The sequence below is a fragment of the Cupressus sempervirens genome, chromosome 3 (genome assembly GCF_028749045.1).
Source record: "Cupressus sempervirens isolate cs-2001-9-10 chromosome 3, ASM2874904v1, whole genome shotgun sequence".
NCBI lineage: Eukaryota > Viridiplantae > Streptophyta > Pinopsida > Cupressales > Cupressaceae > Cupressus > Cupressus sempervirens.
This window is the reverse complement of record NC_143120.1, coordinates 734,565,469-734,625,969: the sequence shown is the minus strand read 5'-3', so window position 1 is coordinate 734,625,969 and position 60,501 is coordinate 734,565,469. Positions and strand designations below refer to the sequence as shown.

The window sequence follows — 60,501 nt, the reverse complement described above, 5'->3', positions numbered from 1 at the left end:
ATGTATTGAATTTTTGTCTACCCTATATTGGCCACATCTGTTTCATCCTTCTATTTACATGCAAGCATACAGAGGCACATGAAGCTCATGCACAATGCCAAATGAAATCTACAAAAAAAGACACAGATCTCTGAAGCCATATTGTTTCTCTAATTTTATCCAGCATAAAACTAAAAGATACCCTAGAAAAAGAATGAGGCAACCTAAATTAAAATATAGTATTGTTGCTTAATGAATCATTTATATTTGACCATCGATTAAATGGGAAATCTTTAAATCAGCATGATTTCATAGAAATTAAATGACGTATTAAATAATATTTTATTGTATGTATAATTCATGATACGTCTGATTTGATTAATTACTATCTACCCCTAGGAAAGGATTCTTCTAACTTTCTAATAGCACTCTATCCAATGTAGTATAATTACTTGTGATATATTTATTGAAATATCAATGGATCACACATTATTTATATTTTGGTGGGAAGTAGCCTAAGCATTATAAATGGATGCACGGGATATTATGCTACATAGCATTTAGAGAATGAAAGGGGGGCCTAAAATTGTTCCTCAAATGAATCTGTCACTTGTCTACCATGTAAAAACCACATAAGCTCCATTGGAAGAATTGACCGTGTTGGTATCAGTGCTTGGCAGATTATTAATTTTAACAATCTAGTAAAATTATTCCTTAAAGCATCTAGTGAAATGGATGTCGCAAGTCCCAGCAGGGTCGAATCTCTTGAAGTAGTACTGGGAGATACATTTGGTGCTCATACAGGAGATGGTGCATCTAACGTAGGAATAACAAAAGCGGTCATATACAAAACTCAGCCTCAAACTTTTTGGAAAATAACAAATATAAGTTGTACTACAATTTTTAGGAAGTTTAATTTGTTTTAAATCCCAAATATTTAACAAGAAGAAGTATTTTAACGCTTGGAAATGTCATTTATTATTTCTTATGTAAAAAAGAACATTCTTGGAATTTTAAGATGCGGCATGGGTTCTGCAACAGAAATGCTTCGAGCCGATGATACAGAATTTCGTTGAATGCAAATAGTTTTAAAAATTTGCGCAAATATTTTGTAATTATTACTCTCTATTCATCTATTATAATACATTTTATGTCCTTTTAATCACATGTTACATAAAATTATCTAAAATATTGAAAACGTTGAAATATTACATAATTATTAATTTATGCAGATATTAGCATGTAATATTTTATAATTATTGTCTTTTGTGAATATGAGTATATAGATTGCCTAACTTCAAATTAGACAATATGATTTGACGATCATTTTTTAAAATATTAGCATACATTTTCCCTTCCTAATGTCAAATCATACAAAATGTTTTAAAATGTGAAAATATTTATAATTATAATTCTATGCAGATTTTGGCATACACTTTCCTTCTTCATGATTATATATTACACTGTACAATCCAAACCATTGAAATATTATATAATTATTATTTTCTATAGACATCATCACACTTTTGCCCTCTTCCTTTAAATTTTTTAAAAAGTATCACATTTTGTAAATATGAATGATTACATCACATTTTATGCTTCTCGTACTACAAGAAAAAAAAATGTTATCAAGGTGAAAATATAATTAAATTAAGTCGAGAATATTAGTAACATTGCCTAACCATCAAATTATATCATAGAAAGCCTGAAGTATTCAACAAACATATAAAACGAGATAAAATAATAATATTTAGCCAAATATCATCCAATACATTATCTCTTTGTCAATTAATCCTAGAAATCAGCCAAATTAACGCACTAGCATATATTTTACTCAACTAATGGAATCTAAATTTCTATCAATTATATTATAATAGTGTTCCTAATGGCATATAGTGAGCAAGAGTACACACGTGAGTATAAATAAAATAGAGAATGTCTTGAATCATCAATTACACAAATAGGCATCAAGAATTCTAACAAAAATCAAGTAATAAAATTGTACTGAATAAAATAGAAGATCAAAGGGCTGCACACACTACCAACTTGTCCATTAAACTAGTTACAACAATAAGAGACTAAGAAATAGAAATAGGACCCTCGTGTGACCTAAATTAGAAAATTAGGCACAACGAGATGATCTCACAACATTTTATCGTTGGTCACCCAATATTGGGCTACATCCACCAACAAAAGAATCCAATATTATTAATCTACTAAATCTAAAAAGTTATAATCAATAATCCATTACAACTCAATACTATTAAAAGATGCTACAAATTTATCATATGAAATTCATAACCCTAATACATTTTAACAAGACTTGTGTCAATTACAAAATTATGGTTAGAAATATGTCAGCCAATAGAAAAACTAACTTTTGATGCCGTTGTAAAATAATTTGAAATTTGGACAAACTTTTGGGGGATGTTGCCCCTTGAACCCGACCTATACTATAAGAGGAAGCAACCCAAGGACACTGTCCGCAGACCCTATTTAAATGATTAAGGGGGGAAATACGCTAATAAAGATGGGGAAATTTTACATTTTCGGTTAGATTAGGCTCCAAATAATAACCTCATTACCATGTACCTACATGCACTTGGCCCTTGTCTATATAATTTTCTATTCTTTTTCACTCATCAACCACGTGAATCCTTTACGATTCTCTCGTGTTTGTCTCTACTTTATTTTTTATTAGTTGTATTAAATGACTTCAAGATGTATAATATTATCAATTTATGTAACAGAGATGTTGTAAAAACTCAAATTTATAGGCTCTACCAAGTCCTTCCCTTGCAAGGACCCTCCTATACCAATTATAACTTTTTAATACTCTTTATGATCTACATGTATCATAGTAAGAAACAATCCTTCTAGGTTCCATCATTTCCCTCTTTGGATCATAATTTCAATGTTCTCATTGAATTGTAGGTTTAACTATTTTATTCAAGTTAAGATATTTCGAGCTACTCTTACCAATTGAGAAATTATAATATGGATAATTTCCTAATATCTCGCCTAGTTTATGTTTCCCTTGCCACTGTCTTCTCAATTTCACCATACATCACTTTATAAGTAGTCCCCTTGAAGTTTACTTACATTTATTTTTTACTATTTCATGTCATAAAATTAAAAAATATTAACTTATACGGATTAGATTTATAATTTTAAAAAAACAATGAATCAAGTACTCCAATTCAACGACACAAATACGGATTAACTATAACTAAAAAATTGAGAGTTTAAGTATATATTGGTCAAAGAATCTATGGTCAACGTGTCAATAGAACTTAGGATCCCCTTTGTCTGTTTTATAGAGAAATTAAAAGTATGTTTTCACATAGATAAGGGACATCAATATATGAAAACGTGATATAATGGACCATTTTAATTTATTTTTAAATTGATTTAATGGGATATCTCATAAAAGTTATGAAATGTCTAAATCCTATTTATCTATAGATCCCTTTGAATGCCTTGCGGTAATTCCGTCATGAGTTTTAGTTATTCTACACTAAATCATTACTAACCAAAAAAAAATTCTTTTATTTATGTGGTTTGGGATTTGGATTTGCATACATCCACTCATGTGCTTTTTGTTTCTCCATTAATTTATAAGTTGAGATTTTCATTATGTATACAATTGTGTATCAAGTGACATAACTAATATAATTAAATCAAAAGTCTATAAAATGAATCTTTATCTAGATCTATATTGAGTGGAAAGCGACATATTATTTCTTGTATCATATAGATGAAGATGTAATCGTAGCATATAAATTAAAATAATTTTATTTAATGCTTTAAATATTAAAGGCATATGTTTGATGGTATAGTATGTGTCATTCGTATAAAATTTATGGTTTAGCAATTAAATCCTGAACCATATCATTTTGGTTCACAAAAAAAATGGTAAGAATGCATCATATATTTATAATAATATTCTTAACAGATACAAAAGAATGCACACAACCCTCCTAGGGCATACTTCCCATATAATTTCACTATTAGTTGGCACCCACGTGGTTGGAATAGGGATGATGTCCTAGACTAAAATGATAACTTCAAACCAATTTACCAACCCATAATAGAGTTTTATCCCATAGTAACAAAGTCATTTCAAGGTATTTGGTTTCATGGATTCACATAAATAATTATTTATTCTTTGCATGACCCAAGTTTGTGAAGGAAGATACCAATAAATAGAGGATTTGCCAAAAGGTAAAGAAACCTTTTTTTTTTAAAGAATATAATAACATAATAATATCAATGTCGACTCTCTACATCTAATGATACCAAGGACTATATTTATTTTAGGTACTAAATAGAAGCATTTACAGTAAGCAATGCATAGAGAGTTCCACATTATACACTCAATCAAAGTAAAACTTAAATTAAATAATGTAAGGAGTATTAGTAAAACTAGCCTAAGAGTCATATTGTATCATAGAAACCTTGAAAATATTCAAAAATGCGTATTCTATAGGATAAAATAATAAGGTTTATCCAAGTATTAACAAACGCATTATCTATTTCTAAATTAATTATTGGGAATTTGTCAAACTAAGACACTAGCATATTTTTTACTCAAACAAATCAATCCAAACTTGTATAATTATTATAAGGGTGCCCCTAAAAAAATAGAATGAGTAAGAGTACACATGTATGTATAAATAAAATAGAAAATACCTTGAATCGTCAATTATAATTCTAGGAATCCAAAATTCCAACAAAGATGAAATAATGAAACGCTGTTGAATAAAATTAAAGATTGAAGGGTCATTCATGCCACCATAATATCTATTAAACTAGTTGAAATAATAAAATTTCAAGAAATTATTTAACCCTCGTCTGACCTCAACTAGAAAATTAAGCCCAACAAGAAGACACAATAATGGATCGTGTTTCATCCAATCTAAGGCTGCCCCCACCAAATAGAGTCCAATATTATTATCTATTGAATGTAACAATTTTTAATCTACAATCCCTTAGAGCTCAATAGTGTTGAAATATTATACAAATTAATCATTTTTAAATCCTAAGTTTAATATTTTTTAAAAAGATTTATGTGGGTTACAAAATTTGTATCATAAATATAACAACCAATAGAGAAAATATAATAATAAAATTCAGATGAAGTTTTAGCGGTGGTGCCCCTAAAAACCCCCCACAAGGTCGTTACCCCTTGACCTCGTTGTATACCTAGAAAAGGGGCATGAGAAGGATTTTTCTCATACACCAGGAAAGGGGCATTTCCCCCAAATGCTAGTAGAATAATTCAAGGGGAAACTATACTAACAAAAGTTGGAAAAAAATTACCCTTTGAGTCTAATTTAGCTCCATATAAAAATACGATTACCGTATACCTACACGCACATACCCTTGTCTATTTAATATTTCATTCTTTTTCACTCATCAACCACGTATATGTTTTATGATTCTTTCTAGTTTGTCTTTATTTTATTTTAAATCAATTATATCAAATGACTTCTAGACTTGGAAAATTATAAGTTTGCGTTACAATGAGGTTGTAGAAACTCATTCATCTGGTGCATGTCAAGCCCTTCCCTTTCTAGAACCCTCTTATACCAATTATAACTTATTGCATAATTTTTTTATGATCTAAATATACCTTGGTAAGAAATAGTCCTTCTATGTTCCATCATTTCCCCCTTCGCATCGTAGCTTCAATATTCTCCTCGATTTGTAAGGTTTATTGTTTCATTCACATTAATATATTTCAAGCTACTTTTACTCATTGAGAAATTGTAATATGGATATTTGCCTCATATATTTCCCAAGTCATGTTCTCCTTGTCACTATTTTATCGTTTTCACAATACTTCATTTTAGAACTAATTGCCTTGGAGATAGTGTACATTTTTGTTTTTACTGTGTCGATATGTAGGAGATCATGGTATGCCAAAAAGTGACGATATGAAATATAAGTCTTCATTGAAAAAAAAAAAAGAAGAAGCTATTTTTTAAAAATAATATCGCATTTTGTAAATATTTATTATTACGTCACATTTTACGCTTCTCCTACTATAACAAAAAAAAAATGTTATCAATTTGATGAATTCAATAATAACTTAAGGTGGTCAAATATGAGATTTAATATTCTACAAAAAAAAAATTAATGGAAAATTTGTAATTATCTAATTTCTTAGAAATAAATTATAAACAAATATGTGCTACATCCTAACATAATTGTATTACTTAGATCTAGAATCTTGTAAAAAAAAAAAATATTATCATTTGACTTTGTTTAAGATGGTTAGCCATTCACCTGTTTCTAATCTTCTTATAAAGAAAAATTGTACTAATGTATTCAAATTTAAAGGTTTCATCATATAGAAATCATTCTTTCAGAAAATGATTTTCATATTACAAACTAGATTTAATTTTGTACAATTTCTTGTTGGAAACTACAATTGAAACAATTGTTTTGTTGTCATTAATGTCAAACCTATTGGTGAGATAGTGTTATCTGATCTAACTGCCATATCTATTTGATTGATTAAGAGGATTTGAGAAGTTGTTCATAACAGAAGCATCTAGAGGATAGGTTGAGTTTTGATGAGGAAACTAAAAATTGACACTTGATTAGTTGGAATTTGACAAGATGTATTGATTGTTCAAATCATGTTACAAGAGGAGAAGCCAGTAACGATCAAGTCTTGAAAGTGTGATAAAAGATAGATCAAATGTATAGGCTTGACAGAGTAACATAGTAGAAGACTAAAGAATTTTGACGTACATGCCAAGTGATGCTAGTGCCAACTGGGCTACAGTAAGTGTCGAGTAAAATCAGTATTGACCGAGCATCAGTGTCGACCGAGTGACAGTGTATATGTCGAGTGAGAAATTTAATAGCAATCGAGTAACCCAATGATGAATGAGTGTCAGAACACAGTGTTCCCCAACGAACAACATCTTAACTGTTTGCGACGAATCATAATTTCTAACCGGCCAAGTTGATTTCTTGGGATATGGAAAGCGTGTTGAGATAAGAATCAATGAGTTTGATCATTTAATTCTAGGAGAGGATTAGGTAAACGGCCTAAGAGATGGATTCCAAGAGAAGTTTCTACAAAAGAAGAGATAAACAAAATGGTGATCATATATAATTTATTTGATGGATTGAATCCTAAATCCTAAGATCTGCAGTGTTGATTAAAAGGAAAAGGATCATGATTTCCTGTTTAAAGAAGTACATGGGTAAAATTTCTATATGAGCAGAGAGACTGTATGCTTGTAAACAAGTTCCATAGATTTGGAGTTATTGTTGACATTATTGACTGGCGAATCTAAGCAGAAGGTTGAATTGAGTTGAGAGGAAGTGAAGGCTGATTGCTTGAATGGTTGCCAAGCAAATCAAAGCTGGGATGACAATGGAGGCCACACAATGAATCGGTACATGAGAACTGAACTGAGATGTGTACATGCAAAGTGAGTTATACTTAAATGATCAAACCGGTTATTACTTTCTAACCATTGTAAACAGTATTTGAAATCCTTTAATCAAGGTTGACCGAACAGTCATAGTGACCTAACAGTCTATGTAATTCCTCTAATAAGTTGTCGTTCTAATGGGATGTTCTGAATTCCTTTAACAAGGCCACTTCTAATAGGGTGACTCAATCCTTCAAATAACAAGGTCACATTTAATAGTTTGTATTGAAAACTTTTACAGGGTTGGCTCCTAACAGGGCCCGCTTAAGAAGAGTGAAACTTAGTGAAACGTTGTTGGTGGTTTTTCCTAAATTGGGCTTGCATGTTCAAACCTAGTGACAAACTTATGTGAATCTTATTGTGGCATTTTATCGACTAATGTTTACATTCTATAAGCCTGCTATTTTAGAACAGTGAACCGCTAGCTAATGTTAATAGAAATTTATAGTGGAGACCGAGCAATAAAATGATAAGATCTGGAGTTGTTTAAGTGTTTGATTTTTCAATTGGTACATCTCGACCTTGGGTAACTAATTCACCCCACACCCTCAGTTATTATAAATATTCTAACACTTTTCATACATATTTTTAGCATAACATGATAACTTATTCCAAAAAAACTTGTCAACTTTCCTGACACTAATTTTCTGAATTTTCATTGCCACTTAAGAACCTAGTTTGACATACCATGATCCTTCAAATACCCATGTTCTTTCGCGTCATTAAATTTCACAATATTCTTTCGTAAAAGTTTAACTTGTAATATTTGATAATGACGAATCGGATAGGCCAATTCAGTGACTTAAGTATGGATTAGTTGCAACTAAAAATCTTAGGATTCAAAGATGTCGTGCTCAAACAATCTATGTTCAGCACGTGAACAGAGCTCAAGCTCATCTTAGTTTATTTCACAGATAAATTACAACTATGTTGTCACATACATAGGGAAGACTAATCTATCTAAATATAATATAGTTATCTTATTTTACTTTATTTTTAAACATATTTTGAGGTCATGTCTCATAAACATTATAAAATTTCTAAACACGTGCACCTATTCTTTCCTTTAAATTCTGTACAATTATTAGTTTTAATGATCCTTGAGAATGTAAAATGAATTATTTTTAATTTCTATCCTTTATGAATTTATTTATCTAATTCCTTTATCACACTACAATGAATGTGTCACTTATATCACTCAAGATAGATTGTGATAAAGATTTGTTTTATGTCATTTGATTTAATTACATGTTGTATATAACTAGATAAACAATTTCGTTCACGAGAAAAATTTTGCCTCTATAAACTAATGGTGAAATAACCTATTGTAGATTGCACCTATAGAGAGATACATATGGTGTCAAGCTATCCTTTTGGAACATGGAAACACTCTCAAGTTTTGGGTGAACCTGTGGTGAGATTGAATCTCTAAATTAAGGGGTGGCTTCCCCTAATGAATCGCCTAAAACTAAATATGGATAGAAAAATCCATAACAAGAAAGAAAATTTCATCATCCCAAACTTAATAAAACAATATTATAGAGCCGGGCCCTTCTGTTGGTTAATATTTCGAAAACTTCGGTGCGCGTGATCGTACGATGTAAAGCGGGCTGAGAAAAATGTGAACAAGGCTGCAGAGTTGGTGGGTTCCTACACAAATAAGGGAAGGGCTGGAACTTTTCTAACACTTAGGGCCCGTTTGGTGAGAGGAATAGGAATACGTATTCCAAAAAATTTGAATTCCTTGTTTGGATGCACCAAAACGGGATTGGAATACGAGGTAAAAATGGAATACGTATTCCATTTTTGGCCCAAAAATGGGATTTTGCAATTCCACCAAAATAGGTGTTATTGGAATACGTATTCCTATTCCATTTTTTTAAATTTTAGAAAACATAAATTTTTGGGTCCGCGAATTCCCATCAAGTATTGGCTGAACCAAACGGAAAACAGGAATACTTTTTATTCCAGAATACAATACGTATTCCTATTCCACTCACCGAACGGGCCCTTACGTACTCACTCGACCAAGTCTAAAGCATTTGAATCTGTTTTGTGGATACGCAGAAAACATTTCCGTGTTGATGAATATACTTTCCTGCACAAAGAGAGAGGAATGGGAAGAACAAATCTACCGAATCAGTTCGAGCAAACGAAAAGACCACCTACTAACCAAATATATTATAACTAACGACTACGTCAAAAATGAATTGGTCCCCTCAATTGTAATGAGCAATTACTCCATCAGCATGAATCAGTCCGTAAATAACAGGTCAACAATTGCATGATATTGGAAGTATATTACAATTAAACAATTACGTGGGAAAGGATTAGTCCTCGCATGTTTCCCCTATATAATAGGCATGTAATGGTCTTGTAATATACACAAATATTCAATCACACATCCATATCCTGAGCTCTTCTGTTGGAGACTCTCCAGCATAAAATGGCGAAGGGAATGATGATTTGCTTGCAATTGTCGTTGGGACTCTTCCTGTTGATGTGTTGTTACAGTGAAGATGTGATGGCGGCGGATGCCGATCCCTTGCAAGATTTCTGCGTCGCAGTCCTGGACAGCGAAGGTGAGTGCAGCAATATTAATCGTTTATGTGATTATTAATGATTGGTGTGATTATAACTACCGCAAACAGTAACAAATTGTATTGATCAGTTAAGGTGAACGGATTCGTTTGCAAAGAGGCCAAGGATGCATCGGCAGAGGACTTCTTCTTCAGGGGGCTGGCGCAGGCGGGGAACACCGACAATGCAGTTAGCTCCAACGTGACCCCTGCCAACGTAATGCAGATACCGGGGCTGAACACGTTGGGAATATCTCTGGTCCGCATCGACTACGCAGTGGGTGGAATTAATCCTCCTCACACCCACCCCAGAGCCACCGAGGTTCTCTTTCTAGCGGAAGGCGAGCTCTTTGTAGGGTTTATCGACACCAACAACACCTTCTTCAGCAAGACGTTGGAAAAGGGAGACGTGTTCGTCTTCCCCAAGGCGCTCGTGCATTTCCAGCAGAATGTGGGGAAGGAGAATGCGGTGGCCATCGCTGCTTTGAGCAGCCAGCTCCCGGGAGTGCAGACAATCGCCAATTCTCTCTTTGGCGCGAACCCCCCTCTCCCCGATTCCGTGCTCAGCAAGGCCTTCCGCATCACCCAACAGCTCGTGGTTTACATTCAGAAGCAATTCGCATAGCATTCCCATGCTCAATGCTCAATGCTCAACTCAATTCGTTGCATCATCCAATCTATTCAATAAATAAAAGAACACTAGAACAAGGCGTGGGGAGACCCTCTTTATTATTCACCCTTTTTCTTTTCCATTCCTTGGAATAAATGTACCAGAGTGTGGCTCTAATCTCCGTGCCGGTGTATTTTCTTTATTAAAAAAAATTGTAGTCAAATAAAAGTACTCAATATCATTATCGCGTTCTCGCACTATTTATGGGACACGTTTCAACAAAGAAAATTGGTTCTAGACTTATTTTGAATAGTTCTAAATAACGAGGTTAGTATATCTATAATACAAATAACTGCCTTCTGTTCGTTATGTTATTAAAATAATAAAACAATGAATAAATATTTACAAATGAATTTTACTCAATTCTGATATAGCTTATAAATTTGACAATTAAATATTTCTTTTATAATATGTTTTATGCATTCACTATATTTCTAGTATAGGGTTCCTTAAAAATTAGAATTAACTATATTGGACTTTACATCTATTGTGTTACTCAATCGAATGCATGCTTAAGCTCTATAATAAAGCTCATGCAAAACTAGATTCTTAGAATGTGTGGAGGCACTATCTAAGGTGTTACTAGAATGTGTAATATCAAATTATCTAAGTACGGAATCCAAGTCATGTATAGGAGATAGTAAGATCTGGCCAATCATATTTGAGAAACCTGAAGGAGACAGAGTCTACTTTGTGAATTTGAAGGCATGTACCCAACAAATCATGCTTCGGCCCATAAGAAGTGCAGTTGGGACGAAGAAAAGCATTATATAGAACACGCGAACCTATACAAAGAGATATCTCATAGAGAGCACAAGCTACATTTCCAAATCGAATGTAATAGATGTACACGTTTATATATCACATGTACATTCATTTGAAAACTTTAACGGTTAGATCAATTCAATATTACTTGGTAGTTATCTCCAAAAGCTTGCAAAGCTTAATGAGCTATAATCAGCTATCCAAAGGTATGAGTGTGAGAATTTCTATGATGGTAAACTAACATCCTCACAAATGAAACATGTCATAATACGAACTTTAATGTTCTACAATTCTAGATCTTGCGGCTCCGTTCCCTTGATTGATACATAATTTGCGTCTTTGTTTCATGAAAAGATGGAGATGAAGATGTATGATTTCGTATTGCTATGGTATAACAAAATGTATAAATCTCTCTGCTAGATACTAGATGCATTAACAAGGAATGGAATAGTATCTCTTACAATAGGGGTCTATATTGTATGCTAATAAGAAGCAATTGTCACGAGTTACCCCATTCGAAACACAACTTAGAATTCAAATGTTTTTTTTTTTTTCAGTTAACTTATTTCTTTCCTTAATACTATTATCTTGGAGCGGGGATGACTGCGAGGCAAGCTGCATTTTCTTACAGTGAGTGGGCCAACGATGGAGGGAGAGAGGGCTCTGATGATGCCACACCAGACGAATGGAGGGTGCTTCTCAAACATGTGTCTCATTGGTTCTTCCATGGTATGGCAGTGGTTTTTGCAGAGTAATGGACCATGCTTCTTTATTTCGGGGGATTTTTTGACCCACGGGATGCTCGCTTCTCAGAGGTGTTTCTCGATGGAGGGAGGATCTCTGGTCTTATTGGTGTCCTGTTGGGTCAGTGGGGAATCTTCCTTGATGATGCCCTCTTTGTTTTTTCATGTGGGAAGTCATATTTTTTTCTTTTTCATGGTTCTACCAGGGGTGCCTTGCTTCTGGGTTTGTCAGATCTGGGACTCTTTGATGGGTTAGCAGTTAGCAGTGATGGATCTATCCATTCCATAGGTTGGTGGGTTTTCCGCATTTGAACCTTTGTTTTTTACAGAGGTGGACTTTAGTTGAGGTTTTTTTTTCTCGTTGTTTGGCACTAGGTTCTTTTATTTCTAACATTTTCTAATGTTTTTTGTTTGTATGATGGGTCAGCGCCCTCTTGCTGCTTTTTATATTCAAAAAATTATTTATTTTCTTGATACAAGATGTCAATTTGTGTAGTGATGAAGAAAGTCCAAAGGTTATTAACTTCTTTAATTTTGTAAAATTCTCTATTATAGGGCAAGAAAATAGAGATACATCTATTACACTGTGATAAAATGCAGGTCTTCATCTTGTATAGTAGTCCAATAAATTTGCAACTTTCAGTTCTAATGGTTGAGAAGTAGCTAATAATGGATTATTACATTTATTACAATAGGGGGAGCTAATGTAGAGTTGAAATAATAATTTAAATGAAAATTCATGGCGGTGATGAAGTTTGTTAAATAATGAAACCTGGTTTTATTTTTATCAATTGCATTGATGGAGTAGAGGGTTTAATAGTTAAAACTTGTGCACTCTTTCTAATCTTTGTAACATTTCTCAAATTTTTGAGAATTCTATTTTCTGGGCAACCCAAAAATGTTCATGAAAAGGGAGGGAAAAGGTAGTAGTAAGGAATATTAATAAGAGCTTACAAACATAAATGATCTTCACACTCCAGTTTTAACTAAATATGTAAAGAAAAATGGTGGAGCCAAGAAGTTGAAGGAACTATTAAGAAAAAAAATAACTATCAGATTTCAACTTCAATTAAATCGCGCGAAGTAAAATGGTGGAATCGAAGGCTTTCAAACTGAAGATTCAATTGATCGTTGTTGTTGTTATACATTGTGAAATAATATAAATATTTTGATAGAGATAATTTCAGGAGCGTGTGTGATAGATTTTATCCTACCATTTTATTGAAATTTACAACTTCATGAGAACTGAAATTTCTAAATCAAAATGACTTCTTAAAATTTTCAATTTGATTGAGCTATTCTGTCATGCCAAAGAATTGGGGCAAAAACACACCAACAAATTTTATTTTATTTTTAGATCAATAACACCACAAAGCTTGAAAAGTTTAGATGCACACGTTAAAGTATAGGTAAAATGAGAAACAGATATGGGATCTCCTAACGATGACCTGTCATTTCCATTCAAGTTTATCATCGATGAGTGTGAAAAGGTCGTTAAATCTAAGCATTCGTTATTAAATTGATTTCATCTTTTTTTTCATTATTGCTTTGATTTTAAGGTAATATATTATAATTAAACACAATTAAACCAAATTATCGTAAACTCGCAATAATAAACAACTATCTAGATATATATTCAACACTTAAAATTTAATCTAATAATCTAACTTAATTTTACAACCTTTACTAATCTAAAACATTTTAAGATACAATAACACTAACCTTTGATTTAAGAACGATATAACCACTTAAAATAATAAATCTAAATATATTTGAAAATGGGTTAAATACAGCAGCTAATTTATCTTAGACAACCTTTTCAAATCAATAATGATACTAAATTTTTAAATATAATCTAACATACGAACATTCTAACTAAAATGTACTAAATAACTAATATTTAAAAACATAATAATTAAAATTACTTCAAAATAATACTAGCAAAAATTTTTTTTAACAAAACTTACTCATCTAACATTAATTTGAAATCTAACACCTTATTACTTTTATTTACATTTAAAATATTATACTAACAACATAAAAGAATACCAGACCCACTAACAAACACAATTTACGACTACCCTTAAAATAGTGTTAATATGTACGTTATAACATTATTTTGAACAAAATATTAACAACAATATAACTCAATAATTCTAATAATAATTTAGACAATTATAACTCTAATTTTTTTTTAAACATAGAAAAGAACGAACTCTCCAATACATCACAGTGATCGTCGAGAGAATGAAAACTGACCAGGAGACAACCAATCATAACATGAAGACCAAATCAGACATTGACTCCCATCCCGAGTTTACACAACAGGTTTGACATTGAACTAGACTAGGGAGAAGGTGGATTTTTTCGACAGGAGACATCAGGCACACCACCAAAATAGGTGCCCTTTCGGGGCTATAACTCAAGAACTTCTGTTCTTCCATTCTTACATTCCAAAACTCATACGTGGTTTGTGTTGACAAGTAGGGGCCCATAACACCCTACCCTCTCTCCCTCTTCTCGTCCTGAGAAGAGACTCTACACTGTCAGAGTCCAACTAAAGACCTTTCCCTGTACATGGCCACTTCTGCCCTATCCGAGGGTGAGTAATGCCAATACACGTATACAATCCCTTTGAAATTCAAAGCAAAAATACAAAGGAAAGACATTTAAGTTACTCTGTTTCAAACCCTCCCAACATACTCAACACACACACGAACATGTGCATAAACAATAAAATTGAAACATGAAGCACAACATGAACAAAATGAGGTGAAGTATTCCTACCTTCAAATTTGGGTTATGGCAATAGAACAAGTTTGAGATGAGCATTCCCTTCCTTCTCCTTCTCCTTCTCCTTCTCCTTCAATCCTGATTTTCACTCTAAAAGTAGAGGTTGGGTGAACACTCCAAACCTCCTCAAAATTGCCTCTAAATAAGATCACAAACTCAACCATCTCTAAAAAGAAATAACTCCCCCACTTGCCTAAAAGTTCTAGAGGCTTCTAACACAACTAGGCCTAAGGCTAACCTCAAGGTGGAGTTCAAGCTATCCAACCCATGATGAAATCAATCGATTTTCGCAATAAAGCAAAAATGGTGTTTTTGAGTGACCATAAAAGTCAACAAAAGGGGCTAAGGGGGTGGAAAATGCCCCCAAGCCATACCCATTCCTCTTGGATACTTAGATTTCATGTTTTTAGGTCTTTAGGATTAATTAGGGACCTATTAAAGGCTAGGAAATTTTAGGACTATCTAACAACCTTCAAAATGTAGATTAAACACTAATCTGGATTAGGGGTAATTAATATCGATTACTAACTTGATTAGCAAAAAGATCACTAAGCTACTCTGACTTAGATCTTTAGGTTACTCGGTTAACCCTAACTATCATGCTGGAATGCATATACAATTCACGAGTGTCAAGGGACACTATAAAAACATTGTTACAAAACATTAACATTTACTGATTACAGAATGATACATTCGTTCAATTCACAATACAAATAAAATACAAACAACAAGGTTTGTATCCTTCATCAAATTTAACCATAGTTTCCACAAACAGTACATAGGGTTCAGTTTTGTTTCTCCGTTAGATTTTCTCAGCTAAAATACCCTACACACTCATTACGCATATCAATAGCTCAAGAAAATTACATACATATATTCAAAATTTATCTGGATAGTTACATGAATCTCTCATATAATTAACTGTTTAATTCATTTCTATTCACATTTAATCATCAAAAATCACATAATCAATAATAACATAACTTATTCATTAATTCAGATTAAGTACTAGTATAATCCTCATTAGGCATGTATATACCTAAACATCATTACGTCACCAATAAAAGAATACTGAACTATCTGAAGCATAAAACTTAATCGTCCAGGTATCAAAATCAACACCCTTATGATTAGGTGAGAAAGCCTTGTATCATCGTTAGTGAAATTTTAATGTTTAAACAGTCGAGATAATGTAGTTTGTTCATGAATCACTGAATATTTAAAACACGAATGTATTAGGATGTCACTTCTTATTAGGACATCTAAACCATTAAACATTATTTCATATCCATTCTAATCTCCTACAACAGTTTTAACAGAGAGATGCATATTTAATAAGTACATGTGAGGAGGGACCTCACATCTTTCCCCATGAAAACAAGTTTTTTACAACAATCAAAAATGAAATCTATTGAAACCCATTGAAAAAATTATATTTTTTAAATGAATACCCAAACATAAAGTAGAATGTCTTGTTTTAATGAATACACAAACAATGAATTCAGCACAAGAAATCTACAAAATTTTCAATTATTGAAATCACAAACTACTATGAAGGCTGTGCAATGTACACAGATCTATACTCAAATGTCTATCACAAGTTATATTTATGTAAACCTAACAAGAAAATCATAGCAGTTTTTTTTTCCAACACAAACTCCGAAATGCCAGCACTAACCGTGCAAAATTACTAAAAAGAGCTTGACATTATTTGTCACCAGATGCTCCTATTTTCCATGGTGTATTCTCCTAGGGCCCATTTGGCAGTAGCAATTAGACTGGAATAGGTATTAGGCATATGTAAATTATGAAAATTTCTAATCCTTCCTTTGGTTGCACCAAATCAAAATTGAGAATAGGTTTATACGTATTCTCATTTTGGCCCAAAATTGAGCATTTGTAATTCCACCTAAATAGGTGGAATTGGAATATGTATTCCTTTCCTAAATTTATCTACTCATATTTCATGAAAATTTAAATTTCATGTCCATGAGGAGATTCACCGAGAGCACCCAAGTCAGAGAAATTGGTTTGCTAAAGAAATTTGTAAAATGACCAATTTTGAACAGAGGTTTCACTCTTGGGAAAACCACTATTGGATTCAAGGCATTGATTTTGAATACTGAGATCATATGCCAAAACATCAAGAATGTTTAGGGACATGAAGCATCTTATTACCTGACCGATGAAGAAAATCACAAGGAACTCGAACATCCTCTTCCTTTTTCCCTTCATAGATACTCTTGGACTCGTACACAATGAAATCGTGAAAAAATCTCACAATGTGATCCTACGACTTCAGAGCTTTATACGGTAACTTCAATTATGCCTCACACTTCTTATGCTCTTCTGGTGTTTCCCCTATTCTTGGCTGCAAATCATACCATGGCATATCATTCTGGGAAGCTAAGTTGTTGATGTCTCTTCTGTTAAGTTTTCCTCCATCTCCAATAGCTAAGTGAGGATGCTCATTGGAACCTAATTTTCAAGAATGACAAGGTCAATCAAGATATCAAATTGGCAAGACTAGACCGTGTTTTTGTTAAAGACAAGATCCAAGTTCCATCCTCAGTCCTCATTGTGATTCATCGCTTAGAAGCCTCAAGGTCTCTAGAATGAAACATCCATCAAGAGTGAAAAGGCACACAAGAATTGGCCTGTTGACTTTCTTTATCTATTATTCAAACTCCAATGTCAATTTCATCTAACCAAATGAAGAATAGGAATACATACTTATTCTCATTTTCTATTCCAGAATAACTAAACCAGAATAATAATTCCTATTCCCATATTTTTATTCCTGTAGCCAAACGTGTCCATATTTTCCATGTATTGAATTTTTTGTCTACCCTATATTGGCCACATCTGTTTCATCCTTCTATTTACATGCAAGCATACAGAGGCACATGAAGCTCATGCACAATGCCAAATGAAATCTACAAAAAAAGACACAGATCTCTGAAGCCATATTGTTTCTCTAATTTTATCCAGCATAAAACTAAAAGATACCCTAGAAAAAGAATGAGGCAACCTAAATTAAAATATAGTATTGTTGCTTAATGAATCATTTATATTTGACCATCGATTAAATGGGAAATCTTTAAATCAGCATGATTTCATAGAAATTAAATGACGTATTAAATAATATTTTATTGTATGTATAATTCATGATACGTCTGATTTGATTAATTACTATCTACCCCTAGGAAAGGATTCTTCTAACTTTCTAATAGCACTCTATCCAATGTAGTATAATTACTTGTGATATATTTATTGAAATATCAATGGATCACACATTATTTATATTTTGGTGGGAAGTAGCCTAAGCATTATAAATGGATGCACGGGATATTATGCTACATAGCATTTAGAGAATGAAAGGGGGGCCTAAAATTGTTCCTCAAATGAATCTGTCACTTGTCTACCATGTAAAAACCACATAAGCTCCATTGGAAGAATTGACCGTGTTGGTATCAGTGCTTGGCAGATTATTAATTTTAACAATCTAGTAAAATTATTCCTTAAAGCATCTAGTGAAATGGATGTCGCAAGTCCCAGCAGGGTCGAATCTCTTGAAGTAGTACTGGGAGATACATTTGGTGCTCATACAGGAGATGGTGCATCTAACGTAGGAATAACAAAAGCGGTCATATACAAAACTCAGCCTCAAACTTTTTGGAAAATAACAAATATAAGTTGTACTACAATTTTTAGGAAGTTTAATTTGTTTTAAATCCCAAATATTTAACAAGAAGAAGTATTTTAACGCTTGGAAATGTCATTTATTATTTCTTATGTAAAAAAGAACATTCTTGGAATTTTAAGATGCGGCATGGGTTCTGCAACAGAAATGCTTCGAGCCGATGATACAGAATTTCGTTGAATGCAAATAGTTTTAAAAATTTGCGCAAATATTTTGTAATTATTACTCTCTATTCATCTATTATAATACATTTTATGTCCTTTTAATCACATGTTACATAAAATTATCTAAAATATTGAAAACGTTGAAATATTACATAATTATTAATTTATGCAGATATTAGCATGTAATATTTTATAATTATTGTCTTTTGTGAATATGAGTATATAGATTGCCTAACTTCAAATTAGACAATATGATTTGACGATCATTTTTTAAAATATTAGCATACATTTTCCCTTCCTAATGTCAAATCATACAAAATGTTTTAAAATGTGAAAATATTTATAATTATAATTCTATGCAGATTTTGGCATACACTTTCCTTCTTCATGATTATATATTACACTGTACAATCCAAACCATTGAAATATTATATAATTATTATTTTCTATAGACATCATCACACTTTTGCCCTCTTCCTTTAAATTTTTTAAAAAGTATCACATTTTGTAAATATGAATGATTACATCACATTTTATGCTTCTCGTACTACAAGAAAAAAAAATGTTATCAAGGTGAAAATATAATTAAATTAAGTCGAGAATATTAGTAACATTGCCTAACCATCAAATTATATCATAGAAAGCCTGAAGTATTCAACAAACATATAAAACGAGATAAAATAATAATATTTAGCCAAATATCATCCAATACATTATCTCTTTGTCAATTAATCCTAGAAATCAGCCAAATTAACGCACTAGCATATATTTTACTCAACTAATGGAATCTAAATTTCTATCAATTATATTATAATAGTGTTCCTAATGGCATATAGTGAGCAAGAGTACACACGTGAGTATAAATAAAATAGAGAATGTCTTGAATCATCAATTACACAAATAGGCATCAAGAATTCTAACAAAAATCAAGTAATAAAATTGTACTGAATAAAATAGAAGATCAAAGGGCTGCACACACTACCAACTTGTCCATTAAACTAGTTACAACAATAAGAGACTAAGAAATAGAAATAGGACCCTCGTGTGACCTAAATTAGAAAATTAGGCACAACGAGATGATCTCACAACATTTTATCGTTGGTCACCCAATATTGGGCTACATCCACCAACAAAAGAATCCAATATTATTAATCTACTAAATCTAAAAAGTTATAATCAATAATCCATTACAACTCAATACTATTAAAAGATGCTACAAATTTATCATATGAAATTCATAACCCTAATACATTTTAACAAGACTTGTGTCAATTACAAAATTATGGTTAGAAATATGTCAGCCAATAGAAAAACTAACTTTTGATGCCGTTGTAAAATAATTTGAAATTTGGACAAACTTTTGGGGGATGTTGCCCCTTGAACCCGACCTATACTATAAGAGGAAGCAACCCAAGGACACTGTCCGCAGACCCTATTTAAATGATTAAGGGGGGAAATACGCTAATAAAGATGGGGAAATTTTACATTTTCGGTTAGATTAGGCTCCAAATAATAACCTCATTACCATGTACCTACATGCACTTGGCCCTTGTCTATATAATTTTCTATTCTTTTTCACTCATCAACCACGTGAATCCTTTACGATTCTCTCGTGTTTGTCTCTACTTTATTTTTTATTAGTTGTATTAAATGACTTCAAGATGTATAATATTATCAATTTATGTAACAGAGATGTTGTAAAAACTCAAATTTATAGGCTCTACCAAGTCCTTCCCTTGCAAGGACCCTCCTATACCAATTATAACTTTTTAATACTCTTTATGATCTACATGTATCATAGTAAGAAACAATCCTTCTAGGTTCCATCATTTCCCTCTTTGGATCATAATTTCAATGTTCTCATTGAATTGTAGGTTTAACTATTTTATTCAAGTTAAGATATTTCGAGCTACTCTTACCAATTGAGAAATTATAATATGGATAATTTCCTAATATCTCGCCTAGTTTATGTTTCCCTTGCCACTGTCTTCTCAATTTCACCATACATCATTTTATAAGTAGTCCCCTTGAAGTTTACTTACATTTATTTTTTACTATTTCATGTCATAAAATTAAAAAATATTAACTTATACGGATTAGATTTATAATTTTAAAAAAACAATGAATCAAGTACTCCAATTCAACGACACAAATACGGATTAACTATAACTAAAAAATTGAGAGTTTAAGTATATATTGGTCAAAGAATCTATGGTCAACGTGTCAATAGAACTTAGGATCCCCTTTGTCTGTTTTATAGAGAAATTAAAAGTATGTTTTCACATAGATAAGGGACATCAATATATGAAAACGTGATATAATGGACCATTTTAATTTATTTTTAAATTGATTTAATGGTATATCTCATAAAAGTTATGAAATGTCTAAATCCTATTTATCTATAGATCCCTTTGAATGCCTTGCGGTAATTCCGTCATGAGTTTTAGTTATTCTACACTAAATCATTACTAACCAAAAAAAATTCTTTTATTTATGTGGTTTGGGATTTGGATTTGCATACATCCACTCATGTGCTTTTTGTTTCTCCATTAATTTATAAGTTGAGATTTTCATTATGTATACAATTGTGTATCAAGTGACATAACTAATATAATTAAATCAAAAGTCTATAAAATGAATCTTTATCTAGATCTATATTGAGTGGAAAGCGACATATTATTTCTTGTATCATATAGATGAAGATGTAATCGTAGCATATAAATTAAAATAATTTTATTTAATGCTTTAAATATTAAAGGCATATGTTTGATGGTATAGTATGTGTCATTCGTATAAAATTTATGGTTTAGCAATTAAATCCTGAACCATATCATTTTGGTTCACAAAAAAAATGGTAAGAATGCATCATATATTTATAATAATATTCTTAACAGATACAAAAGAATGCACACAACCCTCCTAGGGCATACTTCCCATATAATTTCACTATTAGTTGGCACCCACGTGGTTGGAATAGGGATGATGTCCTAGACTAAAATGATAACTTCAAACCAATTTACCAACCCATAATAGAGTTTTATCCCATAGTAACAAAGTCATTTCAAGGTATTTGGTTTCGTGGATTCACATAAATAATTATTTATTCTTTGCATGACCCAAGTTTGTGAAGGAAGATACCAATAAATAGAGGATTTGCCAAAAGGTAAAGAAACCTTTTTTTTTTAAAGAATATAATAACATAATAATATCAATGTCGACTCTCTACATCTAATGATACCAAGGACTATATTTATTTTAGGTACTAAATAGAAGCATTTACAGTAAGCAATGCATAGAGAGTTCCACATTATACACTCAATCAAAGTAAAACTTAAATTAAATAATGTAAGGAGTATTAGTAAAACTAGCCTAAGAGTCATATTGTATCATAGAAACCTTGAAAATATTCAAAAATGCGTATTCTATAGGATAAAATAATAAGGTTTATCCAAGTATTAACAAACGCATTATCTATTTCTAAATTAATTATTGGGAATTTGTCAAACTGAGACACTAGCATATTTTTTACTCAAACAAATCAATCCAAACTTGTATAATTATTATAAGGGTGCCCCTAAAAAAATAGAATGAGTAAGAGTACACATGTATGTATAAATAAAATAGAAAATACCTTGAATCGTCAATTATAATTCTAGGAATCCAAAATTCCAACAAAGATGAAATAATGAAACGCTGTTGAATAAAATTAAAGATTGAAGGGTCATTCATGCCACCATAATATCTATTAAACTAGTTGAAATAATAAAATTTCAAGAAATTATTTAACCCTCGTCTGACCTCAACTAGAAAATTAAGCCCAACAAGAAGACACAATAATGGATCGTGTTTCATCCAATCTAAGGCTGCCCCCACCAAATAGAGTCCAATATTATTATCTATTGAATGTAACAATTTTTAATCTACAATCCCTTAGAGCTCAATAGTGTTGAAATATTATACAAATTAATCATTTTTAAATCCTAAGTTTAATATTTTTTTAAAAGATTTATGTGGGTTACAAAATTTGTATCATAAATATAACAACCAATAGAGAAAATATAATAATAAAATTCAGATGAAGTTTTAGCGGTGGTGCCCCTAAAAACCCCCCACAAGGTCGTTACCCCTTGACCTCGTTGTATACCTAGAAAAGGGGCATGAGAAGGATTTTTCTCATACACCAGGAAAGGGGCATTTCCCCCAAATGCTAGTAGAATAATTCAAGGGGAAACTATACTAACAAAAGTTGGAAAAAAATTACCCTTTGAGTCTAATTTAGCTCCATATAAAAATACGATTACCGTATACCTACACGCACATACCCTTGTCTATTTAATATTTCATTCTTTTTCACTCATCAACCACGTATATGTTTTATGATTCTTTCTAGTTTGTCTTTATTTTATTTTTAATCAATTATATCAAATGACTTCTAGACTTGGAAAATTATAAGTTTGCGTTACAATGAGGTTGTAGAAACTCATTCATCTGTTGCATGTCAAGCCCTTCCCTTTCTAGAACCCTCTTATACCAATTATAACTTATTGCATAATTTTTTTATGATCTAAATATACCTTGGTAAGAAATAGTCCTTCTATGTTCCATCATTTCCCCCTTCGCATCGTAGCTTCAATATTCTCCTCGATTTGTAAGGTTTATTGTTTCATTCACATTAATATATTTCAAGCTACTTTTACTCATTGAGAAATTGTAATATGGATATTTGCCTCATATATTTCCCAAGTCATGTTCTCCTTGTCACTATTTTATCGTTTTCACAATACTTCATTTTAGAACTAATTGCCTTGGAGATAGTGTACATTTTTGTTTTTACTGTGTCGATATGTAGGAGATCATGGTATGCCAAAAAGTGACGATATGAAATATAAGTCTTCATTGAAAAAAAAAAAAGAAGAAGCTATTTTTTAAAAATAATATCGCATTTTGTAAATATTTATTATTACGTCACATTTTACGCTTCTCCTACTATAACAAAAAAAAAATGTTATCAATTTGATGAATTCAATAATAACTTAAGGTGGTCAAATATGAGATTTAATATTCTACAAAAAAAAAATTAATGGAAAATTTGTAATTATCTAATTTCTTAGAAATAAATTATAAACAAATATGTGCTACATCCTAACATAATTGTATTACTTAGATCTAGAATCTTGTAAAAAAAAAAAAATTATCATTTGACTTTGTTTAAGATGGTTAGCCATTCACCTGTTTCTAATCTTCTTATAAAGAAAAATTGTACTAATGTATTCAAATTTAAAGGTTTCATCATATAGAAATCATTCTTTCAGAAAATGATTTTCATATTACAAACTAGATTTAATTTTGTACAATTTCTTGTTGGAAACTACAATTGAAACAATTGTTTTGTTGTCATTAATGTCAAACCTATTGGTGAGATAGTGTTATCTGATCTAACTGCCATATCTATTTGATTGATTAAGAGGATTTGAGAAGTTGTTCATAACAGAAGCATCTAGAGGATAGGTTGAGTTTTGATGAGGAAACTAAAAATTGACACTTGATTAGTTGGAATTTGACAAGATGTATTGATTGTTCAAATCATGTTACAAGAGGAGAAGCCAGTAACGATCAAGTCTTGAAAGTGTGATAAAAGATAGATCAAATGTATAGGCTTGACAGAGTAACATAGTAGAAGACTAAAGAATTTTGACGTACATGCCAAGTGATGCTAGTGCCAACTGGGCTACAGTAAGTGTCGAGTAAAATCAGTATTGACCGAGCATCAGTGTCGACCGAGTGACAGTGTATATGTCGAGTGAGAAATTTAATAGCAATCGAGTAACCCAATGATGACTGAGTGTCAGAACACAGTGTTCCCCAACGAACAACATCTTAACTGTTTGCGACGAATCATAATTTCTAACCGGCCAAGTTGATTTCTTGGGATATGGAAAGCGTGTTGAGATAAGAATCAATGAGTTTGATCATTTAATTCTAGGAGAGGATTAGGTAAACGGCCTAAGAGATGGATTCCAAGAGAAGTTTCTACAAAAGAAGAGATAAACAAAATGGTGATCATATATAATTTATTTGATGGATTGAATCCTAAATCCTAAGATCTGCAGTGTTGATTAAAAGGAAAAGGATCATGATTTCCTGTTTAAAGAAGTACATGGGTAAAATTTCTATATGAGCAGAGAGACTGTATGCTTGTAAACAAGTTCCATAGATTTGGAGTTATTGTTGACATTATTGACTGGCGAATCTAAGCAGAAGGTTGAATTGAGTTGAGAGGAAGTGAAGGCTGATTGCTTGAATGGTTGCCAAGCAAATCAAAGCTGGGATGACAATGGAGGCCACACAATGAATCGGTACATGAGAACTGAACTGAGATGTGTACATGCAAAGTGAGTTATACTTAAATGATCAAACCGGTTATTACTTTCTAACCATTGTAAACAGTATTTGAAATCCTTTAATCAAGGTTGACCGAACAGTCATAGTGACCTAACAGTCTATGTAATTCCTCTAATAAGTTGTCATTCTAATGGGATGTTCTGAATTCCTTTAACAAGGCCACTTCTAATAGGGTGACTCAATCCTTCAAATAACAAGGTCACATTTAATAGTTTGTAGTGAAAACTTTTACAGGGTTGGCTCCTAACAGGGCCCGCTTAAGAAGAGTGAAACTTAGTGAAATGTTGTTGGTGGTTTTTCCTAAATTGGGCTTGCATGTTCAAACCTAGTGACAAACTTATGTGAATCTTATTGTGGCATTTTATCGACTAATGTTTACATTCTGTAAGCCTGCTATTTTAGAACAGTGAACTGCTAGCTAATGTTAATAGAAATTTATAGTGGAGACCGAGCAATAAAATGATAAGATCTGGAGTTGTTTAAGTGTTTGATTTTTCAATTGGTACATCTCGACCTTGGGTAACTAATTCACCCCACACCCTCAGTTATTATAAATATTCTAACACTTTTCATACATATTTTTAGCATAACATGATAACTTATTCCAAAAAAACTTGTCAACTTTCCTGACACTAATTTTTTGAATTTTCATTGCCACTTAAGAACCTAGTTTGACATACCATGATCCTTCAAATACCCATGTTCTTTCGCGTCATTAAATTTCACAATATTCTTTCGTAAAAGTTTGACTTGTAATATTTGATAATGACGAATCGGATAGGCCAATTCAGTGACTTAAGTATGGATTAGTTGCAACTAAAAATCTTAGGATTCAAAGATGTCGTGCTCAAACAATCTATGTTCAGCACGTGAACAGAGCTCAAGCTCATCTTAGTTTATTTCACAGATAAATTACAACTATGTTGTCACATACATAGGGAAGACTAATCTATCTAAATATAATATAGTTATCTTATTTTACTTTATTTTTAAACATATTTTGAGGTCATGTCTCATAAACATTATAAAATTTCTAAACACGTGCACCTATTCTTTCCTTTAAATTCTGTACAATTATTAGTTTTAATGATCCTTGAGAATGTAAAATGAATTATTTTTAATTTCTATCCTTTATGAATTTATTTATCTAATTCCTTTATCACACTACAATGAATGTGTCACTTATATCACTCAAGATAGATTGTGATAAAGATTTGTTTTATGTCATTTGATTTAATTACATGTTGTATATAACTAGATAAACAATTTCGTTCACGAGAAAAATTTTGCCTCTATAAACCAATGGTGAAATAACCTATTGTAGATTGCACCTATAGAGAGATACATATGGTGTCAAGCTATCCTTTTGGAACATGGAAACACTCTCAAGTTTTGGGTGAACCTGTGGTGAGATTGAATCTCTAAATTAAGGGGTGGCTTCCCCTAATGAATCGCCTAAAACTAAATATGGATAGAAAAATCCATAACAAGAAAGAAAATTTCATCATCCCAAACTTAATAAAACAATATTATAGAGCCGGGCCCTTCTGTTGGTTAATATTTCGAAAACTTCGGTGCGCGTGATCGTACGATGTAAAGCGGGCTGAGAAAAATGTGAACAAGGCTGCAGAGTTGGTGGGTTCCTACACAAATAAGGGAAGGGCTGGAACTTTTCTAACACTTAGGGCCCGTTTGGTGAGAGGAATAGGAATACGTATTCCAAAAAATTTGAATTCCTTGTTTGGATGCACCAAAACGGGATTGGAATACGAGGTAAAAATGGAATACGTATTCCATTTTTGGCCCAAAAATGGGATTTTGCAATTCCACCAAAATAGGTGTTATTGGAATACGTATTCCTATTCCATTTTTTTAAATTTTAGAAAACATAAATTTTCGGGTCCGCGAATTCCCATCAAGTATTGGCTGAACCAAACGGAGAACAGGAATACTTTTTATTCCAGAATACAATACGTATTCCTATTCCACTCACCGAACGGGCCCTTACGTACTCACTCGACCAAGTCTAAAGCATTTGAATCTGTTTTGTGGATACGCAGAAAACATTTCCGTGTTGATGAATATACTTTCCTGCACAAAGAGAGAGGAATGGGAAGAACAAATCTACCGAATCAGTTCGAGCAAACGAAAAGACCACCTACTAACCAAATATATTATAACTAACGACTACGTCAAAAATGAATTGGTCCCCTCAATTGTAATGAGCAATTACTCCATCAGCATGAATCAGTCCGTAAATAACAGGTCAACAATTGCATGATATTGGAAGTATATTACAATTAAACAATTACGTGGGAAAGGATTAGTCCTCGCATGTTTCCCCTATATAATAGGCATGTAATGGTCTTGTAATATACACAAATATTCAATCACACATCCATATCCTGAGCTCTTCTGTTGGAGACTCTCCAGCATAAAATGGCGAAGGGAATGATGATTTGCTTGCAATTGTCGTTGGGACTCTTCCTGTTGATGTGTTGTTACAGTGAAGATGTGATGGCGGCGGATGCCGATCCCTTGCAAGATTTCTGCGTCGCAGTCCTGGACAGCGAAGGTGAGTGCAGCAATATTAATCGTTTATGTGATTATTAATGATTGGTGTGATTATAACTACCGCAAACAGTAACAAATTGTATTGATCAGTTAAGGTGAACGGATTCGTTTGCAAAGAGGCCAAGGATGCATCGGCAGAGGACTTCTTCTTCAGGGGGCTGGCGCAGGCGGGGAACACCGACAATGCAGTTAGCTCCAACGTGACCCCTGCCAACGTAATGCAGATACCGGGGCTGAACACGTTGGGAATATCTCTGGTCCGCATCGACTACGCAGTGGGTGGAATTAATCCTCCTCACACCCACCCCAGAGCCACCGAGGTTCTCTTTCTAGCGGAAGGCGAGCTCTTTGTAGGGTTTATCGACACCAACAACACCTTCTTCAGCAAGACGTTGGAAAAGGGAGACGTGTTCGTCTTCCCCAAGGCGCTCGTGCATTTCCAGCAGAATGTGGGGAAGGAGAATGCGGTGGCCATCGCTGCTTTGAGCAGCCAGCTCCCGGGAGTGCAGACAATCGCCAATTCTCTCTTTGGCGCGAACCCCCCTCTCCCCGATTCCGTGCTCAGCAAGGCCTTCCGCATCACCCAACAGCTCGTGGTTTACATTCAGAAGCAATTCGCATAGCATTCCCATGCTCAATGCTCAATGCTCAACTCAATTCGTTGCATCATCCAATCTATTCAATAAATAAAAGAACACTAGAACAAGGCGTGGGGAGACCCTCTTTATTATTCACCCTTTTTCTTTTCCATTCCTTGGAATAAATGTACCAGAGTGTGGCTCTAATCTCCGTGCCGGTGTATTTTCTTTATTAAAAAAAATTGTAGTCAAATAAAAGTACTCAATATCATTATCGCGTTCTCGCACTATTTATGGGACACGTTTCAACAAAGAAAATTGGTTCTAGACTTATTTTGAATAGTTCTAAATAAGGAGGTTAGTATATCTATAATACAAATAACTGCCTTCTGTTCGTTATGTTATTAAAATAATAAAACAATGAATAAATATTTACAAATGAATTTTACTCAATTCTGATATAGCTTATAAATTTGACAATTAAATATTTCTTTTATAATATGTTTTATGCATTCACTATATTTCTAGTATAGGGTTCCTTAAAAATTAGAATTAACTATATTGGACTTTACATCTATTGTGTTACTCAATCGAATGCATGCTTAAGCTCTATAATAAAGCTCATGCAAAACTAGATTCTTAGAATGTGTGGAGGCACTATCTAAGGTGTTACTAGAATGTGTAATATCAAATTATCTAAGTACGGAATCCAAGTCATGTATAGGAGATAGTAAGATCTGGCCAATCATATTTGAGAAACCTGAAGGAGACAGAGTCTACTTTGTGAATTTGAAGGCATGTACCCAACAAATCATGCTTCGGCCCATAAGAAGTGCAGTTGGGACGAAGAAAAGCATTATATAGAACACGCGAACCTATACAAAGAGATATCTCATAGAGAGCACAAGCTACATTTCCAAATCGAATGTAATAGATGTACACGTTTATATATCACATGTACATTCATTTGAAAACTTTAACGGTTAGATCAATTCAATATTACTTGGTAGTTATCTCCAAAAGCTTGCAAAGCTTAATGAGCTATAATCAGCTATCCAAAGGTATGAGTGTGAGAATTTCTATGATGGTAAACTAACATCCTCACAAATGAAACATGTCATGATACGAACTTTAATGTTCTACAATTCTAGATCTTGCGGCTCCGTTCCCTTGATTGATACATAATTTGCATCTTTGTTTCATGAAAAGATGGAGATGAAGATGTATGATTTCGTATTGCTATGGTATAACAAAATGTATAAATCTCTCTGCTAGATACTAGATGCATTAACAAGGAATGGAATAGTATCTCTTACAATAGGGGTCTATATTGTATGCTAATAAGAAGCAATTGTCACGAGTTACCCCATTCGAAACACAACTTAGAATTCAAATGTTTTTTTTTTTTCAGTTAACTTATTTCTTTCCTTAATACTATTATCTTGGAGCGGGGATGACTGCGAGGCAAGCTGCATTTTCTTACAGTGAGTGGGCCAACGATGGAGGGAGAGAGGGCTCTGATGATGCCACACCAGACGAATGGAGGGTGCTTCTCAAACATGTGTCTCATTGGTTCTTCCATGGTATGGCAGTGGTTTTTGCAGAGTAATGGACCATGCTTCTTTATTTCGGGGGATTTTTTGACCCACGGGATGCTCGCTTCTCAGAGGTGTTTCTCGATGGAGGGAGGATCTCTGGTCTTATTGGTGTCCTGTTGGGTCAGTGGGGAATCTTCCTTGATGATGCCCTCTTTGTTTTTTCATGTGGGAAGTCATATTTTTTTCTTTTTCATGGTTCTACCAGGGGTGCCTTGCTTCTGGGTTTGTCAGATCTGGGACTCTTTGATGGGTTAGCAGTTAGCAGTGATGGATCTATCCATTCCATAGGTTGGTGGGTTTTCCGCATTTGAACCTTTGTTTTTTACAGAGGTGGACTTTAGTTGAGGTTTTTTTTTCTCGTTGTTTGGCACTAGGTTCTTTTATTTCTAACATTTTCTAATGTTTTTTGTTTGTATGATGGGTCAGCGCCCTCTTGCTGCTTTTTATATTCAAAAAATTATTTATTTTCTTGATACAAGATGTCAATTTGTGTAGTGATGAAGAAAGTCCAAAGGTTATTAACTTCTTTAATTTTGTAAAATTCTCTATTATAGGGCAAGAAAATAGAGATACATCTATTACACTGTGATAAAATGCAGGTCTTCATCTTGTATAGTAGTCCAATAAATTTGCAACTTTCAGTTCTAATGGTTGAGAAGTAGCTAATAATGGATTATTACATTTATTACAATAGGGGGAGCTAATGTAGAGTTGAAATAATAATTTAAATGAAAATTCATGGCGGTGATGAAGTTTGTTAAATAATGAAACCTGGTTTTATTTTTATCAATTGCATTGATGGAGTAGAGGGTTTAATAGTTAAAACTTGTGCACTCTTTCTAATCTTTGTAACATTTCTCAAATTTTTGAGAATTCTATTTTCTGGGCAACCCAAAAATGTTCATGAAAAGGGAGGGAAAAGGTAGTAGTAAGGAATATTAATAAGAGCTTACAAACATAAATGATCTTCACACTCCAGTTTTAACTAAATATGTAAAGAAAAATGGTGGAGCCAAGAAGTTGAAGGAACTATTAAGAAAAAAAATAACTATCAGATTTCAACTTCAATTAAATCGCGCGAAGTAAAATGGTGGAATCGAAGGCTTTCAAACTGAAGATTCAATTGATCGTTGTTGTTGTTATACATTGTGAAATAATATAAATATTTTGATAGAGATAATTTCAGGAGCGTGTGTGATAGATTTTATCCTACCATTTTATTGAAATTTACAACTTCATGAGAACTGAAATTTCTAAATCAAAATGACTTCTTAAAATTTTCAATTTGATTGAGCTATGCTGTCATGCCAAAGAATTGGGGCAAAAACACACCAACAAATTTTATTTTATTTTTAGATCAATAACACCACAAAGCTTGAAAAGTTTAGATGCACACGTTAAAGTATAGGTAAAATGAGAAACAGATATGGGATCTCCTAACGATGACCTGTCATTTCCATTCAAGTTTATCATCGATGAGTGTGAAAAGGTCGTTAAATCTAAGCATTCGTTATTAAATTGATTTCATCTTTTTTTTCATTATTGCTTTGATTTTAAGGTAATATATTATAATTAAACACAATTAAACCAAATTATCGTAAACTCGCAATAATAAACAACTATCTAGATATATATTCAACACTTAAAATTTAATCTAATAATCTAACTTAATTTTACAACCTTTACTAATCTAAAACATTTTAAGATACAATAACACTAACCTTTGATTTAAGAACGATATAACCACTTAAAATAATAAATCTAAATATATTTGAAAATGGGTTAAATACAGCAGCTAATTTATCTTAGACAACCTTTTCAAATCAATAATGATACTAAATTTTTAAATATAATCTAACATACGAACATTCTAACTAAAATGTACTAAATAACTAATATTTAAAAACATAATAATTAAAATTACTTCAAAATAATACTAGCAAAAATTTTTTTTAACAAAACTTACTCATCTAACATTAATTTGAAATCTAACACCTTATTACTTTTATTTACATTTAAAATATTATACTAACAACATAAAAGAATACCAGACCCACTAACAAACACAATTTACGACTACCCTTAAAATAGTGTTAATATGTACGTTATAACATTATTTTGAACAAAATATTAACAACAATATAACTCAATAATTCTAATAATAATTTAGACAATTATAACTCTAATTTTTTTTTAAACATAGAAAAGAACGAACTCTCCAATACATCACAGTGATCGTCGAGAGAATGAAAACTGACCAGGAGACAACCAATCATAACATGAAGACCAAATCAGACATTGACTCCCATCCCGAGTTTACACAACAGGTTTGACATTAAACTAGACTAGGGAGAAGGTGGATTTTTTCGACAGGAGACATCAGGCACACCACCAAAATAGGTGCCCTTTCGGGGCTATAACTCAAGAACTTCTGTTCTTCCATTCTTACATTCCAAAACTCATACGTGGTTTGTGTTGACAAGTAGGGGCCCATAACACCCTACCCTCTCTCCCTCTTCTCGTCCTGAGAAGAGACTCTACACTGTCAGAGTCCAACTAAAGACCTTTCCCTGTACATGGCCACTTCTGCCCTATCCGAGGGTGAGTAATGCCAATACACGTATACAATCCCTTTGAAATTCAAAGCAAAAATACAAAGGAAAGACATTTAAGTTACTCTGTTTCAAACCCTCCCAACATACTCAACACACACACGAACATGTGCATAAACAATAAAATTGAAACATGAAGCACAACATGAACAAAATGAGGTGAAGTATTCCTACCTTCAAATTTGGGTTATGGCAATAGAACAAGTTTGAGATGAGCATTCCCTTCCTTCTCCTTCTCCTTCTCCTTCTCCTTCAATCCTGATTTTCACTCTAAAAGTAGAGGTTGGGTGAACACTCCAAACCTCCTCAAAATTGCCTCTAAATAAGATCACAAACTCAACCATCTCTAAAAAGAAATAACTCCCCCACTTGCCTAAAAGTTCTAGAGGCTTCTAACACAACTAGGCCTAAGGCTAACCTCAAGGTGGAGTTCAAGCTATCCAACCCATGATGAAATCAATCGATTTTCGCAATAAAGCAAAAATGGTGTTTTTGAGTGACCATAAAAGTCAACAAAAGGGGCTAAGGGGGTGGAAAATGCCCCCAAGCCATACCCATTCCTCTTGGATACTTAGATTTCATGTTTTTAGGTCTTTAGGATTAATTAGGGACCTATTAAAGGCTAGGAAATTTTAGGACTATCTAACAACCTTCAAAATGTAGATTAAACACTAATCTGGATTAGGGGTAATTAATATCGATTACTAACTTGATTAGCAAAAAGATCACTAAGCTACTCTGACTTAGATCTTTAGGTTACTCGGTTAACCCTAACTATCATGCTGGAATGCATATACAATTCACGAGTGTCAAGGGACACTATAAAAACATTGTTACAAAACATTAACATTTACTGATTACAGAATGATACATTCGTTCAATTCACAATACAAATAAAATACAAACAACAAGGTTTGTATCCTTCATCAAATTTAACCATAGTTTCCACAAACAGTACATAGGGTTCAGTTTTGTTTCTCCGTTAGATTTTCTCAGCTAAAATACCCTACACACTCATTACGCATATCAATAGCTCAAGAAAATTACATACATATATTCAAAATTTATCTGGATAGTTACATGAATCTCTCATATAATTAACTGTTTAATTCATTTCTATTCACATTTAATCATCAAAAATCACATAATCAATAATAACATAACTTATTCATTAATTCAGATTAAGTACTAGTATAATCCTCATTAGGCATGTATATACCTAAACATCATTACGTCACCAATAAAAGAATACTGAACTATCTGAAGCATAAAACTTAATCGTCCAGGTATCAAAATCAACACCCTTATGATTAGGTGAGAAAGCCTTGTATCATCGTTAGTGAAATTTTAATGTTTAAACAGTCGAGATAATGTAGTTTGTTCATGAATCACTGAATATTTAAAACACGAATGTATTAGGATGTCACTTCTTATTAGGACATCTAAACCATTAAACATTATTTCATATCCATTCTAATCTCCTACAACAGTTTTAACAGAGAGATGCATATTTAATAAGTACATGTGAGGAGGGACCTCACATCTTTCCCCATGAAAACAAGTTTTTTACAACAATCAAAAATGAAATCTATTGAAACCCATTGAAAAAATTATATTTTTTAAATGAATACCCAAACATAAAGTAGAATGTCTTGTTTTAATGAATACACAAACAATGAATTCAGCACAAGAAATCTACAAAATTTTCAATTATTGAAATCACAAACTACTATGAAGGCTGTGCAATGTACACAGATCTATACTCAAATGTCTATCACAAGTTATATTTATGTAAACCTAACAAGAAAATCATAGCAGTTTTTTTTTCCAACACAAACTCCGAAATGCCAGCACTAACCGTGCAAAATTACTAAAAAGAGCTTGACATTATTTGTCACCAGATGCTCCTATTTTCCATGGTGTATTCTCCTAGGGCCCATTTGGCAGTAGCAATTAGACTGGAATAGGTATTAGGCATATGTAAATTATGAAAATTTCTAATCCTTCCTTTGGTTGCACCAAATCAAAATTGAGAATAGGTTCATACGTATTCTCATTTTGGCCCAAAATTGAGCATTTGTAATTCCACCTAAATAGGTGGAATTGGAATATGTATTCCTTTCCTAAATTTATCTACTCATATTTCATGAAAATTTAAATTTCATGTCCATGAGGAGATTCACCGAGAGCACCCAAGTCAGAGAAATTGGTTTGCTAAAGAAATTTGTAAAATGACCAATTTTGAACAGAGGTTTCACTCTTGGGAAAACCACTATTGGATTCAAGGCATTGATTTTGAATACTGAGATCATATGCCAAAACATCAAGAATGTTTAGGGACATGAAGCATCTTATTACCTGACCGATGAAGAAAATCACAAGGAACTCGAACATCCTCTTCCTTTTTCCCTTCATAGATACTCTTGGACTCGTACACAATGAAATCGTGAAAAAATCTCACAATGTGATCCTACGACTTCAGAGCTTTATACGGTAACTTCAATTATGCCTCACACTTCTTATGCTCTTCTGGTGTTTCCCCTATTCTTGGCTGCAAATTATATGAGCAAGGGTGAGCCAAAGCAATCATACCATGGCATATCATTCTGGGAAGCTAAGTTGTTGATGTCTCTTCTGTTAAGTTTTCCTCCATCTCCAATAGCTAAGTGAGGATGCTCATTGGAACCTAATTTTCAAGAATGACAAGGTCAATCAAGATATCAAATTGGCAAGACTAGACCGTGTTTTTGTTAAAGACAAGATCCAAGTTCCATCCTCAGTCCTCATTGTGATTCATCGCTTAGAAGCCTCAAGGTCTCTAGAATGAAACATCCATCAAGAGTGAAAAGGCACACGAGAATTGGCCTGTTGACTTTCTTTATCTATTATTCAAACTCCAATTTCAATTTCATCTAACCAAATGAAGAATAGGAATACATACTTATTCTCATTTTCTATTCCAGAATAACTAAACCAGAATAATAATTCCTATTCCCATATTTTTATTCCTGTAGCCAAACGTGTCCATATTTTCCATGTATTGAATTTTTGTCTACCCTATATTGGCCACATCTGTTTCATCCTTCTATTTACATGCAAGCATACAGAGGCACATGAAGCTCATGCACAATGCCAAATGAAATCTACAAAAAAAGACACAGATCTCTGAAGCCATATTGTTTCTCTAATTTTATCCAGCATAAAACTAAAAGATACCCTAGAAAAAGAATGAGGCAACCTAAATTAAAATATAGTATTGTTGCTTAATGAATCATTTATATTTGACCATCGATTAAATGGGAAATCTTTAAATCAGCATGATTTCATAGAAATTAAATGACGTATTAAATAATATTTTATTGTATGTATAATTCATGATACGTCTGATTTGATTAATTACTATCTACCCCTAGGAAAGGATTCTTCTAACTTTCTAATAGCACTCTATCCAATGTAGTATAATTACTTGTGATATATTTATTGAAATATCAATGGATCACACATTATTTATATTTTGGTGGGAACTAGCCTAAGCATTATAAATGGATGCACGGGATATTATGCTACATAACATTTAGAGAATGAAAGGGGGGCCTAAAATTGTTCCTCAAATGAATCTGTCACTTGTCTACCATGTAAAAACCACATAAGCTCCATTGGAAGAATTGACCGTGTTGGTATCAGTGCTTGGCAGATTATTAATTTTAACAATCTAGTAAAATTATTCCTTAAAGCATCTAGTGAAACGGATGTCGCAAGTCCCAGCAGGGTCGAATCTCTTGAAGTAGTACTGGGAGATACATTTGGTGCTCATACAGGAGATGGTGCATCTAACGTAGGAATAACAAAAGCGGTCATATACAAAACTCAGCCTCAAACTTTTTGGAAAATAACAAATATAAGTTGTACTACAATTTTTAGGAAGATTAATTTGTTTTAAATCCCAAATATTTAACAAGAAGAAGTATTTTAACGCTTGGAAATGTCATTTATTATTTCTTATGTAAAAAAGAACATTCTTGGAATTTTAAGATGCGGCATGGGTTCTGCAACAGAAATGCTTCGAGCCGATGATACAGAATTTCGTTGAATGCAAATAGTTTTAAAAATTTGCGCAAATATTTTGTAATTATTACTCTCTATTCATCTATTATAATACATTTTATGTCCTTTTAATCACATGTTACATAAAATTATCTAAAATATTGAAAACGTTGAAATATTACATAATTATTAATTTATGCAGATATTAGCATGTAATATTTTATAATTATTGTCTTTTGTGAATATGAGTATATAGATTGCCTAACTTCAAATTAGACAATATGATTTGACGATCATTTTTTAAAATATTAGCATACATTTTCCCTTCCTAATGTCAAATCATACAAAATGTTTTAAAATGTGAAAATATTTATAATTATAATTCTATGCAGATTTTGGCATACACTTTCCTTCTTCATGATTATATATTACACTGTACAATCCAAACCATTGAAATATTATATAATTATTATTTTCTATAGACATCATCACACTTTTGCCCTCTTCCTTTAAATTTTTTAAAAAGTATCACATTTTGTAAATATGAATGATTACATCACATTTTATGCTTCTCGTACTACAAGAAAAAAAAATGTTATCAAGGTGAAAATATAATTAAATTAAGTCGAGAATATTAGTAACATTGCCTAACCATCAAATTATATCATAGAAAGCCTGAAGTATTCAACAAACATATAAAACGAGATAAAATAATAATATTTAGCCAAATATCATCCAATACATTATCTCTTTGTCAATTAATCCTAGAAATCAGCCAAATTAACGCACTAGCATATATTTTACTCAACTAATGGAATCTAAATTTCTATCAATTATATTATAATAGTGTTCCTAATGGCATATAGTGAGCAAGAGTACACACGTGAGTATAAATAAAATAGAGAATGTCTTGAATCATCAATTACACAAATAGGCATCAAGAATTCTAACAAAAATCAAGTAATAAAATTGTACTGAATAAAATAGAAGATCAAAGGGCTGCACACACTACCAACTTGTCCATTAAACTAGTTACAACAATAAGAGACTAAGAAATAGAAATAGGACCCTCGTGTGACCTAAATTAGAAAATTAGGCACAACGAGATGATCTCACAACATTTTATCGTTGGTCACCCAATATTGGGCTACATCCACCAACAAAAGAATCCAATATTATTAATCTACTAAATCTAAAAAGTTATAATCAATAATCCATTACAACTCAATACTATTAAAAGATGCTACAAATTTATCATATGAAATTCATAACCCTAATACATTTTAACAAGACTTGTGTCAATTACAAAATTATGGTTAGAAATATGTCAGCCAATAGAAAAACTAACTTTTGATGCCGTTGTAAAATAATTTGAAATTTGGACAAACTTTTGGGGGATGTTGCCCCTTCAACCCGACCTATACTATAAGAGGAAGCAACCCAAGGACACTGTCCGCAGACCCTATTTAAATGATTAAGGGGGGAAATACGCTAATAAAGATGGGGAAATTTTACATTTTCGGTTAGATTAGGCTCCAAATAATAACCTCATTACCATGTACCTACATGCACTTGGCCCTTGTCTATATAATTTTCTATTCTTTTTCACTCATCAACCACGTGAATCCTTTACGATTCTCTCGTGTTTGTCTCTACTTTATTTTTTATTAGTTGTATTAAATGACTTCAAGATGTATAATATTATCAATTTATGTAACAGAGATGTTGTAAAAACTCAAATTTATAGGCTCTACCAAGTCCTTCCCTTGCAAGGACCCTCCTATACCAATTATAACTTTTTAATACTCTTTATGATCTACATGTATCATAGTAAGAAACAATCCTTCTAGGTTCCATCATTTCCCTCTTTGGATCATAATTTCAATGTTCTCATTGAATTGTAGGTTTAACTATTTTATTCAAGTTAAGATATTTCGAGCTACTCTTACCAATTGAGAAATTATAATATGGATAATTTCCTAATATCTCGCCTAGTTTATGTTTCCCTTGCCACTATCTTCTCAATTTCACCATACATCATTTTATAAGTAGTCCCCTTGAAGTTTACTTACATTTATTTTTTACTATTTCATGTCATAAAATTAAAAAATATTAACTTATACGGATTAGATTTATAATTTTAAAAAAACAATGAATCAAGTACTCCAATTCAACGACACAAATACGGATTAACTATAACTAAAAAATTGAGAGTTTAAGTATATATTGGTCAAAGAATCTATGGTCAACGTGTCAATAGAACTTAGGATCCCCTTTGTCTGTTTTATAGAGAAATTAAAAGTATGTTTTCACATAGATAAGGGACATCAATATATGAAAACGTGATATAATGGACCATTTTAATTTATTTTTAAATTGATTTAATGGTATATCTCATAAAAGTTATGAAATGTCTAAATCCTATTTATCTATAGATCCCTTTGAATGCCTTGCGGTAATTCCGTCATGAGTTTTAGTTATTCTACACTAAATCATTACTAACCAAAAAAAAATTCTTTTATTTATGTGGTTTGGGATTTGGATTTGCATACATCCACTCATGTGCTTTTTGTTTCTCCATTAATTTATAAGTTGAGATTTTCATTATGTATACAATTGTGTATCAAGTGACATAACTAATATAATTAAATCAAAAGTCTATAAAATGAATCTTTATCTAGATCTATATTGAGTGGAAAGCGACATATTATTTCTTGTATCATATAGATGAAGATGTAATCGTAGCATATAAATTAAAATAATTTTATTTAATGCTTTAAATATTAAAGGCATATGTTTGATGGTATAGTATGTGTCATTCGCATAAAATTTATGGTTTAGCAATTAAATCCTGAACCATATCATTTTGGTTCACAAAAAAAATGGTAAGAATGCATCATATATTTATAATAATATTCTTAACAGATACAAAAGAATGCACACAACCCTCCTAGGGCATACTTCCCATATAATTTCACTATTAGTTGGCACCCACGTGGTTGGAATAGGGATGATGTCCTAGACTAAAATGATAACTTCAAACCAATTTACCAACCCATAATAGAGTTTTATCCCATAGTAACAAAGTCATTTCAAGGTATTTGGTTTCATGGATTCACATAAATAATTATTTATTCTTTGCATGACCCAAGTTTGTGAAGGAAGATACCAATAAATAGAGGATTTGCCAAAAGGTAAAGAAACCTTTTTTTTTTAAAGAATATAATAACATAATAATATCAATGTCGACTCTCTACATCTAATGATACCAAGGACTATATTTATTTTAGGTACTAAATAGAAGCATTTACAGTAAGCAATGCATAGAGAGTTCCACATTATACACTCAATCAAAGTAAAACTTAAATTAAATAATGTAAGGAGTATTAGTAAAACTAGCCTAAGAGTCATATTGTATCATAGAAACCTTGAAAATATTCAAAAATGCGTATTCTATAGGATAAAATAATAAGGTTTATCCAAGTATTAACAAACGCATTATCTATTTCTAAATTAATTATTGGGAATTTGTCAAACTGAGACACTAGCATATTTTTTACTCAAACAAATCAATCCAAACTTGTATAATTATTATAAGGGTGCCCCTAAAAAAATAGAATGAGTAAGAGTACACATGTATGTATAAATAAAATAGAAAATACCTTGAATCGTCAATTATAATTCTAGGAATCCAAAATTCCAACAAAGATGAAATAATGAAACGCTGTTGAATAAAATTAAAGATTGAAGGGTCATTCATGCCACCATAATATCTATTAAACTAGTTGAAATAATAAAATTTCAAGAAATTATTTAACCCTCGTCTGACCTCAACTAGAAAATTAAGCCCAACAAGAAGACACAATAATGGATCGTGTTTCATCCAATCTAAGGCTGCCCCCACCAAATAGAGTCCAATATTATTATCTATTGAATGTAACAATTTTTAATCTACAATCCCTTAGAGCTCAATAGTGTTGAAATATTATACAAATTAATCATTTTTAAATCCTAAGTTTAATATTTTTTTAAAAGATTTATGTGGGTTACAAAATTTGTATCATAAATATAACAACCAATAGAGAAAATATAATAATAAAATTCAGATGAAGTTTTAGCGGTGGTGCCCCTAAAAACCCCCCACAAGGTCGTTACCCCTTGACCTCGTTGTATACCTAGAAAAGGGGCATGAGAAGGATTTTTCTCATACACCAGGAAAGGGGCATTTCCCCCAAATGCTAGTAGAATAATTCAAGGGGAAACTATACTAACAAAAGTTGGAAAAAAATTACCCTTTGAGTCTAATTTAGCTCCATATAAAAATACGATTACCGTATACCTACACGCACATACCCTTGTCTATTTAATATTTCATTCTTTTTCACTCATCAACCACGTATATGTTTTATGATTCTTTCTAGTTTGTCTTTATTTTATTTTTAATCAATTATATCAAATGACTTCTAGACTTGGAAAATTATAAGTTTGCGTTACAATGAGGTTGTAGAAACTCATTCATCTAGTGCATGTCAAGCCCTTCCCTTTCTAGAACCCTCTTATACCAATTATAACTTATTGCATAATTTTTTTATGATCTAAATATACCTTGGTAAGAAATAGTCCTTCTATGTTCCATCATTTCCCCCTTCGCATCGTAGCTTCAATATTCTCCTCGATTTGTAAGGTTTATTGTTTCATTCACATTAATATATTTCAAGCTACTTTTACTCATTGAGAAATTGTAATATGGATATTTGCCTCATATATTTCCCAAGTCATGTTCTCCTTGTCACTATTTTATCGTTTTCACAATACTTCATTTTAGAACTAATTGCCTTGGAGATAGTGTACATTTTTGTTTTTACTGTGTCGATATGTAGGAGATCATGGTATGCCAAAAAGTGACGATATGAAATATGAGTCTTCATTGAAAAAAAAAAAAGAAGAAGCTATTTTTTAAAAATAATATCGCATTTTGTAAATATTTATTATTACGTCACATTTTACGCTTCTCCTACTATAACAAAAAAAAAATGTTATCAATTTGATGAATTCAATAATAACTTAAGGTGGTCAAATATGAGATTTAATATTCTACAAAAAAAAAATTAATGGAAAATTTGTAATTATCTAATTTCTTAGAAATAAATTATAAACAAATATGTGCTACATCCTAACATAATTGTATTACTTAGATCTAGAATCTTGTAAAAAAAAAAAAATTATCATTTGACTTTGTTTAAGATGGTTAGCCATTCACCTGTTTCTAATCTTCTTATAAAGAAAAATTGTACTAATGTATTCAAATTTAAAGGTTTCATCATATAGAAATCATTCTTTCAGAAAATGATTTTCATATTACAAACTAGATTTAATTTTGTACAATTTCTTGTTGGAAACTACAATTGAAACAATTGTTTTGTTGTCATTAATGTCAAACCTATTGGTGAGATAGTGTTATCTGATCTAACTGCCATATCTATTTGATTGATTAAGAGGATTTGAGAAGTTGTTCATAACAGAAGCATCTAGAGGATAGGTTGAGTTTTGATGAGGAAACTAAAAATTGACACTTGATTAGTTGGAATTTGACAAGATGTATTGATTGTTCAAATCATGTTACAAGAGGAGAAGCCAGTAACGATCAAGTCTTGAAAGTGTGATAAAAGATAGATCAAATGTATAGGCTTGACAGAGTAACATAGTAGAAGACTAAAGAATTTTGACGTACATGCCAAGTGATGCTAGTGCCAACTGGGCTACAGTAAGTGTCGAGTAAAATCAGTATTGACCGAGCATCAGTGTCGACCGAGTGACAGTGTATATGTCGAGTGAGAAATTTAATAGCAATCGAGTAACCCAATGATGACTGAGTGTCAGAACACAGTGTTCCCCAACGAACAACATCTTAACTGTTTGCGACGAATCATAATTTCTAACCGGCCAAGTTGATTTCTTGGGATATGGAAAGCGTGTTGAGATAAGAATCAATGAGTTTGATCATTTAATTCTAGGAGAGGATTAGGTAAACGGCCTAAGAGATGGATTCCAAGAGAAGTTTCTACAAAAGAAGAGATAAACAAAATGGTGATCATATATAATTTATTTGATGGATTGAATCCTAAATCCTAAGATCTGCAGTGTTGATTAAAAGGAAAAGGATCATGATTTCCTGTTTAAAGAAGTACATGGGTAAAATTTCTATATGAGCAGAGAGACTGTATGCTTGTAAACAAGTTCCATAGATTTGGAGTTATTGTTGACATTATTGACTGGCGAATCTAAGCAGAAGGTTGAATTGAGTTGAGAGGAAGTGAAGGCTGATTGCTTGAATGGTTGCCAAGCAAATCAAAGCTGGGATGACAATGGAGGCCACACAATGAATCGGTACATGAGAACTGAACTGAGATGTGTACATGCAAAGTGAGTTATACTTAAATGATCAAACCGGTTATTACTTTCTAACCATTGTAAACAGTATTTGAAATCCTTTAATCAAGGTTGACCGAACAGTCATAGTGACCTAACAGTCTATGTAATTCCTCTAATAAGTTGTCGTTCTAATGGGATGTTCTGAATTCCTTTAACAAGGCCACTTCTAATAGGGTGACTCAATCCTTCAAATAACAAGGTCACATTTAATAGTTTGTAGTGAAAACTTTTACAGGGTTGGCTCCTAACAGGGCCCGCTTAAGAAGAGTGAAACTTAGTGAAATGTTGTTGGTTGTTTTTCCTAAATTGGGCTTGCATGTTCAAACCTAGTGACAAACTTATGTGAATCTTATTGTGGCATTTTATCGACTAATGTTTACATTCTGTAAGCCTGCTATTTTAGAACAGTGAACCGCTAGCTAATGTTAATAGAAATTTATAGTGGAGACCGAGCAATAAAATGATAAGATCTGGAGTTGTTTAAGTGTTTGATTTTTCAATTGGTACATCTCGACCTTGGGTAACTAATTCACCCCACACCCTCAGTTATTATAAATATTCTAACACTTTTCATACATATTTTTAGCATAACATGATAACTTATTCCAAAAAAACTTGTCAACTTTCCTGACACTAATTTTCTGAATTTTCATTGCCACTTAAGAACCTAGTTTGACATACCATGATCCTTCAAATACCCATGTTCTTTCGCGTCATTAAATTTCACAATATTCTTTCGTAAAAGTTTGACTTGTAATATTTGATAATGACGAATCGGATAGGCCAATTCAGTGACTTAAGTATGGATTAGTTGCAACTAAAAATCTTAGGATTCAAAGATGTCGTGCTCAAACAATCTATGTTCAGCACGTGAACAGAGCTCAAGCTCATCTTAGTTTATTTCACAGATAAATTACAACTATGTTGTCACATACATAGGGAAGACTAATCTATCTAAATATAATATAGTTATCTTATTTTACTTTATTTTTAAACATATTTTGAGGTCATGTCTCATAAACATTATAAAATTTCTAAACACGTGCACCTATTCTTTCCTTTAAATTCTGTACAATTATTAGTTTTAATGATCCTTGAGAATGTAAAATGAATTATTTTTAATTTCTATCCTTTATGAATTTATTTATCTAATTCCTTTATCACACTACAATGAATGTATCACTTATATCACTCAAGATAGATTGTGATAAAGATTTGTTTTATGTCATTTGATTTAATTACATGTTGTATATAACTAGATAAACAATTTCGTTCACGAGAAAAATTTTGCCTCTATAAACCAATGGTGAAATAACCTATTGTAGATTGCACCTATAGAGAGATACATATGGTGTCAAGCTATCCTTTTGGAACATGGAAACACTCTCAAGTTTTGGGTGAACCTGTGGTGAGATTGAATCTCTAAATTAAGGGGTGGCTTCCCCTAATGAATCGCCTAAAACTAAATATGGATAGAAAAATCCATAACAAGAAAGAAAATTTCATCATCCCAAACTTAATAAAACAATATTATAGAGCCGGGCCCTTCTGTTGGTTAATATTTCGAAAACTTCGGTGCGCGTGATCGTACGATGTAAAGCGGGCTGAGAAAAATGTGAACAAGGCTGCAGAGTTGGTGGGTTCCTACACAAATAAGGGAAGGGCTGGAACTTTTCTAACACTTAGGGCCCGTTTGGTGAGAGGAATAGGAATACGTATTCCAAAAAATTTGAATTCCTTGTTTGGATGCACCAAAACGGGATTGGAATACGAGGTAAAAATGGAATACGTATTCCATTTTTGGCCCAAAAATGGGATTTTGCAATTCCACCAAAATAGGTGTTATTGGAATACGTATTCCTATTCCATTTTTTTAAATTTTAGAAAACATAAATTTTCGGGTCCGCGAATTCCCATCAAGTATTGGCTGAACCAAACGGAGAACAGGAATACTTTTTATTCCAGAATACAATACGTATTCCTATTCCACTCACCGAACGGGCCCTTACGTACTCACTCGACCAAGTCTAAAGCATTTGAATCTGTTTTGTGGATACGCAGAAAACATTTCCGTGTTGATGAATATACTTTCCTGCACAAAGAGAGAGGAATGGGAAGAACAAATCTACCGAATCAGTTCGAGCAAACGAAAAGACCACCTACTAACCAAATATATTATAACTAACGACTACGTCAAAAATGAATTGGTCCCCTCAATTGTAATGAGCAATTACTCCATCAGCATGAATCAGTCCGTAAATAACAGGTCAACAATTGCATGATATTGGAAGTATATTACAATTAAACAATTACGTGGGAAAGGATTAGTCCTCGCATGTTTCCCCTATATAATAGGCATGTAATGGTCTTGTAATATACACAAATATTCAATCACACATCCATATCCTGAGCTCTTCTGTTGGAGACTCTCCAGCATAAAATGGCGAAGGGAATGATGATTTGCTTGCAATTGTCGTTGGGACTCTTCCTGTTGATGTGTTGTTACAGTGAAGATGTGATGGCGGCGGATGCCGATCCCTTGCAAGATTTCTGCGTCGCAGTCCTGGACAGCGAAGGTGAGTGCAGCAATATTAATCGTTTATGTGATTATTAATGATTGGTGTGATTATAACTACCGCAAACAGTAACAAATTGTATTGATCAGTTAAGGTGAACGGATTCGTTTGCAAAGAGGCCAAGGATGCATCGGCAGAGGACTTCTTCTTCAGGGGGCTGGCGCAGGCGGGGAACACCGACAATGCAGTTAGCTCCAACGTGACCCCTGCCAACGTAATGCAGATACCGGGGCTGAACACGTTGGGAATATCTCTGGTCCGCATCGACTACGCAGTGGGTGGAATTAATCCTCCTCACACCCACCCCAGAGCCACCGAGGTTCTCTTTCTAGCGGAAGGCGAGCTCTTTGTAGGGTTTATCGACACCAACAACACCTTCTTCAGCAAGACGTTGGAAAAGGGAGACGTGTTCGTCTTCCCCAAGGCGCTCGTGCATTTCCAGCAGAATGTGGGGAAGGAGAATGCGGTGGCCATCGCTGCTTTGAGCAGCCAGCTCCCGGGAGTGCAGACAATCGCCAATTCTCTCTTTGGCGCGAACCCCCCTCTCCCCGATTCCGTGCTCAGCAAGGCCTTCCGCATCACCCAACAGCTCGTGGTTTACATTCAGAAGCAATTCGCATAGCATTCCCATGCTCAATGCTCAATGCTCAACTCAATTCGTTGCATCATCCAATCTATTCAATAAATAAAAGAACACTAGAACAAGGCGTGGGGAGACCCTCTTTATTATTCACCCTTTTTCTTTTCCATTCCTTGGAATAAATGTACCAGAGTGTGGCTCTAATCTCCGTGCCGGTGTATTTTCTTTATTAAAAAAAATTGTAGTCAAATAAAAGTACTCAATATCATTATCGCGTTCTCGCACTATTTATGGGACACGTTTCAACAAAGAAAATTGGTTCTAGACTTATTTTGAATAGTTCTAAATAACGAGGTTAGTATATCTATAATACAAATAACTGCCTTCTGTTCGTTATGTTATTAAAATAATAAAACAATGAATAAATATTTACAAATGAATTTTACTCAATTCTGATATAGCTTATAAATTTGACAATTAAATATTTCTTTTATAATATGTTTTATGCATTCACTATATTTCTAGTATAGGGTTCCTTAAAAATTAGAATTAACTATATTGGACTTTACATCTATTGTGTTACTCAATCGAATGCATGCTTAAGCTCTATAATAAAGCTCATGCAAAACTAGATTCTTAGAATGTGTGGAGGCACTATCTAAGGTGTTACTAGAATGTGTAATATCAAATTATCTAAGTACGGAATCCAAGTCATGTATAGGAGATAGTAAGATCTGGCCAATCATATTTGAGAAACCTGAAGGAGACAGAGTCTACTTTGTGAATTTGAAGGCATGTACCCAACAAATCATGCTTCGGCCCATAAGAAGTGCAGTTGGGACGAAGAAAAGCATTATATAGAACACGCGAACCTATACAAAGAGATATCTCATAGAGAGCACAAGCTACATTTCCAAATCGAATGTAATAGATGTACACGTTTATATATCACATGTACATTCATTTGAAAACTTTAACGGTTAGATCAATTCAATATTACTTGGTAGTTATCTCCAAAAGCTTGCAAAGCTTAATGAGCTATAATCAGCTATCCAAAGGTATGAGTGTGAGAATTTCTATGATGGTAAACTAACATCCTCACAAATGAAACATGTCATGATACGAACTTTAATGTTCTACAATTCTAGATCTTGCGGCTCCGTTCCCTTGATTGATACATAATTTGCGTCTTTGTTTCATGAAAAGATGGAGATGAAGATGTATGATTTCGTATTGCTATGGTATAACAAAATGTATAAATCTCTCTGCTAGATACTAGATGCATTAACAAGGAATGGAATAGTATCTCTTACAATAGGGGTCTATATTGTATGCTAATAAGAAGCAATTGTCACGAGTTACCCCATTCGAAACACAACTTAGAATTCAAATGTTTTTTTTTTTTCAGTTAACTTATTTCTTTCCTTAATACTATTATCTTGGAGCGGGGATGACTGCGAGGCAAGCTGCATTTTCTTACAGTGAGTGGGCCAACGATGGAGGGAGAGAGGGCTCTGATGATGCCACACCAGACGAATGGAGGGTGCTTCTCAAACATGTGTCTCATTGGTTCTTCCATGGTATGGCAGTGGTTTTTGCAGAGTAATGGACCATGCTTCTTTATTTCGGGGGATTTTTTGACCCACGGGATGCTCGCTTCTCAGAGGTGTTTCTCGATGGAGGGAGGATCTCTGGTCTTATTGGTGTCCTGTTGGGTCAGTGGGGAATCTTCCTTGATGATGCCCTCTTTGTTTTTTCATGTGGGAAGTCATATTTTTTTCTTTTTCATGGTTCTACCAGGGGTGCCTTGCTTCTGGGTTTGTCAGATCTGGGACTCTTTGATGGGTTAGCAGTTAGCAGTGATGGATCTATCCATTCCATAGGTTGGTGGGTTTTCCGCATTTGAACCTTTGTTTTTTACAGAGGTGGACTTTAGTTGAGGTTTTTTTTTCTCGTTGTTTGGCACTAGGTTCTTTTATTTCTAACATTTTCTAATGTTTTTTGTTTGTATGATGGGTCAGCGCCCTCTTGCTGCTTTTTATATTCAAAAAATTATTTATTTTCTTGATACAAGATGTCAATTTGTGTAGTGATGAAGAAAGTCCAAAGGTTATTAACTTCTTTAATTTTGTAAAATTCTCTATTATAGGGCAAGAAAATAGAGATACATCTATTACACTGTGATAAAATGCAGGTATTCATCTTGTATAGTAGTCCAATAAATTTGCAACTTTCAGTTCTAATGGTTGAGAAGTAGCTAATAATGGATTATTACATTTATTACAATAGGGGGAGCTAATGTAGAGTTGAAATAATAATTTAAATGAAAATTCATGGCGGTGATGAAGTTTGTTAAATAATGAAACCTGGTTTTATTTTTATCAATTGCATTGATGGAGTAGAGGGTTTAATAGTTAAAACTTGTGCACTCTTTCTAATCTTTGTAACATTTCTCAAATTTTTGAGAATTCTATTTTCTGGGCAACCCAAAAATGTTCATGAAAAGGGAGGGAAAAGGTAGTAGTAAGGAATATTAATAAGAGCTTACAAACATAAATGATCTTCACACTCCAGTTTTAACTAAATATGTAAAGAAAAATGGTGGAGCCAAGAAGTTGAAGGAACTATTAAGAAAAAAAATAACTATCAGATTTCAACTTCAATTAAATCGCGCGAAGTAAAATGGTGGAATCGAAGGCTTTCAAACTGAAGATTCAATTGATCGTTGTTGTTGTTATACATTGTGAAATAATATAAATATTTTGATAGAGATAATTTCAGGAGCGTGTGTGATAGATTTTATCCTACCATTTTATTGAAATTTACAACTTCATGAGAACTGAAATTTCTAAATCAAAATGACTTCTTAAAATTTTCAATTTGATTGAGCTATGCTGTCATGCCAAAGAATTGGGGCAAAAACACACCAACAAATTTTATTTTATTTTTAGATCAATAACACCACAAAGCTTGAAAAGTTTAGATGCACACGTTAAAGTATAGGTAAAATGAGAAACAGATATGGGATCTCCTAACGATGACCTGTCATTTCCATTCAAGTTTATCATCGATGAGTGTGAAAAGGTCGTTAAATCTAAGCATTCGTTATTAAATTGATTTCATCTTTTTTTTCATTATTGCTTTGATTTTAAGGTAATATATTATAATTAAACACAATTAAACCAAATTATCGTAAACTCGCAATAATAAACAACTATCTAGATATATATTCAACACTTAAAATTTAATCTAATAATCTAACTTAATTTTACAACCTTTACTAATCTAAAACATTTTAAGATACAATAACACTAACCTTTGATTTAAGAACGATATAACCACTTAAAATAATAAATCTAAATATATTTGAAAATGGGTTAAATACAGCAGCTAATTTATCTTAGACAACCTTTTCAAATCAATAATGATACTAAATTTTTAAATATAATCTAACATACGAACATTCTAACTAAAATGTACTAAATAACTAATATTTAAAAACATAATAATTAAAATTACTTCAAAATAATACTAGCAAAAATTTTTTTTAACAAAACTTACTCATCTAACATTAATTTGAAATCTAACACCTTATTACTTTTATTTACATTTAAAATATTATACTAACAACATAAAAGAATACCAGACCCACTAACAAACACAATTTACGACTACCCTTAAAATAGTGTTAATATGTACGTTATAACATTATTTTGAACAAAATATTAACAACAATATAACTCAATAATTCTAATAATAATTTAGACAATTATAACTCTAATTTTTTTTTAAACATAGAAAAGAACGAACTCTCCAATACATCACAGTGATCGTCGAGAGAATGAAAACTGACCAGGAGACAACCAATCATAACATGAAGACCAAATCAGACATTGACTCCCATCCCGAGTTTACACAACAGGTTTGACATTGAACTAGACTAGGGAGAAGGTGGATTTTTTCGACAGGAGACATCAGGCACACCACCAAAATAGGTGCCCTTTCGGGGCTATAACTCAAGAACTTCTGTTCTTCCATTCTTACATTCCAAAACTCATACGTGGTTTGTGTTGACAAGTAGGGGCCCATAACACCCTACCCTCTCTCCCTCTTCTCGTCCTGAGAAGAGACTCTACACTGTCAGAGTCCAACTAAAGACCTTTCCCTGTACATGGCCACTTCTGCCCTATCCGAGGGTGAGTAATGCCAATACACGTATACAATCCCTTTGAAATTCAAAGCAAAAATACAAAGGAAAGACATTTAAGTTACTCTGTTTCAAACCCTCCCAACATACTCAACACACACACGAACATGTGCATAAACAATAAAATTGAAACATGAAGCACAACATGAACAAAATGAGGTGAAGTATTCCTACCTTCAAATTTGGGTTATGGCAATAGAACAAGTTTGAGATGAGCATTCCCTTCCTTCTCCTTCTCCTTCTCCTTCTCCTTCAATCCTGATTTTCACTCTAAAAGTAGAGGTTGGGTGAACACTCCAAACCTCCTCAAAATTGCCTCTAAATAAGATCACAAACTCAACCATCTCTAAAAAGAAATAACTCCCCCACTTGCCTAAAAGTTCTAGAGGCTTCTAACACAACTAGGCCTAAGGCTAACCTCAAGGTGGAGTTCAAGCTATCCAACCCATGATGAAATCAATCGATTTTCGCAATAAAGCAAAAATGGTGTTTTTGAGTGACCATAAAAGTCAACAAAAGGGGCTAAGGGGGTGGAAAATGCCCCCAAGCCATACCCATTCCTCTTGGATACTTAGATTTCATGTTTTTAGGTCTTTAGGATTAATTAGGGACCTATTAAAGGCTAGGAAATTTTAGGACTATCTAACAACCTTCAAAATGTAGATTAAACACTAATCTGGATTAGGGGTAATTAATATCGATTACTAACTTGATTAGCAAAAAGATCACTAAGCTACTCTGACTTAGATCTTTAGGTTACTCGGTTAACCCTAACTATCATGCTGGAATGCATATACAATTCACGAGTGTCAAGGGACACTATAAAAACATTGTTACAAAACATTAACATTTACTGATTACAGAATGATACATTCGTTCAATTCACAATACAAATAAAATACAAACAACAAGGTTTGTATCCTTCATCAAATTTAACCATAGTTTCCACAAACAGTACATAGGGTTCAGTTTTGTTTCTCCGTTAGATTTTCTCAGCTAAAATACCCTACACACTCATTACGCATATCAATAGCTCAAGAAAATTACATACATATATTCAAAATTTATCTGGATAGTTACATGAATCTCTCATATAATTAACTGTTTAATTCATTTCTATTCACATTTAATCATCAAAAATCACATAATCAATAATAACATAACTTATTCATTAATTCAGATTAAGTACTAGTATAATCCTCATTAGGCATGTATATACCTAAACATCATTACGTCACCAATAAAAGAATACTGAACTATCTGAAGCATAAAACTTAATCGTCCAGGTATCAAAATCAACACCCTTATGATTAGGTGAGAAAGCCTTGTATCATCGTTAGTGAAATTTTAATGTTTAAACAGTCGAGATAATGTAGTTTGTTCATGAATCACTGAATATTTAAAACACGAATGTATTAGGATGTCACTTCTTATTAGGACATCTAAACCATTAAACATTATTTCATATCCATTCTAATCTCCTACAACAGTTTTAACAGAGAGATGCATATTTAATAAGTACATGTGAGGAGGGACCTCACATCTTTCCCCATGAAAACAAGTTTTTTACAACAATCAAAAATGAAATCTATTGAAACCCATTGAAAAAATTATATTTTTTAAATGAATACCCAAACATAAAGTAGAATGTCTTGTTTTAATGAATACACAAACAATGAATTCAGCACAAGAAATCTACAAAATTTTCAATTATTGAAATCACAAACTACTATGAAGGCTGTGCAATGTACACAGATCTATACTCAAATGTCTATCACAAGTTATATTTATGTAAACCTAACAAGAAAATCATAGCAGTTTTTTTTTCCAACACAAACTCCGAAATGCCAGCACTAACCGTGCAAAATTACTAAAAAGAGCTTGACATTATTTGTCACCAGATGCTCCTATTTTCCATGGTGTATTCTCCTAGGGCCCATTTGGCAGTAGCAATTAGACTGGAATAGGTATTAGGCATATGTAAATTATGAAAATTTCTAATCCTTCCTTTGGTTGCACCAAATCAAAATTGAGAATAGGTTCATACGTATTCTCATTTTGGCCCAAAATTGAGCATTTGTAATTCCACCTAAATAGGTGGAATTGGAATATGTATTCCTTTCCTAAATTTATCTACTCATATTTCATGAAAATTTAAATTTCATGTCCATGAGGAGATTCACCGAGAGCACCCAAGTCAGAGAAATTGGTTTGCTAAAGAAATTTGTAAAATGACCAATTTTGAACAGAGGTTTCACTCTTGGGAAAACCACTATTGGATTCAAGGCATTGATTTTGAATACTGAGATCATATGCCAAAACATCAAGAATGTTTAGGGACATGAAGCATCTTATTACCTGACCGATGAAGAAAATCACAAGGAACTCGAACATCCTCTTCCTTTTTCCCTTCATAGATACTCTTGGACTCGTACACAATGAAATCGTGAAAAAATCTCACAATGTGATCCTACGACTTCAGAGCTTTATACGGTAACTTCAATTATGCCTCACACTTCTTATGCTCTTCTGGTGTTTCCCCTATTCTTGGCTGCAAATTATATGAGCAAGGGTGAGCCAAAGCAATCATACCATGGCATATCATTCTGGGAAGCTAAGTTGTTGATGTCTCTTCTGTTAAGTTTTCCTCCATCTCCAATAGCTAAGTGAGGATGCTCATTGGAACCTAATTTTCAAGAATGACAAGGTCAATCAAGATATCAAATTGGCAAGACTAGACCGTGTTTTTGTTAAAGACAAGATCCAAGTTCCATCCTCAGTCCTCATTGTGATTCATCGCTTAGAAGCCTCAAGGTCTCTAGAATGAAACATCCATCAAGAGTGAAAAGGCACACGAGAATTGGCCTGTTGACTTTCTTTATCTATTATTCAAACTCCAATTTCAATTTCATCTAACCAAATGAAGAATAGGAATACATACTTATTCTCATTTTCTATTCCAGAATAACTAAACCAGAATAATAATTCCTATTCCCATATTTTTATTCCTGTAGCCAAACGTGTCCATATTTTCCATGTATTGAATTTTTGTCTACCCTATATTGGCCACATCTGTTTCATCCTTCTATTTACATGCAAGCATACAGAGGCACATGAAGCTCATGCACAATGCCAAATGAAATCTACAAAAAAAGACACAGATCTCTGAAGCCATATTGTTTCTCTAATTTTATCCAGCATAAAACTAAAAGATACCCTAGAAAAAGAATGAGGCAACCTAAATTAAAATATAGTATTGTTGCTTAATGAATCATTTATATTTGACCATCGATTAAATGGGAAATCTTTAAATCAGCATGATTTCATAGAAATTAAATGACGTATTAAATAATATTTTATTGTATGTATAATTCATGATACGTCTGATTTGATTAATTACTATCTACCCCTAGGAAAGGATTCTTCTAACTTTCTAATAGCACTCTATCCAATGTAGTATAATTACTTGTGATATATTTATTGAAATATCAATGGATCACACATTATTTATATTTTGGTGGGAACTAGCCTAAGCATTATAAATGGATGCATGGGATATTATGCTACATAACATTTAGAGAATGAAAGGGGGGCCTAAAATTGTTCCTCAAATGAATCTGTCACTTGTCTACCATGTAAAAACCACATAAGCTCCATTGGAAGAATTGACCGTGTTGGTATCAGTGCTTGGCAGATTATTAATTTTAACAATCTAGTAAAATTATTCCTTAAAGCATCTAGTGAAACGGATGTCGCAAGTCCCAGCAGGGTCGAATCTCTTGAAGTAGTACTGGGAGATACATTTGGTGCTCATACAGGAGATGGTGCATCTAACGTAGGAATAACAAAAGCGGTCATATACAAAACTCAGCCTCAAACTTTTTGGAAAATAACAAATATAAGTTGTACTACAATTTTTAGGAAGATTAATTTGTTTTAAATCCCAAATATTTAACAAGAAGAAGTATTTTAACGCTTGGAAATGTCATTTATTATTTCTTATGTAAAAAAGAACATTCTTGGAATTTTAAGATGCGGCATGGGTTCTGCAACAGAAATGCTTCGAGCCGATGATACAGAATTTCGTTGAATGCAAATAGTTTTAAAAATTTGCGCAAATATTTTGTAATTATTACTCTCTATTCATCTATTATAATACATTTTATGTCCTTTTAATCACATGTTACATAAAATTATCTAAAATATTGAAAACGTTGAAATATTACATAATTATTAATTTATGCAGATATTAGCATGTAATATTTTATAATTATTGTCTTTTGTGAATATGAGTATATAGATTGCCTAACTTCAAATTAGACAATATGATTTGACGATCATTTTTTAAAATATTAGCATACATTTTCCCTTCCTAATGTCAAATCATACAAAATGTTTTAAAATGTGAAAATATTTATAATTATAATTCTATGCAGATTTTGGCATACACTTTCCTTCTTCATGATTATATATTACACTGTACAATCCAAACCATTGAAATATTATATAATTATTATTTTCTATAGACATCATCACACTTTTGCCCTCTTCCTTTAAATTTTTTAAAAAGTATCACATTTTGTAAATATGAATGATTACATCACATTTTATGCTTCTCGTACTACAAGAAAAAAAAATGTTATCAAGGTGAAAATATAATTAAATTAAGTCGAGAATATTAGTAACATTGCCTAACCATCAAATTATATCATAGAAAGCCTGAAGTATTCAACAAACATATAAAACGAGATAAAATAATAATATTTAGCCAAATATCATCCAATACATTATCTCTTTGTCAATTAATCCTAGAAATCAGCCAAATTAACGCACTAGCATATATTTTACTCAACTAATGGAATCTAAATTTCTATCAATTATATTATAATAGTGTTCCTAATGGCATATAGTGAGCAAGAGTACACACGTGAGTATAAATAAAATAGAGAATGTCTTGAATCATCAATTACACAAATAGGCATCAAGAATTCTAACAAAAATCAAGTAATAAAATTGTACTGAATAAAATAGAAGATCAAAGGGCTGCACACACTACCAACTTGTCCATTAAACTAGTTACAACAATAAGAGACTAAGAAATAGAAATAGGACCCTCGTGTGACCTAAATTAGAAAATTAGGCACAACGAGATGATCTCACAACATTTTATCGTTGGTCACCCAATATTGGGCTACATCCACCAACAAAAGAATCCAATATTATTAATCTACTAAATCTAAAAAGTTATAATCAATAATCCATTACAACTCAATACTATTAAAAGATGCTACAAATTTATCATATGAAATTCATAACCCTAATACATTTTAACAAGACTTGTGTCAATTACAAAATTATGGTTAGAAATATGTCAGCCAATAGAAAAACTAACTTTTGATGCCGTTGTAAAATAATTTGAAATTTGGACAAACTTTTGGGGGATGTTGCCCCTTCAACCCGACCTATACTATAAGAGGAAGCAACCCAAGGACACTGTCCGCAGACCCTATTTAAATGATTAAGGGGGGAAATACGCTAATAAAGATGGGGAAATTTTACATTTTCGGTTAGATTAGGCTCCAAATAATAACCTCATTACCATGTACCTACATGCACTTGGCCCTTGTCTATATAATTTTCTATTCTTTTTCACTCATCAACCACGTGAATCCTTTACGATTCTCTCGTGTTTGTCTCTACTTTATTTTTTATTAGTTGTATTAAATGACTTCAAGATGTATAATATTATCAATTTATGTAACAGAGATGTTGTAAAAACTCAAATTTATAGGCTCTACCAAGTCCTTCCCTTGCAAGGACCCTCCTATACCAATTATAACTTTTTAATACTCTTTATGATCTACATGTATCATAGTAAGAAACAATCCTTCTAGGTTCCATCATTTCCCTCTTTGGATCATAATTTCAATGTTCTCATTGAATTGTAGGTTTAACTATTTTATTCAAGTTAAGATATTTCGAGCTACTCTTACCAATTGAGAAATTATAATATGGATAATTTCCTAATATCTCGCCTAGTTTATGTTTCCCTTGCCACTGTCTTCTCAATTTCACCATACATCATTTTATAAGTAGTCCCCTTGAAGTTTACTTACATTTATTTTTTACTATTTCATGTCATAAAATTAAAAAATATTAACTTATACGGATTAGATTTATAATTTTAAAAAAACAATGAATCAAGTACTCCAATTCAACGACACAAATACGGATTAACTATAACTAAAAAATTGAGAGTTTAAGTATATATTGGTCAAAGAATCTATGGTCAACGTGTCAATAGAACTTAGGATCCCCTTTGTCTGTTTTATAGAGAAATTAAAAGTATGTTTTCACATAGATAAGGGACATCAATATATGAAAACGTGATATAATGGACCATTTTAATTTATTTTTAAATTGATTTAATGGTATATCTCATAAAAGTTATGAAATGTCTAAATCCTATTTATCTATAGATCCCTTTGAATGCCTTGCGGTAATTCCGTCATGAGTTTTAGTTATTCTACACTAAATCATTACTAACCAAAAAAAATTCTTTTATTTATGTGGTTTGGGATTTGGATTTGCATACATCCACTCATGTGCTTTTTGTTTCTCCATTAATTTATAAGTTGAGATTTTCATTATGTATACAATTGTGTATCAAGTGACATAACTAATATAATTAAATCAAAAGTCTATAAAATGAATCTTTATCTAGATCTATATTGAGTGGAAAGCGACATATTATTTCTTGTATCATATAGATGAAGATGTAATCGTAGCATATAAATTAAAATAATTTTATTTAATGCTTTAAATATTAAAGGCATATGTTTGATGGTATAGTATGTGTCATTCGTATAAAATTTATGGTTTAGCAATTAAATCCTGAACCATATCATTTTGGTTCACAAAAAAAATGGTAAGAATGCATCATATATTTATAATAATATTCTTAACAGATACAAAAGAATGCACACAACCCTCCTAGGGCATACTTCCCATATAATTTCACTATTAGTTGGCACCCACGTGGTTGGAATAGGGATGATGTCCTAGACTAAAATGATAACTTCAAACCAATTTACCAACCCATAATAGAGTTTTATCCCATAGTAACAAAGTCATTTCAAGGTATTTGGTTTCGTGGATTCACATAAATAATTATTTATTCTTTGCATGACCCAAGTTTGTGAAGGAAGATACCAATAAATAGAGGATTTGCCAAAAGGTAAAGAAACCTTTTTTTTTTAAAGAATATAATAACATAATAATATCAATGTCGACTCTCTACATCTAATGATACCAAGGACTATATTTATTTTAGGTACTAAATAGAAGCATTTACAGTAAGCAATGCATAGAGAGTTCCACATTATACACTCAATCAAAGTAAAACTTAAATTAAATAATGTAAGGAGTATTAGTAAAACTAGCCTAAGAGTCATATTGTATCATAGAAACCTTGAAAATATTCAAAAATGCGTATTCTATAGGATAAAATAATAAGGTTTATCCAAGTATTAACAAACGCATTATCTATTTCTAAATTAATTATTGGGAATTTGTCAAACTGAGACACTAGCATATTTTTTACTCAAACAAATCAATCCAAACTTGTATAATTATTATAAGGGTGCCCCTAAAAAAATAGAATGAGTAAGAGTACACATGTATGTATAAATAAAATAGAAAATACCTTGAATCGTCAATTATAATTCTAGGAATCCAAAATTCCAACAAAGATGAAATAATGAAACGCTGTTGAATAAAATTAAAGATTGAAGGGTCATTCATGCCACCATAATATCTATTAAACTAGTTGAAATAATAAAATTTCAAGAAATTATTTAACCCTCGTCTGACCTCAACTAGAAAATTAAGCCCAACAAGAAGACACAATAATGGATCGTGTTTCATCCAATCTAAGGCTGCCCCCACCAAATAGAGTCCAATATTATTATCTATTGAATGTAACAATTTTTAATCTACAATCCCTTAGAGCTCAATAGTGTTGAAATATTATACAAATTAATCATTTTTAAATCCTAAGTTTAATATTTTTTTAAAAGATTTATGTGGGTTACAAAATTTGTATCATAAATATAACAACCAATAGAGAAAATATAATAATAAAATTCAGATGAAGTTTTAGCGGTGGTGCCCCTAAAAACCCCCCACAAGGTCGTTACCCCTTGACCTCGTTGTATACCTAGAAAAGGGGCATGAGAAGGATTTTTCTCATACACCAGGAAAGGGGCATTTCCCCCAAATGCTAGTAGAATAATTCAAGGGGAAACTATACTAACAAAAGTTGGAAAAAAATTACCCTTTGAGTCTAATTTAGCTCCATATAAAAATACGATTACCGTATACCTACACGCACATACCCTTGTCTATTTAATATTTCATTCTTTTTCACTCATCAACCACGTATATGTTTTATGATTCTTTCTAGTTTGTCTTTATTTTATTTTTAATCAATTATATCAAATGACTTCTAGACTTGGAAAATTATAAGTTTGCGTTACAATGAGGTTGTAGAAACTCATTCATCTGGTGCATGTCAAGCCCTTCCCTTTCTAGAACCCTCTTATACCAATTATAACTTATTGCATAATTTTTTTATGATCTAAATATACCTTGGTAAGAAATAGTCCTTCTATGTTCCATCATTTCCCCCTTCGCATCGTAGCTTCAATATTCTCCTCGATTTGTAAGGTTTATTGTTTCATTCACATTAATATATTTCAAGCTACTTTTACTCATTGAGAAATTGTAATATGGATATTTGCCTCATATATTTCCCAAGTCATGTTCTCCTTGTCACTATTTTATCGTTTTCACAATACTTCATTTTAGAACTAATTGCCTTGGAGATAGTGTACATTTTTGTTTTTACTGTGTCGATATGTAGGAGATCATGGTATGCCAAAAAGTGACGATATGAAATATGAGTCTTCATTGAAAAAAAAAAAAGAAGAAGCTATTTTTTAAAAATAATATCGCATTTTGTAAATATTTATTATTACGTCACATTTTACGCTTCTCCTACTATAACAAAAAAAAAATGTTATCAATTTGATGAATTCAATAATAACTTAAGGTGGTCAAATATGAGATTTAATATTCTACAAAAAAAAAATTAATGGAAAATTTGTAATTATCTAATTTCTTAGAAATAAATTATAAACAAATATGTGCTACATCCTAACATAATTGTATTACTTAGATCTAGAATCTTGTAAAAAAAAAAAAATTATCATTTGACTTTGTTTAAGATGGTTAGCCATTCACCTGTTTCTAATCTTCTTATAAAGAAAAATTGTACTAATGTATTCAAATTTAAAGGTTTCATCATATAGAAATCATTCTTTCAGAAAATGATTTTCATATTACAAACTAGATTTAATTTTGTACAATTTCTTGTTGGAAACTACAATTGAAACAATTGTTTTGTTGTCATTAATGTCAAACCTATTGGTGAGATAGTGTTATCTGATCTAACTGCCATATCTATTTGATTGATTAAGAGGATTTGAGAAGTTGTTCATAACAGAAGCATCTAGAGGATAGGTTGAGTTTTGATGAGGAAACTAAAAATTGACACTTGATTAGTTGGAATTTGACAAGATGTATTGATTGTTCAAATCATGTTACAAGAGGAGAAGCCAGTAACGATCAAGTCTTGAAAGTGTGATAAAAGATAGATCAAATGTATAGGCTTGACAGAGTAACATAGTAGAAGACTAAAGAATTTTGACGTACATGCCAAGTGATGCTAGTGCCAACTGGGCTACAGTAAGTGTCGAGTAAAATCAGTATTGACCGAGCATCAGTGTCGACCGAGTGACAGTGTATATGTCGAGTGAGAAATTTAATAGCAATCGAGTAACCCAATGATGACTGAGTGTCAGAACACAGTGTTCCCCAACGAACAACATCTTAACTGTTTGCGACGAATCATAATTTCTAACCGGCCAAGTTGATTTCTTGGGATATGGAAAGCGTGTTGAGATAAGAATCAATGAGTTTGATC

The 60,501-nt window shown here is 32.3% G+C and overlaps 3 pseudogenes; all 3 read left to right on the top strand.

Annotated features, from left to right (window-relative positions):
• Positions 1 to 9,894: 9,894 nt before the first annotated feature.
• Positions 9,895 to 10,703, top strand: LOC149568878 (putative germin-like protein 2-3; annotated as a pseudogene).
• A 17,003-nt stretch (positions 10,704 to 27,706) lies between these two features.
• LOC149568877 (putative germin-like protein 2-3) lies at positions 27,707 to 28,515 on the top strand (annotated as a pseudogene).
• Positions 28,516 to 45,545: 17,030 nt separating this feature from the next.
• On the top strand, positions 45,546 to 46,354 carry LOC149568876 (putative germin-like protein 2-3; annotated as a pseudogene).
• Positions 46,355 to 60,501: the final 14,147 nt, after the last annotated feature.